A 71,477-nucleotide genomic window follows, 5' to 3' on the forward strand; every position below is an offset into this window, starting at 1 on the left:
CCTCATGTGTTCAGTTATGAAGCTACTCCAGGATATAAAAACCTCTATACTGCAAAGTTTGAGCTGGCAGAGGAGCACATTTCAGTGGCTCCACCATGCAGGTAGTTTTGGGTTATCAGTGAAACTAATTGTATTACTGAAAGTTAGTTTGGGGTTTAAACATCATGCAAAATGAAGTGGCAGAGGTTCACTCATCACCTTAGTGTAATGCACTGTGGGTTATCCTGGGCAGCCCCCTGGCTTGTTGAGAGGTTTATGAGGACTCTGCAATTTCACTGCAGGAGACTTTGCTATAGTTCTTTTTGACCATACCCTTGGGATTTTGCATGGACTGGGGTCTCTTTAGTGGCTTTATAGGATCAGAGAAAAACAAAAAAAAAAAAAACGACAGGTGAGAGGGATTTTAAGAGTTTTCTTTATCCATTTTTCTCCCCCTCTAGCAAGGATCAGCTATCTATCTTTATAATTTCTGATGGATGTTTGTTCTTTAAAAGCCTCCAACAGTGAGACTGCCCCGCCTCAGGCAATCTATTCCATCCCCTGCTTCCCTCACCATTAGGAAGCTTTTCCTCAAGTCTAACCCTCATAGCTCTTGCTGTCACTTAAGCCCATTATTTCTTGTGCTTGCCACCTGGTTGTGGCATACAGATTATTTCCTTCCTCTTTCCAACAACCTTTAAACAATTGATGGCTCTCATGCTCTCTCCAGTTTTTCTCATGTTCTCCAGTGCTTTTCTCTCCTCTGCCTGAACCAGTAACTCCCTCATTGCCCCACATAGATCATGGTCTTTGATAGTTCTCATTTCTCTCCTCTGGAATGTCTACAATTTTTGTTTTTGGGTTGTTTTTTTTTTTTTTTTTTGGTTGAGCTCCAGTGCCCCCAGTGGGATAAAACTGAGGTTTTATTGATACAAGCTGAGGGAAATAAATCAGTTACCTTTGCTTACAGCTCATGACAAACTCCCATAGTCACCTTACACTTGTAGAAAGATAATTTAAATTAAGACAGAAATTGGTGGGAAATTATTTTCTTCTTGTGGCAATTTATCTGTTGTCTTTCAGAAGATGCCATTAAAACTATTAAGTTTTATCACACTTCTGGTTCTTTCTCCACATCATTAAATCTCTAGGACAGCTGGTACTGCTGAGATGACCACAGCCCATCAGTCCCTGCTGTAAGTGTTGACATTTGAGTGGGTGCTGGCAGCTGTTCCAAGGAATCTGGGTGTCACTGGCATTACCCATTCTCACAGACCCTGACTTTGGCATTAGAGTGTTTGGGGATGGAACTGTGGTATTTTTGTCCCAGCAAAGCAATAAGGTGGCTGATATTGAACATGGGCTTCCAGATGAGCAAATGGGAGCCAGCTGGTCACTTTTTTTTTTACCTTTTCCTATTGTAACTTTGCTTTGGAGATTTTTCCTTGTGCTTTGAAGGAAAGCCAGCCCAGCAGAATTAGCTCTATGCTGATACAGCACAGGGACATCTTCTCCCCATTACTGATACCACACTGTTGCCCAAACACAGAGAAAATGAAATAAGAAAGGTCAGTGTGATCCACTTCCTGAAGGACACCTCTGTTGGATCCCACTCTGAGACTGACGTAGAAGGGACAATGAGACACCCACGGAAAGTATGAGAAAAAGCACTGGGTCTTGAGAGTATTCCTGATGGCACTGGATCTTATTTCACACTGTCTTCTTGGCTCTGGTGAGCACATGAGACAGAAGCTTTTGTTGTGAAGGGAGAATGGTGGATATGAAAAAACAAGGACAGAGAAAAAACATCTTTCCTCCAAGGAAGTTCCTAACTGTGGCTTTTGACTTCAAAGGAAGTTTTGTAAGGAACAGCTGATGCTGAGAGGAGATGGAGAGCTTTGAAAAGTTTTGATGTGTTTTGGGTTAAACCTTCCTTGCTTCTTCCCACTGAGGTCATGTAAAGGCCCTTCCCCATGTTTGTGTCACTCCCTGGGTTGGAACCTCAAAGGCTTAGAGAGGATCAAAGAGCCTGTAGTGAAAACAGGTTGATTTTCCACAGCTTTTGAGTTTGGTTTGAGTTCTTCTACTAAAACATAAAAATTCACAAAGGACCATTTCTCTCAAAGAAGGGAAACAGACTCTTTTTTTTCAATGTGTGGACTGTGCAGCTGACTCCAGCAGGTGACATTTTCCAGCTCTGGAGATCTTCAATAAAATCCAGATTTGGTGCGTTGAGGTCGAGGTCTCTCCTCCCATGCCGTAATTTTTGGATGTAAGGGCTGCCTAATTGCACTGTGAGAATCCTTTTAAAAAGGCACCTCCTGACAAGGATGCTCTTTAAAATAGGCCATTAGTCTTGTGACAATGCATTAGGGAATTAAGTGAGTTTGTTAGTGAGGCAAACTTCACATTGCCTCGCTCAGGCTCTTCCCCTGTGAAATGGAAATTGGTCAAAGGAAATCAGAAAGGAGGAACCATGGAATGCACAAACAGGGACACTGGGTGGGACAGCAAAGCATCTGGAGAGCTTTCAGCCCTGCAGGCAGCCAGTGTCTTTTCCTTTGGCACAAATCTGCTGGTGGGTGTGACCCTCTAAATAAAGCCCCATGGCCTGAGGTTCACTCAGTGGCCATCACAAAGACAGGTGTGAAGCTGGAGAGAGATTTATTTAGGGAGAGATGCAGGTGCCTACACTTTTAATGCTACTACGGATTCCCAAATTATCTGGGATGTCCACACAGGGCTTTTGGAGACCCAGTGCTTCCAGAAGTTCAGTGGGAGTTGCTCAATTATCTGAAGTGGTACCAAACACCTGAACTTAGGGACCTGAATTGGTCCTAGAAATGGCACTTGGAGACATAGAAAATCTCCAAGGACATTCAGCCCATTCAAAAATACTTGTAGAAAGTGTAAGTGTGAGGGGTTTGGAGGAAATTCCACACCTTGTACTTGAATTTGCCTGTTATTACTAATTTATGACTCATTCCTTACATGGGGCTGGCCCAGTACCTTCCAGCCTTAGGTGCTGCTCCTGCTGCTGAACAGATGACACAAAACAGGGACCATAGGAGTGTTGTGTAAAGAACAAAACTGAAATAATTTGAAATCATCATAAGGGAAAATGGGAAGAAACAAAGAAACATCACATTCACTTTTAATTGTGCTAATGTAAAAATAAATATTCCAGTATCCAGGGCATATATATATACCCTGGTATATATATATATATACACCCTGATATACTGTGATTTAAACTTGCTACAAGACCTCAGGCTTCAATATTTTGTTATGTTTTCCTGTCAAATTTTCTTGCTGATAGCTACAAATACCTGGAAACCTCAGCAGCATCAGCAAAGCACCGTGCTGCCCTCATGCTCAGGAGAGTGTGAGAGAAGCTGGCTGCAGATTGTGTTGACTGGACCACAACAGCCCCAGCACATTTAACTTCAAAACGCGGTCAGGTGCTGTGTCAGCTGCACACTGAGAGCTGCACTGGCTGCCAGCTGTGCTCCTGGGAGGGAAGCATGGGAGCAACATCTCTGCCCTGTGGTCTGGGTGTTTTACTCATGATAGTTAGTCCATGGGAAATGTTTCTGCCCTGCCCAGTTGCACAGACCTGCTGCTGTTTATTCCCTGCCATGCAGAGGTGTGATAAAATTGTTAAAGGAAGAGTTGGGTTTTCTTTTGTTTTGTTTTTTTGACTTATCTCATTGAAATCCCTTGATTTGTGGGCTGTATTTAAATTCCAGATTTTATCTGGATTCACCTTGTGGGGATTTCATTACATCTACACAAGGAATGGGACACTGAAAAATGCAGAGAGGGGCAGGAGGGGGAGGATCAGCTTTGCAGTTAGCTTTGACCTGAAGGACTGAGCTAACACATTGTTGGTGGCTCAGGTTTTGGATATTATGAAGTTCTCACCTAGGACAGGCTCTTTGGCTCTTTTTCACAGTGTACATGACGAGGATATATATTTATTTTAGGTAAACACTTAGCCAGAAGGAAGACAACATGTGGTGTAAGGTAAATTATGCAGATAATGTTCTATTATGTGCACAGAGGAAAAAGTACAAGGGACATGAATTTCCCCAGGGAAACACCTCTGAGAGAGGAGGCTGGGACAACACATGAAATAAAATATAGAAGAGAAGGAAGAAGGAAAAATAAATTGGAAATAGTCAGTTCTGGCAGATTTTGCTTGAAGGAGACAGAAGACTGAATGAGCAAAAGATTGTACTGGAGGCAATTCCTTCCAAAGAAAGGACTTTGTATTGACTGTCACATATCCAGGTCACTGCTCCAACTCCTGAGGACAGGATTTTGACCCTGCAGGTATTTATGAAGCTTGGAGTGAGAGATTGGAAAGTGTGAAAATAATCTATTTAGAAAACAAGTTGGAGCATCTCTTCCTTCCAGACTTTGCCTTTGTTCCAAGGTGGGGAATGCAGTGATTGTTTTGTAGTTCTGGCCTGTTCTGTATGGACTGCTGAGGTCTGGCTGGAGCAATTCCTGTGGGTTGTGTGGCAATGCAAGATCAGATGCAGCACAGAAAGCAGCCCCTGGGCTGAGCCAGGCACAAAGCACTGCTGAGGGTGGAATAATAATTGTATTTGAACAGCAGAACACAGGGAGAGTCTCAGTGGGCAGTAACACTTCATTTCATCATCAGCAACGGCAAAAAGAGGCTTCTCTGCCGTGTCTCTGGTTTCACTCCCAGGGCTGTGCCTGGTAGCAGCAGGTCTCAAAGCTGCTGGTTTGGATCAGCCCTGGTCCTGCCTGCCCTGGTGCTCAGCCCCACTGCAGCTGCAGTCCTGAGGGATCTGCGTGTGTTCTGTACAGTAGAACAGGCTGAACTCTGCTCAAGGGAAAAAACTGAGAGAATAAAACAGGTTGGGGGATTTCCAGTCCTTGTGCTAGGTCCATAAGGTGTTAATCTCCTCCAGATTTTCCTCAGTGTGTTCAGCCTCAAACTCTCTGACTCTCTGGCTTTTGGGGCTCTGGGATGCAGGATTTTGCAGGACATGCTGCAGCCATTGACAGAAATACAATTGTCTCTTCCCATGTGACTGCCAACACAGGCTTCACTGCAGATAAAAGAATGGGAAAACAAATCTTAAATGCTGGAACCCTGTGGTTCTGCCTTCCCAAGGCTGTTTGGGGTGACCCCTGTGTGTGCACTGCCCTCCTGCAAGCAGCTGCTGGCAGAATCACTCCCACACCCTGAGCTCCCAGGTACAGCCCCACAGTAAGAAAACAAGCTTATCAGTCTTTTGCATTTGTGTTGACACCTGCAGGTTCAGAGACTTTTTGTTTGTTTTCCCTGTTCTCCTCAGTGTATAATTGGCCAGATTGCATTTACTTTTTCTCTCTCTTGCACTAATCACAGCTGCAGACTGGAGTAATTTGCTGATGCTGTACAAGGAATTGTCTCTCCTGGAGACCTGGCTGGTGTGATCAGAACTCACATATGGTACCAGAACAAAGGGCCCTTCAGGCAAGTGGTTCTGTTTATTTTGGCTCAGGTCAGTGTTGCTCCCTCTCCCTGTGTCTTCTCCTCCCTGTGTGCTGTGCTCATCTTTTTTCCTCTGATTTTGGGGCTGCTGGCTCCTTGCTGTCAGATCTAGGGTGGCCTGGCTTGTGCAGCATCAGCATCACAGATCTGAAGGATGTGGGAGGAAAGTGCCCAACATTCTACTTGTAGTTCATGTGCTGTGATGCCCTGCTTCCCTTTTCTCCTATTTCCTCTTCACAGCAAAGAAACATTCCCAGGCTTCCTCTCTGCTCCCCTCTCCTTTTCTGGTTAAAGATATTGTGAGTGGCTTCATGTGGACCCTTGTTCCACCATCTACAGATTAGTCTAATCCTAACAGCAGTTATTGGCCTTGACTTATTCCTTATTTCCTTTGGAGCAGCTGCTGGCAAAGCTGCTGCTCTCCTGATGGATTTTGTTGGTCTAATTTTTGATAGCATACTTACAGCTAAGGCTGACAGCCTGTTAAAACATTGCCATCTCTGCATTTAGTACTTCTCTGCCCCCAGCTCTCATTTCAGCTAAGTATCAAGCATCACTCACCATGTTGCAAAAATCAGTAGCAGTTTGCAGTATTAGGAGGAAGAAAAATCACTGGAAGTAATGGATGAAAAGGTAAGTACTGAACATCAGCACCTTTGGTGGTTGTGTACTGATAAAGGATAAAATAGCTGCTGTCTCCTACACTCCTCCTGAGGCTTTCTCTTCACCAAAAAGGGGCAGATATATAATGGTTAATGTCTCTCTAGCATCAGTATCCTATCTGTGGGCTCACAGATTTCTTGTATTTGTGCTGTTATTTACAAATAAGAGGTTTCCAGGTTTTATTCTTGGCCCTTCCTGCATTGTGTGTAAATGTGTCTTCTTCTGTCATTTAGCAGTGCTTTAGAAAACAGCTGGTGCCCCCAGGGTAAAGCTCTAAACAATGTCCTACTCTGACAAAATTCTGCTGCATCAGCAGACCATGTTGTGCATATTTCTCTCGTTGTTTTGCAAATTGCTGTTACAAAGAGCTTTTTCATTAAACAGGCTCTTCTGACCTAAGAGATAGTAAAAATTACATTAGAGATGCCGTAGTAACTTGTCACTGTGACCTGCCCTAAATAGCTGGACTTATTTCACTTGGATAAATCATTTATTTATAATGACCTATTATGTCATCAGAATTCTGCAGCAGAGATGCTTCAGCTCCAAGTTACATGAATATTCTTTTGAAGGGCTAATCAGAAGATATATACCATCAGGATTATCTGCTTTAAAAATACAGTTCTAGACAGCACTGCCCAAACTGGGAAGTAATGATTAATCTGTTCTGATTACTGGGATCATATAGATCCTCACTATATGATCTCAGTTAGAGAGAGCTCTAATTCTTAGTTCCTTTTTTCCTAGAGCTGCATTTCCATGACCAAATTTGCAATTAGACCCCAGTGCTTCCAGATTTCCTTTGACAACTTAAGAGAACAGCGTGGTGCAAAATTTTATCTCTCCCTCTGCCTTTTCACAGACTTTAGTGCCTCATTGTCTGTTAGGAGCATCTCTGTCTGCTTTGGATATGTACTTGGTGCTTCCCAAACCTCAGAATTCCCTTTGTGCAATTCTGCTCATGAAAAGCCAGCCACAGGAGGAATTTTGTCCTTGTAAATCCATGGCACGGGGAGGATGCTCTGTATTGCATCCTGTCTGCTGGCACTGAGGTCACTGTTCTGGCACAGAGTGAGCCAGGAGCAGCTGCAGAGATCCAGGGATGGGCCCTGCTGTTGCTGCCTGGAGGGATGAACGTGGCAATAAGTGTCAGGAAAAGGAAATTGCCAGTCATGTTCTGTGTCCTGGCCACGTGCTTGTGGGAAAGGGTTGGCAGGTGGCTCCTATTCCTTCTATGGAGGATGGGAGTAGCTTTTCTATCTTCTAAATGTCTGCCTAAACAAAACTGTCACAAATATTTTCACACATGGTTATTGACCTCAGCCTCAGGTCAGGTCTGGTCTTTATGTCACACCAGTTTTCTGCTGCTTTTGAGGATTTTCTCCAGAAACTGCATTCCTCCAGAAACATCAATTTCTGCTCCTCTGCTGAGGAAGTAAAGACAGTGCCTCACAAACCAGGACATTGGGGAATGACCATGCCCCAGCCCTGACCATACCCTGCGTCCACTGTGCACCTAAATGCTTCTGAAAATGTTCATATAACCTAGAGAAATTGTGACTGCAATGGAATATTAGTGACCTGAGAGATGGTGTGTAAATGTGTGAATATTTTGATGTGTAGGCTATCTGTGTGAGGCACTGGCTCTGGTAAATTTCTGTGGGCAAAATGGTCCTCAAAGAGCAGTGAAAAGCCAGCAGGTTATTGCAGGCATCTGGAGAGGATGGAGGTGATTGCATCACCAGCTGCTCTGAGTGGGAGCCAGGAGGGCCAGCACTTGCACAGTGCCTGTGGGCCCCTGCAAGGATTGCATTTAAAAGCTCTGTCTTCACACCTTTACAATCCAGGTAAAGTGGGGAAATAAATCACTGTGCACAGTTGTCATTTTTCCCCTCTAAGCACCAGCCAAAGCGTTTAAATATGACTAAAGCACTGTATTTCCTCAGAATAAACACTCAGATACTCAAAATAAATTGCTAGGTCTTGGTATCAAAGGAATGATTTATAACCCAATTATACTGGGAATTTTATTCTCTATTGTTTCACTGATGGGTTATGGGTCAATTAGGTGTTTCACTCCTGGAGGAACACCTCCTCATTCCACCATAAAGTGTGAACTTGGCACTCTGGGATTTGCTCTGTCCATCTTGTAAACCACATCCAGTTTGTGGAAAAACTTTGAGAATCATTGTGCCAGGGGCCAGGTCCGTAATTTCGGTACCATTTTGTCTCTGTTTACTGCTCAGGACATTGGCAGGAATGCAGACAGTTCCTTTGGTGAATAATCTTCACCATCTTCTGTTTCCTCATCAGAATTGCAGTAAGTGGAAGATGTTCATGGTGCAGCTGAGTCTGTAAGGTCACTGGGGAATGGATATTTTTGAGCCTTCAGAGGAGGCTGACAGCATCAGTAATGGGTCTTCAGCAGGGGCCATGAGCAGACACCTGGTGAAGAATAAGAATAGAAAAAAACCTGTTTAATCTTCCGCCATAACATTTTTACTCTATGAGTACAGTCAGCTCTGGGTTTCCTAAGGCTGATGTGATTCTCAGCAAGCTGTCCTGGCTTCCTCTTGTAGCTGCTTGTCCATTCTGCCCTTGAACATCCACAATTGTAGAACCACTGTGGGAAAGGCATATTGCTTTTAGAACAAAACCTATTGTCCCCTCCAGTGCTACAAACCCACACTTACTCTAAAGCCTTTAGTTGAGTGATTTTTTATCAGTGAAATCTGAACAAGGAAAGGGGATTGACCAAGCTAGTGAATGTAAAAGGAAGTTCAGGGAGAAACTGTTTTCAGATTATGCCTCTTAAATCTTGCATTATTTTAGCAATGCAAATTCAATGCTGCATTTTAATTCCCTTGTTAATATGGACTTTTCCAGTCCTGTATGTGTGTAAGCCAGAAAGGGAATCCAGCCCAAGGGTTTTGTATCATCCTCTATTTTCTCCTCCTCCTTTCTTTTTTTTACAAATTAGAGTAACAATGTCATAATCTTGAATAACATTATACTTTTCTATTCCTATAAACTACAGTCATGTTCTCTAGCCACAGGGGTATTGAATCTAAAAGAGGAATAAAATCCAATCCCGGTCACATTTCTACAGTGAGACCCCAGGCAGATGATGCTTTTGGAATTCTCATGCCCACGCTTTTTGGTTTCCTGGATGTGGCTCTTGGCATCCTGGAGCTGTTTGTAGTAAATGGTGCTCACTGAGCAAGCCTGTCCCTCCAAATGCCTGCCTCTCCTTGTTGCTCCTCTCCCCACACCTCGAGTTTCTAACACATTGATACAACAAGCACTGCGATAATTAGGGCACCATATGGCACTCACAATCACAGAGCAATCCCAGCACAAGTGGGTTGGGTGAGTAGTCAGAAAGAATAAAAGAAGCAAGGCTGCTGGTGTGAGCAGAAGATGACTAACTCAGTGTACTCACATGGCAGAGAAGCACTGAGTAAGTTATGTGTGTGTAAAGCTGGACTTGGGGAACTTTTTGGTTTTGTCCCCATCCATGATGAAAAGTCACCCTGGGTTGGAAGGGTGCACTGAACTGCTGCAGAGAGATAAGTGCCCTTCATGGCACATCTCTCTGAAGATGATCTTTATTATATTTGGCTTCCCTCAGGTCGCTGAGTTCTCTAATATTTCCCTGCCTGGGATTGTATTGCCATTTACCAGTTATAATGGGTATTTAGTGTTTTCAATTATTTGCTACTTCATTGAGAGCACAACAGTCATTGGAGCCATTGTGGGATTCTCAGTTAATCCTCTAAATAATAAAAGGAATCCGGGAGCATGTATAAGCAGTGAGATTTTCCTGGCCTGGCTGTCAGCTGGGAATGTGAGCAAATCATGCCCATGAGCCATCACAGTCATGCTAACCAAAGCTTTGGGGCACATGCAAAAATACAGATTGTGAAGTATTCTTGGGTTGTATCTCTGGAGAAATGTTATAGCTGTGCTTGAAGAAGAGTCTTGTGGTGATGTAAAATGCATGTCCTTTATGGATGGCTGCTCATATGTGCAGTGTCAAGGATTTTGGTGTAGAAAACCCCATTTGGTGTTTTCTCCCTGCTAAAACATCTTCTTCCAACTGAAACACTTCAGCTGCTTGGATGAAGATTGTCTTTCACACTAAATAGATGTTTTCATATTTGCACTAAACCTTTTCTAACAACGTGGAACAGACACGGTGGATGCCACAGAAGGAAGGGCAGGTTCCCAGGGAGGGTTTGTGGGTGACCTCCCAGGATGTCACCTTCTCCTCAAGAAGCCCCAGGACATCATTTCCTTTGTCCCTACAGAGCAGATGCAAAGCAACCAAGCCCTTTTTTTTTCCTGAGGACAAATCACTTCCAAGTACATCTGGATGAGCATGAAGAATGAGAATATGAATACAGACAATTATGATGGAGTAGAGGCCTTGTAAATTTATACCCAAACTTACCCCCTGGTAACTCATTCATCTGCGTGTCTTGACAGAATGCATGAGAAATAGTGGGACAATAAAGGCTTTTGTTATGCTGAAAGATGTTAATAGCTGGCCTCAGGGTGAGCTGTGTTTCCAAGACAATCACAGATAACACAGATAACACAGCAAAACTCCTAGTTTGAGCACTGAAGCCTTTATTTTGTAAAATAGAGAGACTGGGTCTATGTCAGGGTGGGGGTTGTCTGAAGGTACAGGTTTTACAGGATTTTATTTTTATGGAAAAGCACTTTCTGGGGCTGTGGTGTAGCTGAACTGCTCGTTACACATATGGAAATATCCAGAAAAACATCATTATAGACGCCTGAGCCTCAGCGGGTGGGGTCTGGGGAGGTGTCAGAGGGCGCTGGGAATGGCCCTGGTGCCCCTCCAGCCTCTGCCCGACTCCAGCACCACGCTGGGAACAAGAGACAAAGAAAGAGCGGCAAAGAAATACAGCAGGGACCTGCCGGGACAGCCGGGGATGGTTAGTGATGCTTCAGAAAAGCTTCCTTATCATGCAGCCTCTGAGGAAGGGAGGTTATAATGCAGATGTGTCCTCACCCCTGGTGCACAGCGAAGCTCCTTCTCTCATCTCCTTTCTGTCTCTTTTCACTCTTGTCTCTACACAAGCTGCTGCCCCTCAGGGGAGGCACCATCACAATCACAGCCAGTGGGAGGGATGGCGAGGCTTGCTTATCGTTTGTAAATTTAAATCTGGACAGAACTGCTTGGTTCTGTCTGAAAATAGTGTCCTTTCCAAAGTGATGCTTCTGTGAAAAGGCTCAGGAATAAACAGCTGGAATGGGTCCACTCCTATGTATTTAGGGAAACATACACAGGTGTTTTGGGTGGATTGCCCTGGCCTAAATGTAATGCCTGAGTGCTGGCTTCTTGTCTAAACAAGGGTGTAGGTTTGCTCTGTAGTTGGTAGGACTAAAATGTGACTTTCAGAAATCGAAATTTCTCATTTCTCTTGGGCAGCCACCCTAGGATGAGACAAATGGTCCTTGGGAGGTGTCTCTCTTTCCAGTGACTGCAACAGGACCCCAGAAATCCTTCAAATCAGCTGCCCACATTTAGCTGAGAGGAAAACAACACAGAGTTCAGCACCACTGACAAGTTTGCTCCATGCACCCCTGTATACTTGATAAAAAAACCTTTCCAGAGCCTTCACCACAGCTGCAAAGCACAAACTCCACAACTGTTCTCTGCCAGAGGAAGAAAGTAAGAATATCCTAAGGGAAAATGCACAGAGGATCCTAGGAAGTGCTTTTACCCCAGTTTGGACATGTGACTAGTAACAAAATGACAGGTGAGCAAGCAAGAAACTTGAATTTTTTAAGGCAATGCCAGCTAAGAGCCATTGATGTGATGGGACAAACTGGAACTTTGATGGGATGAACACACTCCAGAAATACCAGCACCAAAAGAGATAGTTTGGATCAAGTCACTTAAGTCCACACTGAAACAAAATGTACCTTTGTGATTGATATCTACAAAAACTCAGAGTGACAAGGTAATAAAACTGGAAAGGTTTGGGTTCCTTCAGGGAAATCCAGTTGTGCTCACTTTGCTGTCAGAATAGTGGGGTGTCTATTTTGTGGTCACAGAGTTAATGCATTTGATGCAGGTAGAGTGGTTTTCAAGTCATTTCATTCTGTTTCCTATATATATGCACATGGCACAGCATTATAGACTAAATGTCTGTAAAATGGGGATGCTCTGTAACCCCAAATTATGTCTGAGAGGAAACAAATCATTCCATGGCTCCTGCTGAGCTGCTGGGGCTGGTGCTGCTTTGGAAGAGGATGGGTTCAGGTTTTTGAACAAAGCAGTGGTGAGGCTGGATAAGCACAAATGTACTGAGGGTTGATGTTTGAGATCAGGAGGAGGATTTCAGGAAATTCACTGAATGTTCCTTGTGCTTCTGTTCACCCAGAGGGATAACTTAAGCAAAAAGGAGCAGTCACACTGAGAAACAGATGACAGCTTTTGGAGCAGGGCAAGCAAAGGACAGCAAAATAATGCAAGGCAGAGAGCATCTGATGGGTGATGAAGAGTTGCTTTCAGCACTGTTAGGAAAATTAATCCACAAACACCAGGGGTTTATGTCCAAAAAGGAGGCAGAGGAGTCCTTTCGGCTTTATTCAAATAAAGGGAAAGGCCATGGGGCATTCCCCTGGGATCTCTCAATTTTTGGAGGACTCAGCCTCCTTTTTATCCCAATTTCCTGTTTGCATTTCCCTTCTCTCTTTCCCCATTTCTGAGGTACTTGAGAGGTACAGTCTCCCTGATACACCTGATACTAAAGATTTCCCGAAGATTTCCCTCTAATGTATAACCCTCCCTCTTAATTTTTAATTCTTAAGGAATTTAGGGGTTTTTCTTTCCCGTTGTTTCTTTCATCTCTCAAGGTCTAATTTCGTTTATCAGCAAACCTGGAGTTTATTTCTAAAAGCAAATATCTTTTTCCATTCTCCAATCAGTGGAATCCTTCCCATTGCCTCTTTCATATCCCAGTGCTGATTTTACCTACCAGCAGACCCACAGCTTGTTTGTAAAGACAAATCCACTATTCCTCTCAGGATGGTTGGGTGTGAGTGTTTCTGAAGCCATGTTTAGTCCCCACTGGTCTCTTCCCCTTGCTGAGCAAAGTGAGCATTAGTGCTGCCATGTCCTGCTGTCCAAAGGAGGAGGAATTACAATATTCACTCATCTCAAACAGCAAGGGTGAGATGCATTGCAAAATCAGTGGCTCAGGTTGCTGAATATGCAGCTGAATATGCTTCCACTGTACAGTCAAGTGCTGCCATATCCCCCTTGTGAGCAAAGGGTGGCAAAACTGGGGCTCCTTCAGCTCATTCTCATCCTGATCCTTCCTTTCCCCCTTCCCTGAGCACTTGCTGTCAGATCTGAGGTAATGATGGCTTTCCACTGGATTTAGGAGAGGGATAAATCTCCTTACAGGCAGTAAGAGAATCATGGTGGGAGCTGCAGCAGGAAGGGAGAAGGGGTCAGATGTGTGGAGCCCACTGAGGAGAGGCTGACACACACAGAGAGGCTGAAGAATTTAAGATTATATTGTAAACAGTGGTGAGATTGCTCTCACCTCGCTCCAGGTATCTAATGATCTGGCCTGATTCAGATTTCTACATGAGGTTAAGATGAATCACAGTCTGAGCACACCCCTCTCTCCCCACTGGCTGCAGCCAGTGTCTGGAGCAGATGAAGTTGTCTGAGCTGGAGCTCTCTGTGTCTGCTGAGCTGGAGCTGGCCCCATATGAGGGAGAGTAAATTTGCCTGGGCAAATCCCAGTTTGAGCATTGGGATATTGCTCCCTCTTTCAGTGAAACCTGCCTGTATAGCCATTTCTACACTCCCAGCAGACTAATTATTACAAAATTTCTCTGTCATTGCTTTGCAACGGTCCACAGCTTAGCTAATTTAAAAATGCAAATGAATGCTAAATTGCAGTTGAATCTGAACCATCTCCTTCTCCCTCTCTCTCTCCTCCTCTCTTTTTTTCTTCTCTGCTGGGAAAAGAAAGATACAGCAGACATTAAATGCTGATGGTGAAAATCAATCTTTCAGATTTGAGGTAATTTTAAATTAGGTCCCAGTGCCAGGGATAGTGACACCACCAGAGCTGCTTGATTGATTGGTGATTTGAGGAGAAACAGCTTGGACTCCATCCTCCCTTTGTCCTCACAGAGAGAAATGAATGTTGCAGTCTTCAGCTCTTTTCCCTGGGAAGCTTTCACACTCAGATGGTCTCAGATGTTGGGGAGAGGCATTCAGGGGGAACAGGAGCAAATGCCTGAGCTCAGACACATCTCCTTGTGCTGCCCAGCTCCTCGGGCATGGGGCTGGGCTCTGTGCTTGTGCACAGTCAGCTGAAGGGCTGTCCCCTCTGTGGCATCTCTAACCAGCTGCTGGCACTGAGCTCAGCTCTTGGTACATTCACAATCTGTAAGATCAGTCAAGATTCCTCATCTCTGTCCCCTCCTTTCCCTGTCTGCTGACATCAGCTCCTCTCTGACAGAGTAACTTCTTTAAGGAAGAGCCTATAGCTGCCTATGTGAGAGGGACTTGGGCAAGCTCTAGCACCATGGTTAGTGGATTTTAGCTGCAGGATCACACAGGCAGCCTAAACAGCCATTCACACACAGCCTCGTTGCTTTCATAATGCCAGCACTGCACTATAACACAAACACTGAGATGGATGCTCAGAAACGGAGCCCTTGAGCATTTAGAGAGTCTGTGATGGGCTCAGAGTGAGGTACTGGGATTGCATCCCTCCATCCCTGGCAGGAGAGTCTGGTAATCCAAGCCTCCCCACTCCTGACTGCAGATCTGTGTGCTGTGTAGCTGAGTTAGGTACCCAACAAGAATATCCAAAACAAGACTCCTGTGTGCTTCAGGGCTGGGGATAACAGACCTGCTTACCTGTTCATCCTCAGCTCATGTATTGATGATAGTCTTCATGATAAGTGACATCTTGCTGAGGAAAATACAGAAAATTACAAGAACCACCCCAGAGGGCAGCTGCTGGCAGCTGTGCACACAGGACGATATTGCTGTTCATGAAGCATTTTTTCTATTTTGCAAATTGATGCAGAGATGGAATTTCATGAGTGTTTGTTGACACTCACGTACAGCAGACAGATTTCTAAATGGGCTCTGCAGAGATGATTGAAATTCCAACTTGAGTTCCTCACTGGGTCCATTGGCTTTGTAAAATCCCACGTTGTTTGCTGGGCTGATGTGTGATGGGGGGTAAACACGGTTCTTTGGGGCTGTGAACCCTTTTGTTGCCCCAAAGCAGCTGCTAGATGTGCACACCCCTCACAGACACACACACACCCCCCTCATGGACCCACACACCTCCCCTCCCAGGTCCCAGACCAGTAAAGTGTGTGGGAGAGACTGGTTTTCAATTACAATTCAAATGTCACAATGATAGAGTCCTCCTAATCCTTTAACAAAAGTGTGCATGGTTAAATCAAACTGTAATGCCTCAGGCTCTGGGTAGTTTTGTTGACCATCAGCTTAGTGCCAAATCTCCTGGGATATTTTCCTGGATTCAGAACATGCAGGGGGTGCTTCCAGCCCTTGCTCTTGGCTGTCAGGCAGATGGAGCTGTTGAATTCCCATATGTGACCTCTTAATAATCCTGTGAGGAAGAGGAACCCTTGGCCTTCTGTTCCATGCAGAAAAGCTTTCAGTGTCTCAGCCTGGCTGCAAGTGTGTCTGTGAGAAGGCACAGGCAGTTTTCTGTGTGGACTGACTGCATTCAAAGAGGGAGGAAGGGAGAAAGAGGAACAAGAAAGTTTCCTGCGTTTTCCCCGAGGGAGTTCCTTCCTCTGCCCTGGGTTCCCCAGGGCTGTAGCTGGAGTTGGCAGTGCCAGCCCCAGGTTTGCTGGCTCCTGTGCTGGCAGGGCACACTCACAGAGAGTTCTCTGGTGGAGATTTGCTTCAGTGTTGTTTCATTATCCTGAGTTCCTGAGGGAGAGGAGCAGTCATTGCTGGATAACCCAGGTCTCTCTAGCTACAGGCTGACAGTTTCTGGGATCTAAGCAAGAACCTTCTGGAGGTTTCTCTGTGTGTGCCCATTAAAGCCCTCAGGGGATCACCAGCACAGGGTTGAAGGATGGCTGGAGAATTTTCCCAACACTTCCCTGGCCTCATGTCCAGAGGGAAGGCAGAGAGGAGCTTTTATGCAGACTGGAACTGCAGGAGTCCTAATGGGCTGTCATGCTGGCTGTGCTGGAGATCTGCATTATTGGTGGTGTTCTTGTAGGAGCTTTATAGCCACCCATGTGGCAGCCTTAATTTTGGATGTGTGTACAGGGCCAAATCCTCATCTTGGTGACACCAGTGCAAAACTGAGATTTATTATTATTTCAATTTCAGAGTAAGCTCTAGGCTTACTTTGGGAGCAGGATCTGACCAAAGACCACCTGTGCAGTGGGAAGGGATGAGGAAAACCTGGGAAGCCACAGTTCCTCTGGGCACAGAGTGCTGCAGATCTGTGTTTGTCCTTTCCACGTGTGCTCTGAGTCAGCCCCTTCAGTGTAAAACCTCATGTCCCTCCTGCCTCAGAGTGTGTTTGGGGCAGGAAGACTCAAACTGGATCTCCTCTGTGGGCATGTTTCAGAATCCCATATATATGTGTGTGCAAACACACATACAGAAATATGTGTATGTATTTATGTACTTTTGTTTCCATATCACCTGGGGGAGGTTTTTCCCTGTGATTCTCTGCTCGTTGGCAACAAAGCAAATCGAAGATTAATTCCATTTAATTTTAGTGATGAAGAACATTGCAGTCACAAGAGGTTTACCATTAATGTTGGAGGACATTAAATATTTGGGTTTTTTTTTTAGTTGCAAGATAATAATGTTCTGGTGTAAATGTTTTATAATTATCTCATGAATTATTCATGGTTAACTTGTTAACCCGGCATTTTATGGGATGTGGTCTCTGGAGTGCAAGGAGAAATTTAAAGATAAATAAATGTGAAGACAGGACCCAGCTGCAACAATGAAAATGCATTGAGGCCTCTGATTTATTTTCTATCTGTGCTGAAGGGTGGTTTCATTCTTTTATTTATATTTTTCTGGTGATGAGCCACAGAACTTGAGTAAGTGGATGAGGTTATTTTCTATATATAGAGAAAGAAAAGAAACACTGGGAAATAAATCAAACTCTCTTCACTGTTTTTTAATCTGAAAGTGGTGCTTGAATTATTTCACCTATTGTTCTGCAGCTCAGAGGTTCTATTGTTGTTGATACCGTCTCCATCTGGTGAAGCATTAATGAAAAATGGAAACCAGCAGATATTCTTCTTTATGCATATTATTGGGCCTTTTTTCTGTCTTCACCTTTCCTTGTACTCTCTTCTTTCATCCTTATTCTCATTTTAGTTCTTTAATAATTTCTTTTTTTTAATGATTTTTCTCTCTTTCCCTTTCCATTCTTCTCTCTGTTCCTCTGGAATTGTCTTTTTCTCCTCACTTTCCTCCTATTCTTTTACCATGTCTCACCTATCAATGTTTTTTATTGGCTGCAGCTCCCTGTTTGTTCTCTCTGTTGCTCACAGGATCTTTGTGGCATTTGCTGAAGTCCAAGAGCCTCGATCTCAACTTCTGAGGGAGGAATCAGACCTGGAGAAAAGTTCCTGCAATTCAAAGAAACCAGGCGGCAACTTCTGGGAGAAGAATGTTGAAACTCAAACCTGGACTTCCAGCCTGAATGTCCATCAGGAAGATGAGCAATAACTGCATTGCCATATGCCAGGGATCAATGGGCATATGGCATATGATCAGGGGCCTCAGAAGGCTCCCAGCTTGCCTGATATCCACGAATCCAAATGGAAAAGAGAAGATGGCAAATGGCAATCCCAAAGTGAGCAGAGCTGTCCTTGTGCCCAGAGAAACAAGTGAGAGCTGGCACAGGGCTGGGCCCTGCAGGGGTCTCTGCAGGAGCAAAGTCTCCTCTGGGGAAGATTAAAGCTTGGTGCAAACCCCAAGGTCACCTCTGTATGAGCAGTGGGAAGGGAGCAGTGTAAAACTTGGGATCACCTGAGCTCACTGGCATCCAGCAGGGTTGGGGTTTCTTGCACTGGAGATTCCACAAGGAGCTCTCACCCACCAGGAACTCTGTGCTCTGCAGAGTCTGATGGATATCCTGAAAAAATTTGGAGTGACAGTTTGGAGGGTAGGTGGCAAAACATGAGCCAGTAAGACACTGTAGAAAGATGAATTCACAAGCAGAAAGTTTTAGAGAGGGTACTTGAGAATAAGAGTGATTCTACCAACCTTCACCATTCATTTATTTAAATTTATGCTATAAAATGGACAGCAGAGGAAAGTCAAAACTTGCACTGATGATTTTTCATTCTCTTCTCCCCACTGCCCCTGATCTTTTATTTATGAAACTGGTCTGGGTGCACCTTTCAAATGACTTTTTTTGGCTTACTGTTTATTATGTCTTCATCAGCCTTGAAATGGCAGCTGCAGGCAGCTTGATAAATGGATGGAAAAGCTGCTTCTGCCAGAGTCAAACTAACAAAAAACCCCTCAGTATCCATAAGGCTTTTTGTTTTAGCATTTCTAAAACAAGCACTATTTCCTTCAAAGCGTCACTGAAGAGTGATGCTCCAGTACCCCTGAGTATTTCAACAAAGGGATTTTTTTATCCAGTGGTGCCCAGGGCAGAAGTTCCTCACTGGGTCATGGACAGGACTCAGCCTGCAGCTCTGGAGAGCAAGGGCAGAGAGAGAGAGAGAGAGAGAGAGAGATGTGGTCTTGGGAAGGCTGAGAAAATCTTCACTCCAAAATGTGCTGGGCAGATCAATGGAGTAAATGAGGCAAAATGTATGAAGTTGAGTCCTGTTCACAGAGACTTGCAGCTTCCATGCAGCTATTTGTTACCCAGATACTTTCTGAACTCTTCATTTCCTCCCAATCCTTCTTTAAATATGAACAGCTCAATACATCCCTGCTTCAAACCTTTTGTCCTTAGCACATTTATATTCCACAGTTGGCCCAGCCTGGCAGTAAACAAGGGTTTAGCTACTGTGGTTTATTGACAGTGGTGAATGGTTCAGTCCCATCTGTGAAGGTACAAAATACCCACAAGAAAATAAATACCCCCTAAGAAAGGGGTAAGGAACCATCCAGGTGAAAACCTGTCCTGTTATCTGCTGCAGCTTACAGCACAAATGTTGCAGCAAAGAAGGGAGAGAGGGGAAATCCACCACCACCAAAAAAAAAAACAAAAACCCCAAACCAAACCAAACAAAACAAAACAAAAAAAACCCCAAACAAACAAACAAAAAAACCCCCAAAAAGGAATGAAAACACATGGCTTGTGAGAGGAAGGAAGAGCTCTAGTGGTGAATACTGCAGGCAGAATGACAGAGGCTTGTGCTCTGTTCCTCACTAAGGTTGTTTCAGCTCTACATGCAAGGAAAGAATGTGAATCTCCCCTGGCCTGGGCTGTTGGTGTGGATTTGCCACTGTGGATCACCCTGACAGCAGGGCACCCACTCCTGACACACTTCAGCACCCAGCCAGCACTGCAAGGACACCTGATGGGCTCTGCCAAAGTCAATAATCTTATTTCCACTGTCCTTACCCATTGCCTGCCTGGGTTCTGGCTGTCTCTGCCTGTCCCTGTCTGTCTCTGCCTGTCCCTGCCTGTCTCTGTCTGTCCCTGTCTGTCCCTGGCTGTCTCTGCCTGTCCCTGGATGTCCCTGTCTGTCCCTGGCTGTCTCTGCCTGTCCCTGGATGTCCCTGGCTGTCCCTGGCTGTCTCTGTCTGTCTCTGCCTGTCTCTGCCCATCTCTGTCTGTCTCTGCCTGTCCCTGCCTGTCTCTGGTTGTCTCTGGCTGTCTCTGCCTGTCCCTGGCTGTCCCTGCCTGTCTCTGCCTGTCTCTGCCTGTCTCTGCCTGTCTCTGTCTGTCTCTGCCTGTCTCTGCCTGTCTCTGTCTGTCTCTGCCTGTCTCTGCCTGTCCCTGTCTGTCTCTGCCTGTCCCTGACTGTCCCTGGCTGTCTCTGCCTGTCCCTGGCTGTCTGTGTCACCCAGGGGCTCCCAAGGTCCTGGCTGCTTAGGGACACATCTTCCCAGCAGTGATTCCAGTGCCATGGCCATGCTGTGAGTTTTCTTTCCTAATTATGGGGAGCCACAACCCCTGAGTTACTGCAGTCACCCAACCCTGTCTCCTTTTTTCTGTCTGCTGCAGTCCCTCTTGAGAACTGCCTGGGTTCAGGGAGAATTTTGCTGTTCCTTGAGGCGGGAGGTGAGCTGTGGGACACAGAGATGGATGCTGCTTTTCACTCCCTGGAAAGATGTGGCTGCCCAAGGCCCTGCAGGCAGCAATGCTAATGGCAATGAGGTAAGAGAGCAGGAGGTACCTGGACCCTGTGATTTCTGGCTATTTAGAATGCATAATTGCAGTTTGTTTAACACCAAAGGATAACTGATCATTCACAGGAAAGAAGCCAGTGGTGGGGATCAATATTTCTATTGCTCTGCTGGAAAAATAGCAGAAAAGGAATGGCTCTTTCATGATTACAGCAGAGCAGAAGTCTGTACTAAAGGCTGTTTGTAGCAGGGGCCAGCAGAGGGTCTGTGCAGGGCTGGCTCTCATTTCAGACTTGAGATTCAGTGAATGAGTGTGGATGATGGACCCTGCACTCCAGATGTGGCTTGGCTGGAGACAGGGCAGAGAACAGCTCTGCCATCCTTGATCCAGAGAGAAAAATTAACTCACCCTGAAGGTAAAATAAGGAACAGTAACTTGAGCCTATCTCAACTGGGCATTTCAGCCTCCATTTTCTACTCAGATCATACTGATGAATATTTTCTCTGCAAGCATAAGAGTTACCAAGAGCTGACCTCACTTGGCACAGCCAGAGCTGGGTTTGCACTGGCACCTGTGGGATGCTGTAGTAGAAGCACAATCTGTTTTACCAAAATGTTTAGCTGAAAGTTTTTGTTTCCAATTAAATATTTGTTGAGCCCTTCTTGGAGGGTCTTAAGGAAACAGTAGGAGGAAGTGACTCTTCAAATGGGATTCTCTGTAGGAATTCTTTATTATGGACACTGACGAGGAAAATGGCTCAGAATTAACTATAACTGAGCTTGTACTTGTTTTGGTCATGAATCAATATCCTGATTTTTCATCCAGAGCTTGCAACTTGTATTTAATTATCCTTCCATGCCCTGTGAAACAAAAGACTGAGAATTGTCCCAAAACAAGAGTATTTTCTAAGTTGGTTTGGATGAGGTGGCCAGGCCTGGCTCACCTCAGTGTTTGCACTGTCCTGAGCAGCAGCCTGGCTCTCTGGGAGCCTGGGCTGACTGAACACACGTGAATCTCGTGCTGAGCTTATCCAACAGACCACTGAGTAGTTCTGAGGAAAAAAAGAAATGAAGGTTCTCTGCATCATAAATCAACATCGGGGGAGCTGGGACAGGTTTTCTCTTGGGGTGTCCACAAATGCAGGCTCGGCTCCCAAGGCTTCTGGCAGTCAGGGCACCCCAGGGCTCAGTCCCACAGGTTTCCCTGGCACAAGACTGACCTCCAGTGGCACTGGCTTGTGTGGTTGGGCTGTGAATCTGGGGAGGATGTGTATAAATGCTCTTTAGAGGCCACACGTTCAGTTTTCAGGGCAGTTATTTGCTCCTTGCCTTCTTCAGACCTTTCCAGCATAAACACAGGTGTTGGGGACAGTCTCCTGCTGAGCTGGTAAATGGGAGGTGGGAAATTCTGAAAATGTTCTCATGAAATAGGAAGGAAATATCCTGCCTATGGCTTCTTTCCCTGCATGCCAAAGTGGTGAGAAAGAAAGGGGCAAAAGAGAAAGGGAAGAAGGTGAAACTTTTGGAGCAGAGCGAATTTCACTCTGCAAATGAAATTCTGCTGCCCGTGCTTGAGTTACTTAATCCCAGGATAGTGCATGATCTGCAGCTCTATCTCTGCAGGGTGAGGGGGGAAGCTCATCCCTGTCTAACCTGTGCTTCAATTCCCAGGGTGGCAAGCTGCTGGAGGGAGTGCTCACCTGAATGAGGAGGAGCCACCTGCACCATCACTCAGGCTTTCCTTCCTTTCCAGAAACCAACCATACAGCCTCTTCTAATGGTGGAATTACAGCTCTCTGATTCCTCTAAAACTGACACAGAGCCTTCCCTTTTTTATTGCTGGTGGGAGTTTGGTTCCCCCTATGTCTTTGTAGAGGCTTTCCTTGGTTTCCTTGTGTTTCATGCATCCTCAGCACAGTTGTGTTGGTGGCTCTCTCTGACACCACTTTCCTCACTGTGTGAATACAGATCTCTCCTCATCCTCAGTGCAGCACCTTGGTGCACTTTCTGCCAGTGAGGAGTCACTTGGTGGATTTAGGAAGAGGTGTCCTGGCTGGCTGATAGCTACTAGAGCTCCAAAGAAGGAAGAAGATATTTCCTGTGCCAGTGGAGAACTTCTGTTAGGTAGGACACAGCAATGCAGAATGCTTATTTAGCTGTGAGAAGGTGAGGAACACATCAGCTGCTAGAGAGAGGTCCTGGTGCTGATTTCCAAAGGAAGCCTGGCATCACAGAGTAAGGACAAGATAAGGTATTGAGGGGCTGCCCTGGATCTAGTTCAGTTGTTGCATTTTTGTCTCTGAGGGGATGTTCAAGGGGAGAGCTGCCATTGGTGTGTGACTTTTGGGCACCCAGGGCTGCATTAACCAAGAGAGATCTTTGACATTTCACCTGTGTAGGTAATCCTGGACTAAGTACATCTGATATTCAGACTCAGAAAGGCTCAGATTCAGCTCAGATTTAGCTCAGATTTGTACTCAGGACAGATTCCAAACACAGACTTTGAACTGAGGCACATGTCCCCTGTCAGAATCTGGAAAGGGGAGGTGGAAAGGTCACAGTGCCCTTGGCCCTGAGTAAGAGAAGCATTCACCTGGTGATTTATGCTGATGTCTGTTGTGGGGCTCAGGGGTTGGGGGGAACTTGGACAGGCTGCAAAATGGAGAGATGAAATGCCTCACTGAAAAGGAGCAGCAGGAGCTGGGAGCAACTGGGAGAGGTCTCTGGAGGGAGCAGGGCAGGCACAGCTGAGCTGCCTTTCCCAAAGCCTGCTTAGCATAGGCCAAGGCCCTCATTACTATTGACTGGAGGGATGTTTTACAAGTGCCCCTTCTGGTTCAGAGAGATATGAAATCTGTCTGTAATTAAGTTAATTTGGAGTTGAACATGGGCAAAGATAATGAGGTGGAAATAACAAAAGAAGAAAGATGGGAAGGTGTTGCTAAGGAACAGGTCTTTTGCATTAAATCCTCTCCCTTCCCCAGTGAAATGAAACCATTTTTAGGATCTTTATGGCTGAGTGATGGGGCAGACAGAGCACGGGCATGGAAATGACTGCTAGATCAAGAGTTCAGAATAATAAAGGAGCTGAGAGGAGGGGTGTGACTTGGAGAATTGAGAAAGGCAGAAAGGGAGACAGCTGTGGCCAGCACAGTTCAGTGGCAGATCTTTGGGCTCAGCAGAGTGGTGTCCTGTGCCTGATTCACCCTTTGTTTGAGGGATCCCCCCAGTGCCCTGAGCCTCCACTGGGAAGTGCTCTGAGATATGGACACAAGGCCTGGCCTCCACCACGGATCAAGATCAAGGTCTTGCTGATCAAAGATCAGGAACAGCCCTGCTCAAAGCACAAGGCTTTGAACTTCTCCAGTGCTTGACCCTGCTGAGAATTCCCACTGGAGTCAAGCATCAGGGTGAAGGCTTAAGATTGCTTCTCCTTGGCTTTTAGAAATATAATATGTTCAAGCCACAAGGAGAATGGGAGGGAGGTCCACAGAAAGGACCAGAATATTTAACAGTCAGCAAAGCATAAGCAAATAGACAAGTCATTATCAATGAGTTTGTTTGAATTTGACAGATCTTTCCTGCAAACATGGGGGAGGCAAGGGGGGTGAAGAATTCCCCACCAGTGTGAGCTGTAATAAAGGACCTGCTGTTTTCTGATTCTCACTCTCTGTGAAAATTGAAAAGGTTAGCCAGGTAATTGAAATCGGGACTGGAATACAAATAACGGTGTGAAAACCCTACAGCTGGCAAATAAAGTTGCAGGGAAAAGATTCAGTTCTCAGTGGAATTTCTTAGCAGCAAAAAGACTGGATGGATGGGGGGAAAGAGATGATTTTCAATATACCTGTTCCTCCTGGGAGGGAAGACAGGGATTGAAATGAGACCTGAAGGAACCAGGCTGAGATGAGCACTTACATGAGTGTTCCTTGCTGTTAATGCAAGAGACACACAAAAACTGGGCTGTGCTGAGGCTGAGTCATGTCTGGCAGTCCTTGCTGCCTCTTGGAGGAGTGCAGTGGGTTTGCTGGGATTTGCTGGGCTGCCATGTGAGCCCCAGCTTTGGGACTATTTAGTGTTATAAGCACAGAGAGCCAGCTCCACATGACTCAGCCCCTCGTCTTGGGACTGGGATCCATAACCAAACAGATTTATCTGGGCCAGTGTCAACTGCTGTTCATCTTTGTTACATGCAGGAACACACACTGGTTTGCATCAGTTTAAGCTAAGAGCTTGCTGTGTCTCAGTTCCAATGGAGGGGCGTGCCAGTGCTGCTGAAATGGAAATTTATGCCTGCTCTGTTTCTGTGGTTTGTTTTTCTGTGGGAGCAGGTAACCTGAGCTGGGGGGAAACTGTGCTGCAGGGCTTAGGGAAGCTGAGTTTTGTGGTGCTAACCAGTCTTGTTCACACTCAAAAAACCCCTTTTTCATGCAGGATTTCCCTAACACCAAGCCACCTAACAGCCCCCAGGCTGTACATGGTTAAATAAACATGGTTAAAGATACCTCCAGGTTCCTGTGTCAATGCTTTGTTTCCTTCTTCACAGCCTGGTGAGATTTTCTGTTTCCCAAAACTGTGACTCTTTTAAACTGTGACTCTTGTACTTTTTTGCTTCAGTTGCTCTGTGCTGCCCAACCCACCTGCACTGCAGTCAACAGCAGCACAAAAAAACTTCTTTTTTGGAGACTTTCCATTGAGTTCAGACAGCTGTTTGGCCCTGGCAGGACAGATCTCTTCCCTGCCCTTGTCATCTCCAAAGAAGTAAAGAAAAGAAAACTGCAAAGTTGCAAACAAATGCTGCAGATTGTACAGTGCTAGAGCTTTGCTGGAATTGCTCTGCCTTTGGAGTGCAGCCCAGGTGTCCCAGGGGCAGCAGCCCCAGAGCAATGAACCAAGTGGTAGGTGAGCCCCTGAGGGTGCTCTTCTCCCTCTGTTTAGTGGTGATTTAGCTGTGAGCCATTTGCTTTGCTCATTTGGAGCACGATTTTCCTACTGAGTCATTTCTGAGGGAGTCTCTTGGGTTCTGAAGAAATGAAACAAATTGGAAGGGTCTGATAAACATACCTGCTCTGCAACAAAGAGCTCACAGCACTCCAAGGTGACTTGTGCCTGGCTGTGTTTTTCAGCTGCAGAAGTTATGCATAAAAACTACCTGTAAAGCACCTAAAGTAGATGACTGAAGTAGGTCAGATAAATTGGTTTTAGCACAGCTTTTTCCCCCTCTCATTTGACTAGAAAAAGGAATACAATTTTCCTCTGATGGAGATCACAGGAATGATCTCCATATGTTGTACACATATGAGTCAAAGGGTCTTCTGGAAGACCCACATCCAGCCAAAAAAACCAAACAAAATCCTGTTCCTCTGGGAAGGAGCTGCTGCATTTCATGAAATAGTGTAAGCTGAGGATGCAAGAAAAAAGTTATTTGGGATTTTACAATTAGAACATCAGTCTTTTATTCATGAATTAGCTATCCTAGTGGGAAGCAAGTTATTCCAACAGCTCCCATACACCTAAAATTAAATCTTCTTTAAAAATTAAGTGGATTTAAGGTAATTTGCCTTTAAAACATCAGCTACAGCTTTTCAGGGTTTCAAAAAGTCTATATGGTAAAAGAAAGTCTTCTTCTACTGGTAGCAAATGAGCTTAGCTCTGTCTGGGTATGACCAAGGCAGGCTATTGATTACCCAGAATGTAAATGGAAAGAAATGTTGAGGAAAATCAACAACCCTTGACTCTCCTGGAGAGGTTCTTACATTATGGTCCATTTTGTACGTGGCTAATTCCTTTTTCAGAGTCAGGGAATCGTGCACAAGATGTTCACTGTCTTTTGGTGCATGGTGACCTGCCCTAACATCCTCAAAAGTGTGTTTTTCCCAGGAGTGGAAACCTGCAGGGCCCAGATTGGGCAATTGTCTGCAGTTTCTTTGGGAACTCTTATAACCCCCAGCTCACTCTGAAGGACATTTGTCATCATTGCATTGACTTGGACCGAATTCTAAACTCAAATTTTAATCCTTGCAGCAGCTTGTTTGATTTCTTGTTCATTCTGCTTTCATTATCATAATTCTCCTTACATTAATATCCATTTGATATGGAAATGCCACAGCTCAGCAATTTGCTAGTTTGTAGAAAAAGAAACCTCAGTGGGGAAAATATTAGCAAGTGTCATAATGAAGGCAGAGAAAATGAGACAAATGTGGGAAAACAGAGAGGGAGAGCAGGCCTGGCTGTTCCACAGGCTGGGAAGGAGAAATTTCTGCTTTGGGACCCTCTCCAGGCTGTGACAAGAGAGTTTTGTGCTGCCCAGCTTATAACTCCTCCCCTGTAGGAGAGTTGTGCAGAATTCTTGGTCACAGGGCCCGAGGGGATTTGTGCTGGTTTTATATTTGTTTTATATATATTGAAAGATATATATATATATATATACTGAAATATATTTGGTTTTGGTTTTGTTTTGTTTTGTTTTTTAAGGACTGTGACTTGGAATGAGCTCCTGGTGTCCTGCACTTGGTGCTGGCTGAACATTTGGGGAATGTCCATCTCCTGCTGCTCACATGGAATCAGAGGGAGAAACAAGAAGGATTTCTGGAGCATGGACCAGACTTAGGTAGACAGAGTTTAGTATATTTATTTTCATATTACAGATACAGATAACCATCTCTGCAGCTGGAATGTACATTTAGTTTTACTGATAAGCTGTGGTTTAAACACTTCAAAACACGGTGGTGTTCAAAAACTCTTCATATAAACTGAACAGAACCATCCACCTGCTGTTCATGGTGGTTTTTTCCAGCTGAACCTGGTGTTAGATCTGAGCATCACTCACTGGCAACAGCCACAATTCTTCTCCCCTTTGAGCCTTCCTTGTAGCACATTTCAGACTCTCCACATTTTGTTCACAGTGCTGGAGCACTGCCCTGCTCTCCACACTTTCTGCTCACACATTTGCACATTTCCCAGAGGGAAACAGAAGCAGAGAAATAAATCAATGGACAGTTCTGTCTCCAAAGTCACGCTTGATTTCAAACAAATACAGTTTTATCACACCAGGCCACTCTGGGGGAAGGAGAGTTGTTCTCCATTTTTGTGCAACAGGAGTTTTTCTCAGCCAGTTGCCAACATTTTTCAGCAGTTGGCTATGAAAGCTCCTTCATGTATAAATAAAGGAACAGCATCAGCTTTCGTGACATCTCTATCCATCTTCCTGGTTTTTTCATCTTTGGATCCAGCTTTCAAAATGCAGGAGGTAAATATCAGAACAGAGTGATAAATAACTCAAGCACTGACCTTTTGGGGAGAAAAGCCTCCAGTGGGCATTGACTACACTGAGGGACAAAGTGAATCAACTGTTTTCTAGAGATCCTCCCCCAGGAGTGAGGGGGCACCAAGCAGTGCAGTCACAGGGAACTTGGAGTCTGCAGTTAGTCTGATTTTTTTTCACTGCATTTATTTTATTTTCAGCAGAATTCAGAGGAGTTTTGACATGTCTCTCCCAATAACACTTTCACAGAAGATTTGGTTTGGTGCAAGACTAAGTGTTTTCAGCTTTGATTTTGATATTTGGCCAAAAAAGCTCAGTTGGTTTTGCTTTTGCATATCACTGCTTTTGGCTGACAACAAATTAAATGTGATAAATTAAATGTGATAAAAACTGATTCTAGGACAAGAAAATAAGCTAATTCAGAACAAAGTGATTTCATGATGATTTGCTTCTCACTACTTCTCTTCTAAAATTTTTCCATCCATGCACATTCCTCCCACCTCTGCTTCCCCTTCTCCACAAAACCCTTTTGTCTTCCCTGGGGACAAAACCATGGCCACTTTGCTTAAGATCACAGGAAATCTTCACTCTCCAGCCTTTCTCTGCAGGTCTGTGTGCTCATCTGCAAGTCAAGGGATGCATTTCTCAACCCTGAGCTCTGCAGCTGAAGGTTGGGACTGTCCCATGAGGCCAGGAGAGAGGGCATCCATCCCTTGAGGGTATCTCTCACTCGTGGATGGCTCTCTCTGCACCAGCACAAGGTGCTGTCTCACCCTAAAAGCATAAAAGGCATTGGAAGAGCCACAAAAGCTGGCAGAGGAATGTCTCCAGCCCGTGCTGGGTGTGTGACTATGTCTCCTCACCCCTTTGGCTGGTATCTGGGGCAGATTTCACACAGCTGGGACAGGGAGGAAAACCCCCAGGGCTCTGTGAGGGATCTGCCCAGGGGAGGCACAGGGTGAGGGAGGAAATCCAGCACAGGCAGAGCCCAGGTGGGATCACAGAGCTTGGAGCAATGCACAGGCAGGAGAACAGGGACCTGGGCAGCAAGGCACCACTGCCATGGCCTGCCCAGAGGGAAAACACACTGCAGTCTCTGGCAGAGGGAAAAATAATGCAAAACTTCTGCCTAGAAATGTCCCTGGTAAAATGCAAGTGTCCACTTGGGGGTGGCAAAGCATTTCAGCTGTGTCTTGAGGGAGCAGGAATGGCCTTTTCTCTGCAGGGCTTGTGTGTGGCTCTTCCCCTCTCCAAGGCTTGCTTCTCAAGACTGCAGGTCGTAAAAAGAGTGAAAATATTCCTCTTATGCTCCAGGAAAAGGGGATTCTTCTCCAGCTGCCATGAGTCTCCCACCTTGGAGTCCCACAGTGAGAATCAAACAGGAAACTTTGGGGCAAACAAAGAAAGAGGCTGTGGGAATCAGGAGCACAGTCCCTTCCTCCTTGGTAGGAAATGTCATCTGCATCCCCTGTGACCAGAATGGAAAATGTCTTTATGCGCACAGTGTATCATCTTTCAGGAGCTAATGCTGTTATTTGCTGTGATAACTCTGTGTTCTCTGGCTGTGCAAGTGACTGCCAGTCCCTGGTGACACTCCTGGGATGATTCTCTGTGGCAGTGCCAAGCCTGGGGACCAAACCCAGCCCTGTGTCAGGAGGCACACGGGAGGCATTTCCCTGAAACACAATGAACAGGCTTTGAAATGTGTGAGACAGAGGCTTACAAAATTCTCTATCACATAATGAACCCTCCCTTGGCAAAATTCTATAGGCTCCTGTGCCTGCAGTCAGGAATTTGTCACTTGGATATGGGTGTACTGCCTTCAGGATCTGTTTGCACCACGGGGAGGCAGGAAAGTTTTTCAGACCTTGCATTGTGCTTTGTGGCAAAAGCTGAATTTAGTAGATGCAAAACTCCCCTTTTTATTGCCCTTATGTGTAAGGTTTGTCCCATTCCCTCTGTAGTGAGGGCTGTCCAGGCTCCTTCCTGGTGATTGCTAAGCCACATGGATCTCTGATTTCTGCAACCCACCTGGTGCAGGAGCACTGGAGGCTGCTGAAGCACAACCACAGGGCTTCACTGGTGGAGACAGCACATAATGATCTGAAGTTGAAGTAATGATAAGAAGCTCAGGAAGCAAAAGTTTGCTTTACATTTATTTTACAGTTGTTGCCTCCCTGGTTCTTCTGGCCCAGAAATAGCTGTTGCTGGTAGCTGGTGTTGATCAGCTGCTGTCATTCTTGCCTGTTTGCTAATGTTGACAGCAGAGGTTTGCAACAGCCATACCTCAAAATGTTGTACCAGAGGGAAGTGGGACTGGATTACCCAAAGCTAGAAGTAGGGAGAGAAGGTTTATGCAGAAAATTGTCTTGTTTCAAAATAAGTAAAACCTGATGTTTTGGTTGCTACACAAGAAGCTATTTGGTAAGATTGGCTAAGCTGATTCTCTCTCCTGTGCTGGCAATGTTGGGAGTGTCTCTCACCTTCCCAAGCAGCTCTTTGCTGGCACAGCTTGCAGTGAGCAAACTCTGATTTCCAGCCCTCCCATTAGCCTGGGGGCAGTACAGTGCTTCCCTAACACATCCTAAATACAGCCTCCTCCTTTGTTCATTCAGTGGGACTCCTCCTGAGCAACTCGTGCTGAAATCACTCTTTTAGGAAGTTTTCTTCTGTTTTAGTTTCTTAGTTTTCTGAACCTTTTCTCTCTCACCTGGATCACAGCGCAGGAAGTCAGAGGCCAGTGGAGAGCTGAGAGCTGCTGACAGATGTCCTGTGAGTGCCTGGGAGGCTCGTGTTTTCTGCAGAGTTCATGAGATTGTGATCCTCCATCACAAACGTGCTCTTCTGGGATGAAATCTTGCAGGGGGGATGTTTAGGGGCACAGTGCTTGCAGCAAGGGGCAATCACACTGAGGAAAGCCATCCTGAAGCGCTGGGACAGCAGGTTGTAAATGATGGGGTTGGTGGCAGAGCTCAGGTAGAAGAAAACACCTGGGAGAACAAGGGTGGGGGGAAGACAGAAACATTTATTTGTGTTTGAAATGATCTCAGAAGAGGAAAATCTCTTTATTGCCTGTACAGCTCCACTAAGCTTGGATGCCAGGGTGGAGACAGCAGCAGTGGAGCTCTGCTGCCTTCCTGGCACAGGCAGAGGGATATTTCACCAGGGTTAGCTCAGCTTCCACTGCGGTGAAGGGAAAGCGGGAGGGATCGTGAACTGGAGCTCAGTCTCTCCAGCTGTTCAGGAACCAGCTCTCTCTTGAGCTGCCCTGACCTGCCTCCAGCACTGCCCTCATCCCAGCAGCAGCAGGATTTGCACAGCTGGTGCCCCATCAAAGCTGTCAGAGGATAACTTCCAGCCAGGGGAAGCTAATTTCCTACAACTCACCAGGACAATGGCATAAGATTGGATTTGTCTGAGCTGCCTAATGGCCACATTCAGAGTTTTCCCATGGCAGACTGAAAATAAAATTCCTCTTTGAAAATCCCTTCATTTTATGGTTGGCAGGGCCATAAACATTTGGTTTCATCACCCAGTACTGAGCAGTATGTAAGGCTCTTGCACTTGGTAAGGTTTCCTATTTGCCCCAGAGAGCCTGTGGAGATGCTGCCTCCTCCTGTGTACTTCTTAAGAGCAGCTGAATGACAGCAGCCTTTACTTCTGAACATTCCCAAGAATTAAGAGCAGCTAGTAATGATGCATGATATCCTTCTTTTATCCTTTTATTTTTTGTGAATTTGACAACATGTCCAGATCTTAAAAGCTGCAGAAACCTCCCTGCAGTATTTTTTCAGGCACAGTTCTCATCACTGCCCACCAAACCCCAAGAAGGTTTTCCACACAAGTCTCACGTCCCCTACAAAATAAATGACTACACATTCCAAGTAAAACCACTCAAAAATACCTTTTTTTTTTTCTCCCAGTCCCTGTGCAAGTGGAAGAAGAAAGCTTTACCTGACACCACGTGGATTAAGTTGAAGGTATTGGCCAAGGGCTCAGTCCATTCCACCACAAAGCTGAAGAAAAGTCGGTCTATGTGAAATGGAGCCCAGCAGATGGCAAAAACTATCACCAGGACAACTGGTGTGGAGAAAGGGGAGAAGGAAAACAGGTCAGAAATGGGGGGATATGGTTCACCAGCCTGCACAGGGCAGAGAGTTCATAAAGCTGGATGGGAGACTTTGTATATAAATTATATTCATGGTTTCAAAACTTTTGCCATCCTTTCTGTCTTACCAACTAAAAGAACAATCTTTCCATTAATTTCTGTATTGGGTGATCCAATGCACGCACACAGGGTGGCATTCAAACAGAGCAGGTGACAGCCAGGCAATGTTGGGGTTTATATGGAGGCCAAACCCATTCCAGGCTCAGAAAACCAGGCTGGCTCCAAAGTACAGTTTGGTGTGATGGAAAACAGATGTACATTCTGTAAAAATGTACAGGACAGACTATTTGCACTCTGAAAAAAGGGGATCTTCCCTTTTTTCTCCCTTGCAAGAGCTAGTTTAGAGTGAAGGATGTTGGAGAATTGCCATGCAAGCAGCTGCCAGGAAGGTTTCCTCCCCTCCACTTGTGCTAGGGAGGAAAATTTGCTTTGTGAGTCTTTTGGTAGTTACCCCTGGTGCTTCACTCCTGCAAGCCCAGATACAACAGAAAAAGCCTTTTTGTTTAATATGACAGCTACTCATCTCATAACTCCTGGATCCAATGGACTTGCTCAATACCCTGCAAGACCTGGCCACACTCCTGCTCATTGAAAATAAAACACAGAGGGACTCACACAGCATCTTGGTGACTGATCTCCTGGATGGCCTCTGAACATTCACAGCCATTTCCTCCACTTCCAAAGATTCATCTCCTCTCAACTGGCAAAGGAGGGAAACCAAAGGACAGCTTAAACAAGAGACCACATCCACACCAGACATAGACTGTTTGATGTTTTGATAGTTGTGCTTTGAGAAAGCAAAATTTGGGGCCACTCAGGACTCATTGAAAAAAAAAAAAAATCTGCATTTAAATTTTGGTTTTTGTCTAGAAAAACATTGAAGATTTAGGTTCAAAACAATCTACAGATTACAGAAAATTTGTACTTCAATTCCCCACTTACCTTTTCTCAATGAGTCAATATTTGGTTCACAATTTATGTTCCATTTCAACAGTATTTTGCTAGGCATTATTTTCTCTTCTAGCAAAATATTGTTCGTTTGTTTATTTTCCCAAAAGTGTTCCCCACAATTAAGCACAAACCAATGATCCAAAAAATACCCAGAGAGGCCTGAGTGCAACACAGCTGTAATCATTGGAAAAAATCCTGTGGAATTCAAGGGAATTTGTTTCATGTCCTGAGTGTTGGGAGTAGTTGATATTCAACCCATCTAACGAACAAACCCCAGAAATTCTGCCTTGCAGATGGGCAGGGTGCATGATGCACACAGATTTAGCCACACACTGCTCAGGCACACAAGGAGAGGTTTTTCTCCAGTAGTTTTTCCTGGACTTAAAAAAAAAAGGGCAATATATATATATATATATAAAATAATATGAATAATATAATAAATATAAATATATAAATAGAATACAATAGATAATTTATATTATGATATAATTATATTTATATTATATGAATATCTAAATATTAGTAATATGAAATATATAAATAATATCTAAAGAACAATAATCTGATCATCCCTGGAATCCACTCCCAATATGTTTGTGATGAGAAGACTGATGCTGTGATGAAAAGGTCAGGTTTACATAAACAGGCAATTGGTTTGAATACCAAAGAAATCATATCTGGCAAGTCCATATTTAGTCCCAGCTTCTTGCAGTGGGAACTCCTGATTAGCCAACAGCTTTGTCTGTTTTCAAGTAGAGAAACTTGAACCAAAACTTAATTATACATCAGACAATATCAGGAATGAGGGAAAATATAGTGATCACTCTGGATTTGTGAAAGCCTTGTGAAGACATGCTAGTTGTGCTTTTTGCTTTTGCCTTTTATACTGTGGCTTTGCTTTCTGATTAATAATACTTTTCTGTAATGATGATGAAATGAACCCTTCTTTCAATGTTCTTTTTATTCTATTTAAAAAAGGAAAAAACCTATACATGGAATTATAGTCAAGTATAGTGCAACTCAGCCTCTCATATTTTACATTATTCCCCTTGTAACTTTTAGTCATAGCCACAGTTGCTTAAGGAAAAGACTCAGCTGATTTGTAACACATCCACTGATGAATGATCAGATTTATTAAAACCCATAGATTCCCTTCAGTGGTTTCAGTCTCAACAGTAATCTATTCCAGGCATATTCCAAAGCCTCAGAGAGTACAGTGTGCTGATGCTGTAATAAACTAGACACATGTATCTTTATTTTTCCCCTTCCTCCTGTCATTTTGATAGTGCTGTAAGGCTCCACTTCACCCTCAAGTGATGAAGGTGTAACAGGTAAGAACTCAGCAGCTGCAGTTTAATGAAACAATGAAACATTACAAACAGGGAGGGAAAAAAAAAATAAATGAGTCCAAGGCAAAGGTTGTAACTTGAGTTAATGCCAGTGGTTTGAGAGGGGTAGAACCCCAGCCAAGGTATTTTACATCACTGTGATGTATGGGTCTGTGTAGGTTTGAGATGAATGCTACTCTTCCACTGCAAGAGAATTAAAAGTGACTGGAGCAAGAAGCTGAAAATTGGATTTCTCTCCCCCCAGATCTTTATTAGCTACAGCATTTCACCCCAGAAATCAAAAGGCTGAGTGAAATCAGGGTCTCACCTATCCTCAAACAAATATAGTAAGGCCACTCTGCAAAATGACTGTTTTCTGTAATCTGCAAAAGAGGAACTGTTTTCTGTAAACTCCTTGGCCTGTCTGACACTAGTGGTAAGCAAAGTTTCTCTCCAGCTGATGGAAAAAAAATTACATTTAAACCCCACAAGGCTTCTGCTAAAGATTACAGTCCTGCCTGTTCCAGAGGCTTGGCTGAAGCAGTTGCTGCTGAGCTGCAGCCTTGGCATGCCCTCAGCTCAGCCCCATGGCAAAGGAGAACCAGCCACTGGGACAAGGACTGCTGAACAACCTCCATGGAAGAGCTGTGCTGGGCTCTGCAGAAATTAGCCAAAGTCCACAGATGATTCTGGGAGTTTAACAGCTGGGCATTTAGGGGGAGAAATAGATTTTGAGGATAAAAGCTGGACCAGATGTGCATTGGCAAGAATAAGTTGTCTTGCTTCAAAGACAGCGAAAGTTTCCACTATATCCAAATTATTATTATTATTATCAGTAGTAGTAGTAGTAGTAGTAGTAGTAGTAGTAGTAGTAGTAGTAAGGGGATGAGAGACTAAGAGAAAAGTTGGAATCTTGGGAGAAGAATCATCCAGCCTATGCTGACAGAAACCCTTGTTAAATAGAGTAAGACTTTTAGACAAGCAGTGATCAGCACCTACACCTGTGTCCTTTTAGGAATCAGTTTGAAAGAAATGGGCAGGGACCTTGCACTGAATCCTGCTGCAATGCACTCCCATCCCATCTCACTCAGTGCCCCAGGGATGAACTTCCATGAGCAGCTACTGCCCAATGTTCTCATCTCATCCCTCTCCTCTCCCTCCTCAGCTCTCTGGCTGTGGCTTGCAACCAGTATCTCAACAGCTGAAATGGGTTTGAAGAGTCTGGAGGATTTAGGGATTTATCCATAAAGTATCTGTGATGGGAACCCCATGACAGAGGCAGCAGGAAGCTTCCCCAATCAAGACTAATGAGTTTACAGTGCAATGAGCAGTGTCCTCTTTACACTGGTGCTTGACTGATCAATTGACCATAACACAGCAATATCAAACCACCAAGCCTTAAAATTATACCCAGATATAGATAATGAGGTAATCAACCATTTCCCAGTGAAAAATATTTCTACATTTTTGAAGGGATTAAATGATTAATTAACTCAGGTAGCCTATGACCCATGTTTGCTGCCTTCTCACAGCTGCTTGGCAGGTGCCCTGTCCCCGTCTGCATTCCTGAGGCTGTCCAGCACTGGCAGAGCTTGAGGGAGAAAATGGTGAAAAAATGCCCTTTCTACAAAGCCTGGACATGAAAAGGTCATGCCTCTGTTTGCTGAATTTGAGCTGTTGTACAACCTTTGGATCAACCCTGAGCTTTTCCACTACATTCTGTGAGTGATACATGGCACTCAGGAGACTGCAGGGTGCTGCTAAAGCCTCATGAATTTCCTCGTCTGTGAGTAGATAAAAAGTATCTCGTCTTGGAAAATTAGATATATTCATCATTCTTCTATCACTTCTGTTGAAGAAATGAAATCATCTTGCCCAGTGCAGCTTGGAGGTAATGCAGATCTAGCCAGGATGGATCCTGTTAAAATTTGTAAGTCTGAGCTGGACATACAGAAAAACAGAGGCACAAACAGTGAACATGACTGTCTTTAGGAAAGACAGCTTGAACAAATGTGTGAATTTGCAGAAGTCCTGGGAGATGAGCCCTCATCTGGAACTGAGCTTCTCTTCTGGGATGGAGTATAGGAATATCTGCTGCTGCAAATAGAAGTTATTGCAACCTTCAAGTCTTCCTTCTATAAATTCGGGGATTTCTCTTTTTCTTTTTGTAACAACTCTATTTTCATCACCTTTTATTCCCTTCAGGTCTAATTTTGCAAAATATTACTTGATGCTATGTAAAAGACCCTTCAAGAGCCTCGAGAGAGTTGGGATAGTTTAACCCATTCACTGCCTTGAGGATCTGCTCTGTGCTGTGGATTTCTGGCAGATAATCCATGTTTTTTCACTGGGTAAGTAAAAATTGCTTCTGTATAATTTCAGGTAACAGTAAATGTCAGCCAGCACAACAAAATGATATATACACCAGCCGTGATTTGGTTGAGTTTCTTGCATATTATTTAATAAGTTAATTTGTTTCCCTTTCTTGCTATGGGATCAGATCTTTGTAAACTTTGTTACATTCAGTGTGATAAAATGGGATTTGTATTGTCTAAATGTCTGTAACTTATGAGAAGAAAGTGGTCATCAAGTCACTGTGATTAGCAGGGCATCTCGGTCTTGTGCTAGGTAGTTTTATAACACTGTGATCCTGATTGTTTTGTCCACACATTTACATGATGGATACTTGTCAAAAGTAGTTCCAATTTCTGAACAGAGAAGGAATATAAGTTCTAAGGTGGCCTGGTGCAACAAGGCTGTAGTTATATGAAGAAATGATTGCTGAATTTTCTAGCTGCAGCAATAAGGTAACATTTCAGTTTATAAGCTTTGTGAATTTTAACAAGTGAATATTGCCACCAGCTCCAGGGAAAGAAAAGAAGAAAGTAATGCAATGGAAATTCTATAGTCACAAGGAAATGGAAAATAAATAGTACACAAGATTCAGTCACTAGCCATCTTCTTTTTATTCTTTTCACATTTTCCTTTTGGTCCATTTCTTTCTAGTCCCTGCTGCAAAGGTGTAAATCTCTGAGAGGCTGGAATCAATCTACAGACTTGGGTGTTTCATTAACATTCAGATGTGAGCAGCAGTGATGGTAAGTTTTTATAAGAAGATTGGGGTAAATTAGGTGTCTTAATAGCTAATAGCTATCTTAATTTCAGAACAGGCTTGCACCAGAGAAGAAGTTGGATCTACTATTTCCAGAGGTTTGAGAAACACTTTTGCTGTTTTGGGGGGAAAACACGGGCAACAAAAAAAGGTGCAAAACTCACTCAAAAGCCACACATAGCCACAAACACACAAGAATGAGCCAAGGCAACACTGAGCACAGTCGGAGCAGGACTTACTCTTAGCCCCATCAGATAGTACAGCACACTTATCACCCCCATGGGCAGCACATAGAAGAGCAAAGAAGTGACCTGCACGATACAATTGTAGATCCACAGGGGCACCACCACGGTGCAGGTGGCAGAGCCGGGCACCAGGGTGCCGTTGGGGAAGTGCTGCAGGACGATGCCGTGGGTGCCCGTGTTGGGAAGGGCGCAGAGCACGGAGAGCAGCCAGAGGGCCAGGATGGTGGCGCGGGCGCGGCGGCGCGTGCCGGCCAGCTTGGCACGCAGCGGGTGCAGCACGGCCACGTAGCGCTCCACGCTCAGCGCCGTCACGCTCAGGATGGAGGCCAAGCACACGGTCTCCAGCAGAGCCGTCTTCAGGTAGCAGCCCACGGGCCCCAGCAGGAAGGGGTAGTTGCTCCACATCTCGTACACTTCCAAGGGCATCCCGAAAAGCAGCACCAGCAGGTCCGAGACCGCCAGGCTGAACAGGTAATAGTTGGTCGGGGTCTTCATGTTGCGGTGCTTGAGGATGACGAGGCACACCAAGAAGTTGCCCACCACCCCCACGACGAAGATCACCGAGTACACCAAAGCCATGGGCAGGAACAGGTGGCTCCGTCTGGGCCCGCACAGGAAGGTTAAATAATCCTCAGTGCTGTTTAAGTACCCCCTGAGGCGTTCTTCATGTAGAGCAAGGTGGTTTAACCAGGAGAAATTACTGACCCAGGCCATCGCTGGATCTGCTGAAATGTCTCACAGCTGAGGTTTCCTGTCCTTTGTGTTTCTCTGAGCAAGTTTGCTCACTTTTTGCAGAGAGAGGAGAAGGGGGGTAGCTGCCTTGCCACCCCTGGCAGCACAGAGCCACCGAGGATGTGAATGAGAGTGTTTGCCTGGCTCTGGGTAAGGTTTTGCTGCTCAACAGCTGTTCCCCTGCCAGAGCCCCTCAGCCAGAAAGCCCCTCCTTTGCCACATATTCATTGGCTCGCTAAGTGCGTTAGATTATAGTGTACAGAAAGAGGTTCCAGCCACTTGCATCAGCTCCCGGGGCTGATGCACGCACAGAGTCACAAAAGTGGGAATTAGGGAGCTGCGAGTCTGAAACGAGGGATACAAAACCAGATGCAGGTTATTTGTTTATGTCAGAGGGTGGGAAAGCAGACCAGAAACACCCCCAAAACTCAGTCCAAAAAGCTTTTACAAAATTATAATGGTGCTGCATCCTAGTTATGAGCCACAAGCAAAATACAACAAAACAAAAGATTCTGGCATGATTTTGTTGTTCAAATCTCTGCTGATTTTTATTTTCTGTTGTCTATGGCAGCAAGTACTTGGAGACAGAGTTTGATCAGGAGAAAGCCAAATGGTTTCTGTAGCCATTTCTGTGGAATTATAAGGCTTCAGCCTTTTTTTAAATACTACAGTTGTTTTTCTCCTGAGATCTGACTAAAGATTTTAATTGCAATTCTTATTGACATAAAAATATTTTCTCACTTCCCAAGTATGCTGGAATTTGATCCTATATTCTTAGAGAGTCTTGTTTTGGGAATATTTCTGTACAGCATATTATTCCATATTTATTGCCTATGGGGCATAAATGTCTATAAAATCCTATTTCTTCATGAATGACAAGCATTCTGCAAACACACTTTCTGAGCCAAAAAATAAGTGTCTCCTGCAAGCATCACTGCTGTGCCAAAATAGATCATTTAGCTCTGTATGAATGCTTAATTCCGTTCTGAATTTCTCTAAAACAAAAAAGGTCCCAAGTCTGTAGATACAATTTTCTAAAATTCAGAAAGCATTCAGCTGTTTGGAATTGAAGAGGTGCAAGGTCTGAGGGCTAATTTATGGGATTTTTGTCAGCTTGGTGTGTGATTGTCTGCCCAGAGCCTCTCATTAGCTCTCACTTCTGAGTACCTGCCCAGTCCCCTCCTTGAAGCCATGTAAACCTTTTACATCCCTGACATCCTTTGGCAAGGAGCTCCTTGAATCTGCTATTTGTATGTGTATCTTTTTTCTCTGTTTGACCCTTTAGCTTGACCTCTCAAGGAAAAAAATGATTGTTCCAATAAGCACAGACTGCCTCCAAAATAGCAGCAGTGCGTGAGGGACCAAGGGTTGGTGCCTTTGAGGCACATTCAAAATGTGGAGCCTGGGAATCACTGAGCAATCATTTAAAATGTGAAAGACATGGAAGGTACCACAACAACCATACTAAAAGGCAGAAGCAAGTCTCTTGTGATGACTTTCAGACCTGCTGAAATTATCTCACACATAAAGTGCATCAGAAGGACCCAACTCATTTATTTCAGCATTGCACTGAGGTATTTCATTCAGCAGATCGAAAAGTTTTACTGGATTATTGAATAACAAATGTGCCCTTTTGACCCATTGCTCCTTTCATTAAGGATTCATTTTATGGCTATTCCGTGCATTTTAACAATGTTAAATTTGATCTTGATCTGCTGCTGATGTAAGAGGTAGGAGCAGAGGAATCATTAGTTGGGTTCCTGGCTGACACCAGGATTAACTCTTTCAGAGCACAGCAGAAGACAAGTACTTGAAAATTTGTGCAGGACTAAACATTTTCTGTACCTCTGCTTAACTTTCAATTTTTGTTTGTTTGTTTCATTTGTGCCTTTTGTTTTGTTTTGTTTTTCCCACATAATTTCTTAATACTTAGTTTCTTTCTATTTCTCCTTTTTCTTCCCCCGGTAAATTCCATCATTCCACTCCACACTGCAGCATACCTGAGGTGAGTAAATCCTTCTGAAGTAGCTACCAGATTGGCTTCATTTTTCTTCTTGCACATTAACCTCTGTAAAGAAACTGAAGTGGAAGATTGAGGCTGTTCAGATTGAACCCAGTCTTAAGGGAAAGAAAACCAGAGAGGTTTGAGTTATTTAGTAAAAAGCCAAAAGGGCAGCAGCACCCACTGTGATCTCTGTGAGAGGAAAGCAATGGGCTGTGCAAACTCATCAGGTCACCTCAAAGTGTGGATGTGCCAGACCCACCTGTGCCTGCTTCCACTTGTTTTCAATCCTTTCTGATCCTGCTGAGCTCAGATGCTGAAAGCCTGTAAGAATAGAAGCAGAAGAAAACCAGATAACCAATGGACCAATGTTGCTATGACCACGACTGTGTTGCAGATGGAGAGGACAAAGAGAGTGGAAAAATATATTTCAGTTTATTTCTCAAAGCTTTATTTGTGTTCTATATCATATCTGTCTCAATAAAGATAGAAGAATGTATCCAACCAAAGACTTGCTCTGGCTCTATATGAATGGAAATATTTTATTTTTACAACCGAGACAGAAAATAAAAACAGATTTTTTCTTATGAAAGTGATATTAAAGCATTTGGTATTTTTCTTTATAAGGCAAACCTCATTGGTGCTTGCTTTTATACACTGGAAGGGAGAGGGTGGGCTGCATGCTGGCCTTGGAATTGTGCAGCTTTATACAATAGCAATGTAATCAATGTAATGTAATATTTCCATTAATGTAGTGTAATATTGGCAACATTAACCCAGACAAGATTTTTGGCAGTGTGCAGGAGTCTCAGGAGGCACTGACAATGTCCTCATGCTGGTGATGTCTCTTGTGCCGCGTTTACGTTGTGGAATGTTTCCCTTTGCCAGTGGAATGTGCTATGAACAGCAAAGTGCACGCTTAAGGAGGGCTGAATTCAAGCACTTCATGTTTGTTAAAGCCCTTGTAAGGGCACCATTAACTACTTCATATGAAGTTAGTTAATGTAATTGGGTGAGTAATTGGGAAATGGGAAAGTTTGGCACGTTAATCAAAAGAGGCAGAGGACAGTGGAAGTTACCCAGGGTATGAAAAATGGACAAATGCTCCACTGGCCCCACTGACAGAGGGGTGAGGGGGGTACTTTGAGCTGTGAGCCATTATGATGGACTCTTCTGAACATTGCTTTATCTCAGAATGGAGACTTGCATTCATGCAAAACAAGCTGGTTTGGGGTATTTTTATCTATGTGGTGAGACAAGGCACAGCATCATAACCTCTGGTTGTGGATCTGGAAGTAACAGACCTGTGAGAACACCCTGGTGTGCCACACAGATCAATTCAGTGCAGTGCTGCACTGACACGTCCACTTGGCACCCAGAACTGGAGCTGGCATCTCTCAGCAGAGCTGCAGGGGATTTTGCTCAGAGTTTTCAGGAGAATGCTGCACTTCCTACTGTGCACACACCCTCAGGAAGCCATCCTGCTTCACTGGGAGGGCTTGGGGAGGTGCTGGCTTTGCCAGAATTCTTGGTGAGAAGGTCCAATATTTTTTATCTACAGCAGGTGAAGCTTGGTTTTTTTCCTCATTTGTAATTTCTTTTTGCAGATTCTGTTTCAGTGGTTTCTCCCCTGCAGTTGGAGGATGCTGAAGGCAGGGAAAAAGCCTTTAGAGGATCTGTGTGAGGGAGCTGCTCTCCAGCCTGTCTGAGCCTCAGTTCCCTGCTCCTTTTATGGAGCTTTTCCTGAGCTGCCCTTGGGCCACACAAAGTTCTGAATTGCAGATTCAAACTCCCTGTTTTAATCCTTGGAGAACTTGGCAGAACTTGGTTTCTGTCCCAGAGGAATGCAAAGAAGAGGATGCAAATAAGAGGGTGCACAGCTGGAAAGCAGAAATATTAGGCTATACTACACTGAAGATATTAACACAATTACTTATAAAAATATAGCCCCATTTCCCTTATAAATTCCTGAGCTATAATTATAGCTCATGGATTTGACTTTTTTTCTCTGTAAGGCCTCTTTGAAATGTTCTCTCCAGTAGCTGGAATGTGAATCCTTGTTTTCCCAAGTACCTTCAGTATAAAATTCAACATGCCACCAACCACATTGGTACATTCTGTGTATTTTCTCTTCCTCAAGGGTGGAGGATGGACCTGCACCATAACAAAAGCTGCATCTGCAGTAGCCTTTCCATGCCTCATTGTAAGTCATTTTGCAATTACTTTGGCTCTTCACAGAGAGCTTTTCCATGGCTGTGCATGACATCTGAAGTCCCCAGGATATCAATCAACACACATAAGAAGTGGATTTCATGACTACAATATGAAATACCAATAAGGGCACCTCTTTGCCTGGAGCAGCTGGCATCCTACACAGGCAGTGCAGACAGAGGCCACTTCAAGGGTGGAACACATTTTGACTAACTTTAGTCATTAAAACCAGCAAATGAGTCTTCACAGATTTTTCAGGCTCCTACTTTAGTCAATAATGGACAGAGGAACCTCCAGCAGGGCTTTCTCCTAAGGCACAGCACAAGGAGGGACACGTGACATGGAATAGCTTAATTTTTCTCATTGTCTGCAGAGGGGAAGTGGGTAATAATTTTAACAGCAGGCTTATTAAACAGAGATGAATTTAGACCTCAGTTTTGTACAATCCTTTCCATCCCCTCCCCATCAGGCTTTAGAGGGAGATTTCATTTTTGAGAAGATGTTTAGGACAGCTGAAAACAGAGCCAGAGAGGCAGCCAGCAGGTCCAGGGCGAGGAGAGACCAGTGCTAAAATCACTCCCTACTCCTCTCTTACCCAGTGGGGTGGTCCCTATTGACACATTTTCAACAATGGATTGCTCTGTTAGTGTTGACTCCAGAAATTACTGGGAGTGATGTGTTTTGTTTTTAGAAAGCCTTTTGTGTCTGTGTGTGTGCTCATGCCTTGAAGAGGCAGTGGGTGACAGCCAGGGATGTGGTTCAGACTTGATATTCAGGAGAACAGCAAAAATAGCTGAAAAAGAACCCTGATACAGAAAATCTTGTGATACTGAATGTGTCCATCATGTCTTGGTTTATGTGGAGGAAGAGGAAAGGATTGTCATGAGAGAAAATGTCAGAAGTCACAAGCAGGGTACAGGATGAGTCAGGTTGTTTGAGTCAGGAGGGGTCTGGTGCTACAGGACTCACATTCACATGGGAAGGATCAGATGATTCAGCACCTCTCTGTGGCCCTCTGCACCCATTCCAGTTTCCACACTCCCCTGCATCTCTTCCTCTCCTTGTGCTGGATGTTTCTCAGGAGAGCTCGACTCACTTGCTTGTCTGACCCAAAACAGATTTAACTACCCTGACACAGCAGAGATTTTTTTTTTCAACTCACATCCATTTGGCTTCTGTACCATACTTGGGGTTCAGGCAAGGATTTTCCTCTAATGGCAAAAAAAGCCATCCATATCCTAGAGCCTGCATTGTGCCTGGATGTGTGCTAGACAGACAGACTGGGGGGACAGAAGGAACCACAGGGACAATCTTAATATATTCAAAGAAAGGTAGGGATGTGTTGTGCCACTGGAGGTGGTAGACAGAAATTGTGACAGGACAACTGAACCCATCAATGAAAATTATAAATGGGGCAGATGGTATCATATACAAATGTAAGAGAAATATTAAGGGAATTTCTTTTCTGAATGTTTACTTCTTTAAGGGTTGGTGGAGGTAGCCTGGCTATAAGAAAGACAAAGATAATTGGAAAGTTTTTGTTCCTATTGGAATACTAGATACACTTCCCCACAGAAATGCAGTGATGTGTTAATTGATATTCTATGAAATATTAAACATTTTGTTCAGAGCTACTTACATACTAATATTAGTAATATCACAATTTAATAAAGTGGAAATTAGAGAGCATTTTTTCCTCTTGGAATTTCAGAAAAGGCTTGTTTGAATTACCTGTGCATGTTTAAACTTCTTGTCTTCCCTAAAAGAATAATTCTACTGACGCTTCAGCAAAAACACTTGTCAAGTTTCCATCCCCTCCTGCCTCAGCTACTCTTCATGTTGTTTTTTAAGTTGTATTACAGTGATCACTTGTCTTTGTGTCACATTGAGAATCAATATTATTTGACTTGGAATTGAAGAAACCATCTTTATGAAGAAGGATGTGCATTAATTTAGAACATTAATATGCTGACAGATGATGATTTCTTCCTGCTCTTTTCCACATTAGACTATCCCCAGGAGTCATATCTTGGTTAAGTTAAATGCAGCGAGGGATGGTAATGTTCTTTTGAATGTCTCCTGATACAAGGTTAGAGAGAGAAAGAAAACTCTGGACACAACAGTGATGCAAAAATATGAGCCAGAGGCATAATTTACTATAGTTTTCAAATAACCTAATGGACCTTACACATAGAAAGCAAACTGGATCAAATTATTAAAAAGCTTTCTTCAAATTGTGCTGGACACCACAAAAACATTTTTGTGCTTTACCACCCACTCAGTAGTGAGATGACCCCAGGCAAAACTGCAAAATAAGGTAAAATATTCCATCTATGGCTTCCAGAGCTGAGGAACAGAACCAGGAGCAGTCCCCATGCAGGGAGAGCAGCTCTCCTGTACAGGGCTGGGGGTTTGATGGCCTCAGTATCCCTTTGACCTGTGCTTTGGGATTCAGTGGCTGCATTAGCACAGTCATTAGCCATTTGTCCACCAGGATTTAGATCAATCTGCCAGCTGGAGTCTGGAGCCTTATTCCCCTCACTGAAACTGGAGGTCAGTGTGAGTCTCAGGAACTTCCCATGAAAACCCTGCAAGCAGACAGGGGGATGAAGGCTGTGCCCTCTTCATTTCAGATGCAAAACAATGCAGTTTGGGCATTTGTGATGGGACAAATGAGAGGACAAGGGGAAATGGCTTCAAACTGAAAGAGAGAAGGGTTAGATTAGATAGTAGGAAGAAATTCCTTGCTGTGAGAGTGGGGAGGCCCTGGCACAGGTCGAGAATCTGTGGCTGCCCCATCCCTGGGAGTGTCCAAGGCCAGGCTGGATGAGGTTTGGAGGAACCTGGGATAGTGGAAGGTGTCCCTGGGGCTGGAAGGAGATGATGAACCCAAACCATTCTTTGATTTATGATTTTCTCAGGGGCACTAAGGCCACAGCTGCTGCAGTGCATCTCTATTCTGCTCCAGTGGTGGTTTAACTCCAGATGTACAAATTTGGCTTGGGCCTCCTCCCTTTACTGGGACACCAGCTCAGCATCTGATATTTCACCAGCCTGTCTGATATTTCATCTAGCCAAGACACCTTCATTATCTGCAAACTTGCTAACTCTGATCAGCAATCAGATCTGAGCTGACCCAGCACTCCATTGATCTGCTGTGATTGTTCTAAATGCTAAACACATCTTGTATTGACCAACATCTGAACGTTCTGCTGTACCTCTAATGAGAGAAATTTCTGCACCAGCCAGAAATGACTCAAATCTGAGCCAAGCTGTTGTCCTCTCAATACAGGAAGTTGTATTTAAGTAAGTAGTAACGTAGACTTAAATGGTATCAGGAACAGATTAGGTTAAGGAAAGCAGAACTAGATAGTCTGATGTTTTATTTTTCAATTCTATTTAGAGATAAATGGCTAAAGATTAATGCTGCTTGAAACAAGAAAGGCTTAATGATGGCTGGTGGGACAAAGGAAGGAAATAAAATGCAGGAGGAGAGCTAACAACCTTGAAACAATAACCTGGTAGGAAGATAAACAAATAAACACTGAGGATTAGGAGTGAAAAAGGACAAAATGGATTTTAGATATGAATATTAATAGAATACATGGAAGGAAGGAAGGAAGGAAGGAAGGAAGGAAGGAAGGAAGGAAGGAAGGAAGGAAGGAAGGAAGGAAGGAAGGAAGGAAGGAAGGAAGACAAAGGAAAGAAAAGTGACCTGGACAGAAATAGGATCACAGGCTAATGAAGCCTGGGAGGGACCTCTAGAGGTCTTCACTCCAACCTCCTGCTTAGATCAGGGTCTGCTGTAGAGTCAGACCATGGGGTCACCTCCCAGGTGCTGCAGAGGCTGCTCTGAGGTCCCTTGAAGCCTTTGCTTTCCCAGTGCCTCGTCAAGGGCAGGAGCTCCATACTCAAAGACCTTGTTGAGGTGCCTAAACTTGCTCCAGTTTGTCATTCCCAATTCTGGGGAGCCAGAATTGGAGGCAGAATTCCAGATCTGAGCCCATGGAAGCTGCTCTGGGTGTGATGAACACCTCCCTCAGGCTGCAGGCTCACAGCTGGATCCTGTCCAGACTGAGATGGACCAACACCCCACAGAGCTGCTCCCCATCCAGCTTTACTCTGGTGTGCACTTGCCTTTCCCAGCACTCCTCTGAGTGGAAGCTCCTACCTCTAAAATGTAAGGAATGGCCCTTCAGCATTGCTATTTCCAAGACAACGCTGTGGATAAACCTGATTAACCCCACACTGTTATTCATTATTCTCTCTTCTGCTTCCACATCACTCAATCATCCCACAAGTGAAATGGAGCAGTATCCACAGACACAATTTATGAGGTGTCTGGGAGCCTAAGTCTCTCTGGTAGTAATGAGATTTTGAATCTTAAAGGCTGTTCAGAGCTTTGGTGCCCAGGCTTATGTTACCAGTAACAGAAGAGAAATATTGCAACATAATTTTTTCCAGAATTGAGACTGTCTTACTTAAATATCCCCTTTACCATTTTCCTGGAAGATTTAATGGTTGATGAGACGGTACTGGATAGTCTCCTAGCACTAATAAAAAACATTTAGGGTTTTTTCCCTCACTTCATAAAAGTGTTCCAGAGTTAGAGCAAAGCTTCTCCTCCACAAGCCTTGTTGATTGCCCTTGCACTGCCCTTGCAGTGTTGATCTGTGTCTCCCAAAACTTCTGGGTGTCCCATGGCTGGCAAACCCTTCAGCATCTCTGTGGTTCCCCTTTCAGGAAGGAAGATGCTGCGCTTCCTTTCTTTTGTTTGACAGTCACCAGGGTCTTACACAACACCCATGCAAATTGATTTTACAGCAAACAGAACTGAAAGGGAAGAGGTGCAGGTAGTCCTTTGTGTGAATTTTGTGTTTGTTAGAGTTTTATAGGGCCCTGAGAATATCTAGAGAATATCTGCCCCCAAGCTTATGGAAATCCAATGAATTTCCTGATATTTAGGAAGGCAGAAGGTTTAAAGGGTACCTCTTAGACAGAAAAAAGCAGTGGCTAGGTGGAAAAAAGTTCAATCTTGCACATCTCTGGTCCATTTGAAGGAACATTTATGACACTTGCAATGTTGAGTGTGCAGCTCCCACCCTGCCTCTGAGCTGAACAGGTGCTTTTCAGATGAAGTGTTCAGGCCATGATTTTGTCTCCAAAGATGTGAGAATCAAGGCCGGTGCACTTTGCCAGTGATTCTTTCAAAAGCAATCTACAGAGCAATGCAGATGGTGCTTCACAGGCTGAAAAGACTGTGCTTGGTGGGGAAAAAGCTCATTTTCCTGAGCATATCCACCCTTGCTTTGCTATAAAATTCCCATGTGATTCTCAAGTGCTTTATGGATAACCCAGCCCTTCAAGAGAGATGGTCCCTCTCTCCCAGAGAGATAAAGAGGAAGTCTAAAGTTCTAAAAAAATTGTAGTGATTTAAACTTTGTGGCATTTTGTCCTGTGCTGTACTAGCAACACATTGTAGGAAGTTCATGAGACATTTTTGCCTCTTTCCAAATGAAATGCTGTTTTTCCTTCCACCTTTTCTGGAGTGTTATGTAGATTCTTCTCTGAGACATGTTATGTCCTCTCTGACAACAATTACCATAATGTCAAGAGCCCTGGAGATCTTAAAAGCCCATTTGAGTCTGCTGCAATGATAATTTGAATATTTTTAAACTGCTAATACATTTGGTACACATTAGCTTGAAGGCTTTTTCTTCAGACCTTATGCATCTTGACCGTGATGTGGATGCTCTTCCCATCTGCTCTTGGCATTTTAAAAACACAGGCCATGAAAGGGTTTCATATTAAAGAAAAGGGTAAAAATAGGAAAATTTGTAATTTCTATCTAACAGCCAGGCTGCTGCAGGTGTATTGCTCTGTTTCAGCTAGACTTCTGAGATCTGAAGGCAACTGCAAGATGAAATCTGGGCCCAAAAGATGAGGCTCAAAATTAAATATGCTCTTTAATAAAAAATCCCCTCTTTTGAATAGTTTTGTATTTAACTGCAGAGATTACCTTGAGTATTTTAAAATACATGCTCTGCATCATTCAGATAGAAAAATGCCCAAATTTGAAGCACAAACAAGTGTCATGGGAGCATGTGAAAGATGAAGGGCAGAATGAAAAATCCCACACCCAAATCCAAAGAGCTGAACAGTTAAAGGTGCATTTCAAACCATGATATTTTCTGACAGCACCCACATTAATGCTGGCTCTTTATCCAGTTACCTGGCCAAAAAACCAAGAAGGTTTCTATGTTTTTGCTCTAATGTCAAAGTTTTGCTACTGTGCTCTAATGTCTGTTGGCACACTCGAGGCAAAGAAAGGATTAAATGTCCTCACATGAAATTGCAGTGCCACAAAAGTGCTGTAAAGAGCCATTTCTCCTTCCCATTCCTGATGGAGAGAGCTCCAGGGCTTGGAGGATGTGCTGCATTTGTGCTTCCATTTGTAGCTGCAGCAGGAGTGGGATGAGTGGTGTGGGCACTGCCCCTTTTCTGGTTGGCAGCATCCCTCTGACATCCCCTATTCCCAGCTGCTGTTCAAGGTGCTGCCAGAGGTTGTTGTAAGTCTGAGTGGATCTGGAGCAGCACAGGATCAGACACTAGGAATGCCTCATCCTCTTCTGATGCAATGAAGGCATTTGTTTGAAAGTGTTTTGTCTTTCATTGTTGTTCTCTTTCCAAACCTTTCTGGCAGCATGGGAACTCTTCCTGCACATTTCACTGCTTGGTCCTGACCCTTGTGAATCCATCTTGAGTTTACAAGTGGATGTATAGAAGCCAAAATAATGAAATTCTCGGTAGCAACAAATCCTCATTGCAATCTTGTGGTTAAACCAGCTTTCTTTTGGGAAATAATGTTTTGATGAAAACCAGAAATTTTTGTGCCTCATGAGGACTTACTGATTTTAATGAGACCACTCCCCTCCAGAAAACTTCTGAAAGTAAAAACTGATCTGCTTTGGATATGCCAAAATAAAGATTTTAATATAAAAATATTGTTATGCCTTTTCATTTATATGAGTTTGAATATTTCTGTATTATTTAAGGTCAGTCATAGATATTACTCAATATGTTTTGTTAGGAATATGTCAAGTTACAGTGTGAAATAGAGCCAGAAATAGCACAACACTTACATGTTTTCTGACCTTTTCAATAAGTTTTAAGTACAGTTCCTACTGAATAGAGATTGAACTGGAAAAGCACCATGAAGCCTTTCAGTGTGTTTCTCATTTAATCAAAAAGAAAAGAGCAGCACTGGAAGCACTACACAAGGAATGGCTGTTTTGGATAGTCTGCTGTTTACCTGGAACATTTTTTTAACATATAAAAAATTATATTATTTTATAAAAACCATTGGAATTTTAGTACTTTTTCCCCACAGCAGCAGATTTCAGTGTTTCAGTTATTCCTCATGTTTCAGAAAGAAAATAACTCTTCCAGCTTTAGTGTTTCCAATGAACTCAAAAACCCAACAAACTCTAATAACCATCAATTTTCCTTCTCTTAGATTGGTTATGTGTTCCACAGTCACCTTTGCAAATAGGATCTGCAGACCTTAGGCAGGCAGGGCTGTATTTACATACAGACAAGCAGACAAGCTCTCAGGGGGTGCATCACCAGACTTCTCATTTTCACACCAAACAGACAAACTCAGAGGCAGGACCTCGGTTACACACAGGACAGCAAAGGCAGGGCTCAGTTCAGAGGGAACCTGTTAAATGCTAACAAGATAAATTATAAATTCAGGACATTCTGGACTTCTCTGTCTGTGCAGTTTTATGTATGTGTGTAAAGTCTTTTATGAAGCATAGATATGAAAGTACATATGGGGAGAGTTTTCCTTTCCCTGTAGCCTATCCTAGTTCTAAACATAAAATAAAATAAGTCTTTAAATAAATGAAAATATAGAGATAACCTGCCAGCTATGGCAAACTGTATTAGTCTATATTTTGAAAGACAAAAATATGAGTCATACTTCTGACAGGGTTTTAAAAATTTTGTATCACTTCAAAAAGGTCAGAGTATTGGTGTTGTTGGAAAGAAAATCAGTGCTTTTTATTCTCTGGCTGCATTTCCATTGCATTTTTAAGTGTGTGAGGTGACACAAGATTTTGTGGGGATTTTTCTGCCCAGATTTGGCTGAATACAACTAATAGTTTCTAATGATCTTGGGAATTGCATTTTAAGCACAGTTTCTGCACAATATTTACTCCTTAAGATTGAGGTCTTAAGCCTCTTCAGTGCAGATAAAAAAAAGCAATTCTCCCTTCTGCTTCAGTGCAGACAAATATCAAAACTTTTCCCCCAGTGGAACTTTTTAGCTCAGTGGGATGCTGGCTGAAATTTTGGAAATAACTTTGCAGTTTTGTATAGGTAGTATTCCAGAGTGGTGAGGAGAAGGGGAACAGAATGCATTAGACTTAATTATGCAATTAATTCAACTGTAATCTTTTTATTCAGTAGGAAGCAAGCTGTCCTCGCAGAATGTCAAGTCGTTGCACTAAAAAGCTTTCCTGGAAAGGCACTTGCTCTGAACACTTGGAGACAGATTTCTTTGTGTGGTTTCTAAGAAGAACAGTGGAAGACTTTGTCCCTTTCCAGGAAAAGCCAGGAGCTCGGGGCTCTGGGTATGGACATGGTGTGTCCAGGCCCAGCTCTCCATTCCCACACACCCCTTAAATGAAACCCAAAATAGCCACAGGTCTGGCACTTAAACTCTTCCTGTGCTGAGCAAATTTGGGCATTTGATGTGGAGCTGTCAGAGCCTGGCCTGGACCCACCACGGGTGAGCCCTTCCCCTCAGGCTGGTACCCACCCGAGCTCTGGGTGTCACAGGCATCTTTTATGGAAAATCCTTGCCTTAGGATTGTTCCTCCTGAGAAGCTGAGAGGCCTCAGGAACAAAATGTAACCAATGGTTATCTGCTGCTGTGGAATGCAACAGGTGCATCTGGGATTGGTCTCATGTGGTTGTTTCTAATTAATGGCCAATCACAGTCAGCTGGCTCAGACAGAGAGTCCGAGCCACAAGCCTTTGTTATCATTCTTTCCTTTTCTATTCTTAGCTAGCCTTCTGATGAAATCCTTTCTTCTATGCTTTTAGTATAGTTTTAATATAATATATATCATAAAATAATAAATCCAGCCTTCTGAAACATGGAGTCAAATCCTCATCTCTTCCCTCATCCTCAGACCCCTGTGAACACGGTCACACTCTGGGTTTGCCCAGGGTAACACTCCTACACAGCCTTTGTTTTATCTAAAAACTGACCTTAAAGTATTGATGTGGCAGAGGAGGCATTTCTTCTCAAGATCTGAACTTTATTTCAAAGGTAGCTGAGATTCAGGGAAATTCTGGTGAAGATAGGTTCTCACCAAGGATGAGCAGATAAACAGAGAATTTTGAAATTTTTCCAAAGAATAAGCGAAAATTCTTTTCTTCCTTTCTTCTCCCTATATGACAAACAAAGGCCATTAATAATAACAAGCAAAATGTAAAAAGTTCTGTGACTTCCCCCAGGCTGGAAAATGGATCAGTAATTCAACTTCTGTAAGAATGCAATGTTCAGGGCTCCCAGACAGCTCTTTGCCTCCTTATATTGTGTTGTTTTCCTTGCATACTGAAAATACCCTAAAGAATAAAAAGGAGCTTTTAAAAACAACATGTGTTTACGTAACGACAAAAATTGGATTGTTTAGAATAGTTTTGAAATTATTAACTGATAGATAAAGATTATCTTCTAAATGTTAAAATGTTCAGAAGTACTTCAGAAATATACCTTCAGCAATGAAACCCCTGCAGCTTGGAAAGGGAAAATGTAAACAGGTAGGCAGTTTAAAGCAAATAAAAAAGCAGTGGCATCGAATTTACATCTTATTTACACACACACAAACCAAAATATTGCATATATTAAAATTTTTTTGCATCTTTAGGAAGATGTTCTAGTAATTTTACTTTGAAATTTACTTCAATAAATTACCTATTGTACTAATACCTGATAGCTATATAATTTTCAGCACAACTGCTCCCATTTTTAAAAACAATCATCATTTTTATGGCTGGAATGTAACAGGAACATAAAAGTCCGATTCATGAAAATAGACTTGCAGTTATTTCAAGATGCTTACATCAAAGTCAGGCTCATATTTAAGACTCTCTTTGGACTCAATCTTTTCTGTGTATAGTTCAGGATGCAGTTTTTTAGAAGGAGAAAGAGAAGTCTAATAAGAGATGCCCAGCAAAATGAGAGTGATAAGGAACAAAATTCCTGCAGATGAGACTGATGTTGTTTTGCCTCTTACTGCATTCAGGAGATGGTAATTCCTGCTTTTCCTCTGAACTCAATAAGTGCCTTTTTTTAATGAATCTATTCACCTCCTTATTAGCAAAAGCGACAAAACCCAAACCCAAACGGGACTGCAGCTATGAAAAATCACAAAGCCCTCAACTGCATTTGTGAAATGTCAGCACAGGAGATGCCCAGGAAGCTCTTCCTGCCCTGCAGGGAGATGAGGCTGGCTGGGCTTTGCCTGCACTGCTGCATCCTTTGCATCCTTCCAGCTGCTGGAACAGCAGGGAGGCATCACCACTCCCAGGTTATCATCTCTGGGTAACTTTCTCCTGGATGTGTGGTTGACATTTGCTCAGCCTTTCTCAGGTGCTGCTAAGAATCAAACAACACCTGCCACATAAATTGTGTTATTAAGTTCATTAACACTGATATCCACCTCCCATGAGCCTCATCTGACATCCATGAGAGTGTGTGAACATGCTATAAACCCAAGGGGATTAAAACTGAAAATTTATATGTTATGATCTATTATGACACCAAAAGTGGAGCTTTAAGGAGTAAAGATGATCCAGCATTGCTAAAAAATATCATCCCAACCCTTGTCCCCTTAGAGCTGGCCTCCCCCTCACCTTCTGAGCATTCAACTCTCATTTCCATATTTTTGTGCAGATGTCTTCCATGATTTGAGAAGAGTGCATGTAATGTTTATTATTGATGTGTCTTGGAAATGCAGACCAGAATGAAGAGCATGAGTGCTTTGTTTACTACTTAATGGCAAAGTGGTTGAATTCCAAAAAGGGCACTCTTATTATTTAAAGATGAGTGGAAAGCAGGCAGCAAAGACAAACAACCTACTCAGAATTCTGCACTGTCTACAGGACAGTAATAACCTTCTGCTATGGAAGAGAAATAGAGGTAATTAATGCTTTTGAACTCCAGTTAGTAACTGCATCCCTTTCCTTCCATTCCTGCCACTGTTTAACTCAAGGCAGTACCTGAGCATGGAGAATGGCACATCCTGGGACAATTTCACAGGAAATGTAGTGGAATTGCTGTGGTAAAGTTCTGAAGATGCAAAACAAATGTGTGGGGTAGCAAAATGCCAACTCATCCTGAGCCCACACTGGCTAATTTAGTGGTTCCTCAGCTTTGTGCATAGAAAGGATCAGACTTCTGTGGGGAAAAAAAGGGAAAAAACCAACATGCAGCACAGAGATAAGAATGTGAGAGCTTTTTGAAAACCCAATCTTTGCAAACACTTTATCTGAAAAATCTCTTAGGTTCTTATTGCAGCAAATACTCTTAGGAAGAGTGCCTCAATTTCATATAATCCTATAAATAAGGACCATTACTACTCAGTGAATTTCTCCCTCTGGTGGGCACAAGATGATAAACAAAAGCTAATATTTCAATCAGAAGATAATCTTTCTATTAGCCAGAAAAGCAAGGCCTGGAAAATCCCATTGCTCAGGGATGGGTTTGTGTGAATGAGCTCCCAGTGTGAGGCTGAGCTCTCCAGAACTCAGGGGCACAGAGCTCTCAGTGGCTGTGTGAACAAACCCTGCAAGCAGCTCTTTCCTAAACACCTCCAGGAATGCAGGGCTCAGTTTCCCACCTCAACTGAAGCAAAAAAAAAAAAAAAAGAGAATATCTTTCTCTCAAAACCCACCACCAACAAAAAGGAAAAATGCCACATTTTCTCTTTCTCTAATTTTGTCTGAACAAAGTTTCTGTTCAGTTTTGGGACACAGCTTCAATTTGACTGCCTTGTGACCAGTTAAGCTGCAAGGAGGAAGCAGTGCATGGACTGGTGATAATCTGAGAGGGGGGAATCATGCCCAGGAGTGCAGGGAGCTCTGGGAACCACCTGCAATGTCAGGAAAAATAAAATTACAGTCAGTAAGAGGAGTATTTCAGCAATGTTTAGAAGTGGCATCAGAGAGTAAAGGAAAGAAGGATGTTAATTAAGCTCTTTGGCCTGCTTCAAATCTCCTGTCGAGGTGAGTCCAATCAATGAACTTTCACAACTTTCATGAAGTCTTTGGCAATGAACTGGTACTGTGAGAAAAGCACCATAAACAAGCTCCTGGGAAAATTATTTGTTTCCACAGACGGCCAGACCAGGGGGAAATGTCAGAAAATGAGATGAAGACGGGGCCTGAACTCCAACAGGCAGATAATTCTCCCAAATTGGCTCCCTGTGCCAAATTCAGCTGCTGCTTAAATAGGACAGGATTGATCCAGCCAGTGCTAATCCCCCAAATCCCTTCTTCTGCTGCAAACTGCGTGGCAGCTTAGTGCCTCCAAGTCACCTCTTGGCCAGTGAGACACAGCAAGTGTCTGTATGTGACTCACTGCAGCAAGGTAAAATACACTGAATTATTCATGGCTGGTGTCCCTGCAGCCAGCAGGGCTGTGGCAGTCACAGGGGGCCTTCAGGGCTGTCCTGTCACCTGTGTCCTCCTCCCTTCCACCCCTGTGCCTCTATAACAGGAGAGTCCATTATCTGGAAGGTCTGGGGGATGTTTTCATGGTTTACCAGTAAACATTGGGACTGGAGTGTTGCTTAAAATGTGTGAGTGAAGGTACAGTGAGTTGGCTCTGGGGTTCACCCCTTCAGCCTAAATTTATCTGTGTCCTCCAACATTAACCTCCAAAGAGAGCTTAGTCCCACCAGCCTAAAGCATAAACAGGAAGAGACATCAGGTATAATTTTACTTGTTCTAAGATTTATTTGTTCTTCAAATAATATCTTCATAAAGAATCCCAAATGTGACTTGACATTGTCAAAAGCTGGGCTTTGTTTAGCCAGATTTTTTTCTTAATATCTCAATTACAAGTCTTGTATTTGTGTTATCTTGGTTTTGTATTACACCCCAGATTTGTGAACATGGTGAAACACAGATTACTGCCCATGTAAGAAAACCCACCCTTTTTATCATGCTGAAGGCTTATCAGACTTTCCTTTTAATTTCTCTTTTGTAGAAAAAACAAATTAATTTCTTCCTACTTTACACTGCAGTTTGTCTTCCCCCAAACTCTTCTATTTCCATAGTATTTAGCAGCTAATAGCTATTCTGTAATTTTTGCAATTTATAAACTGCTCCACGGCAATGACCCCCAGTGTATTAATAGTTATATGCACTGTTGATTAAAATTTAAGAAATATTTCAGAAGACCATCTGTGGACAGCAGTGTCAGAGTAGAAAATATTCTAATTTCATCATAAATATTTTTTAAAACTGTTTAATAATCTCCTTCCCCGACTAAATAGTAACAGATTTTGTGGTGGCAAGAGAGGATTCAGTAGGAAGGTGTTGGTTGCCCAGCAGGGACATGGAAAACTCTGTCCCTTCCACATCCCTCTCAGAGATCAGGAGCTGGCACAGAGGATTCCCACCCTCCTGGCTGTCCTTTTCCTGACTGGGGAGTGCAGAGATCTGTGAGGATTTGGGACATCCTCATTTTCATCTGTGACACAAAAAAATCAACCTCTGTATCCAGACAATGCCCTCAGAAACACAAAAACCATCTCAGGATACCCATGGCCCTAATAAAGGCATTGGCAAATGTTTCTATTATTTCACAAATCTTAATTGGCTGCCTAGAGCCTGTCCAACTTCAGAATAAATATAACCCTAAACAAACAAGAAAAAAAGGCAAACAAAAAAAAAAATCTCAAAGCTCAGAAAAGCTGGGGAACAACTTCAGCCATTTTTAGAGCTTGAAAATATTTGCTAATTCCTGCCCAGGCCTGCTCTCAATACCTTTAGGCAAGACATCTTTCCTGGAGCAGTGCTGCCTCAGTCTTTGGCCACATTCTCCTGATCTTTCCATGTATCCAGCTCCCCTGAGAACTGAGCACCCCCAGGGTGAGGAAACAGAATGAAATATATGAAATATAAATGTGTGTCCCCAACCCTTCAGATGGAAATAGACTGTGCCTTAACATGCAGCTAAATGAATTCTTTTAGAAACAAAATTAAAGCCTGATGCTGGCAAAAACCAGAAAGAAAGTGGAGGCAGTGACTCAGCCCTGATGAGCAGGGCTGGGGGGATCAGGCTGTGCCCAGCCCATTCCCCATGCTCAGCCCCACGGGGGATCCACTGCACCACTGCTGCTGGAATTACAGCTCAGCCAGCCCCAGGCAAGGATGGAGGAATTAATTCAGATTGCTCTGAATCACTTTGGGTCAAACAGACTGGAAATGTGGCCAGCTGAGAGTGGACACAGAGTTTGCTCACCATGGGGGCAGCAGGAGGAGCAAGACAGATGCTTGTGCAGAGAGGATCCCAGCTGGGACACCTTTTGGGGGATCCTTTCCATCCTGGAAGGTGCTGTGTGATTTAAAATGTATCAGACAAATTTTAAGGAATTTCAAATACTCTATTTGAAATAGTATTTCAAAAAACATTTTAAAAAAGGTTAAAATATTCAGACAAAGAGTTATTTAGGAAAATAGGTATTAATTGTGCAACTACCATGAAATGGGTGTTTCCAGATGAGACAGTGCCCTACAGCCAACACAATGTGTCTGTCTGTGGTGCAACACCAATTTCAGGAAATATTAGCTGGGCTGCTGCTGTGAAGTTCAGACTTTTTAATCAGCAAATCATTTTCTTCCAGTCGTGTGCTGCTGTGCTAAATTGCAGTGCTGAATTCAGAGAAAATTCTCGTGGCATGGCTTGGAAATTGAAGGCTTCCAGGCTCAGTAATTTCTTGTTCAATCAGGATAACAGAAAGCTGTGGTGATTCAGAGTTGGTACAGAGTGAACCCAATTTCCTGTTCAAGTACAGCACCCCCAGACCTACCCTGCCCAGGGTGGGTTTTTGCCTGTTTTGCTCACAAAAATTGCCCTATTATGAAGATGAACATTTACAATTAGAGCTCAGCCATTCAGTGTGATTTACATTAATCTGTTTAATTGCATTAATCTGGCTACTCCTCCCACTGTTACTGGACATGCAAATTGGCAGCTCCACAATTGTCCAGGGATTGTGGCTTTACAAGATGGTACAAGTATGATTTTGTGTGATTCAAACAGAAATAAATACTTCTGTCTCGCTAGAAACAGCAACTAAAAGAGGTCTTTCATATTTTCTAATTTTAGAGGTTTGGAAAACCAACAATGGGAGCTAAAAACAAAGCATCAACTCCATGACCAGATCCAGTGGGAGCAGCTCTTCTTTTGTTCAATAGCTCAATACAGAGGGCCTTTTCTTAGCTCAGTTCAATTCCCACATCATCCTGAGACAGTCTGCCCCAATAACTCCTGCTTCCACAGCCTGTGAAATCTTCCTTAATGAGGATCTTCCAGTCTAACCTGCTAAAAACCTCCCATTTTTCCATTGATTATTGAACCATTATTTTTAGCAGGAGTGGGTGCTCTCAACATTTCCTTCTTTGTTTGATATATAGACAAAAGCACTCTTAATACTAAAAAAAAAAAACAATTAATATTTACCTAAAGTAATAATTCATAGAGCAACCCATGTTTTTTGCATTATCAAAATTGACATAAGAATCTCATTTTAACACAAAACAAACCAAAAATACTCACATCATTGACTTACCAAAAAGATGAAACACCTACTGTTTTTTTTAAGGTAAGAGAACTTCCTGGCAGATCCAGTTCACTGTCAGAAATCTGTTAATAAATCACATTCCTGAGTGTCTAAGGCAACACTTCCCCTTCCTTTTCCCTCCTTGATTCTCACACCCTGACAGAAGGTTTCTTTACTGCTTTCTCAGAGCCTTCAGTTAGGTTGTAATTTTGCTCTTCCAAAGCTGAAAATGCAGGTTCTGGAGGTGCTGGTTCATGGCCACTTCCAACCTGAACACAATCAGAGATTTTTTGTTATGGACAATCAGATCCTTCCCTCTTCAGGAACCTTACTTTTATTTTCTCCTTATTTACTTGATAACAAATAAACACTAAAACTAAATTTTCCCATCTCAGGTATTTCTTAGCTGAGCAATATTAATCCATAGTGACAACTGTAGCAACAACAACAACAAATCTGTATTTCTCAGAAGAAATATATTTTTGAAAATTTTCCCCAAAGGCTCAAAATTTGCTGGCAATGAAATATTTTAAGTGCTTTGTCCAATGAAAATGGAAGTTACTCTCTTCTTAAGTCATAAAGCCAGGACTGCAGTGGGGTCATTCACAGCTTCTCAGCAAATCCCCCCCCATATGCCCTCAGACTGTGAAATAATTTCAGATTGCTGCTGAATGCAGCTGGACCAGGGAGGCAGAAAGGGCTGGGGGCTGTGCCCAGGTTTTAGGTATGGTACTCACAAAGCAGCTGAAATAAATCTCCATTTCCCCCAAAACCTGATTTAGCTGAGTGCAGAGGGGGAATGACCACACCAGGTAGCTCAGCTGCTCTGGCTTGGCTCAACAAAGGCACAGAAAAGTGTAAATAAATTCAATCCACAGGGGGGAAATGATTGCCTGGACTGCTTGGGGCTACTGCTGCCTTTTCTCTCTCCATCAGCACTCCAGTGTGTTATCAGTGATTCCTGATTATTTCTCACCATTCCCACTAAAACCTTTCATTCCTACCCACTTCTTTTTGGACATAGTTTGAAAAGTAGTGAAATGGCTTTTTAAAATTGTATTTCAGGCAATTGACTTTTCTGGAAGGCTGAGAACAGCGAGGCCATTGTGCAGTGGCAGCACCAGGGAGCAGATGGTGACACTGGTGCCAGGCACTGAGAGGGATGAGGCTCCTGCTAAGTGATGGCTGTGGAGATGAGTGATTTTACAGGCAGAAAAATCTCCCTGTGCAATCTGTTTCCCTTCTGCATATTCATTTCATTCTATACAATATTCAACCACTTTTGCTGTACCTTCCTGAGTCTTTTTTGCCATTATAAAAATTACATTTGTATCTCGTGCCTGTCACTCACTTCTGCACTGATGTGGCTGGTGGAAGGGAACAAGCTGAAGGTACAGCTCAGGGAGTTTCAGCAGCACTGACAGAAAGGGTGCAGAGGTGCCAGGGTGCTGCTCTGGGAAGGACAGAGAAGTCACATCTGCCCTGTCACTGCCAGAAGCTGCTGTCCTGGTACAAGGTGCTGCAGAAGTGAAGATGTGCTGCTCCCTGAGCTGACACAAACCCTCTCCAGAGCTGGTCCTGCAGAGCCAAATGTGCAGGGGTGACACACATCAGCTCTGCCATCTCCTACCATGACAACCTCAGCAGAAGGTTGGAAAGCTCAGAAGAGGTGGGAAAGCTGCTGTAAGGTGACAGAGCTGAGCTGTCAGAGCCCTAATCCTGCTCTGACACCTCAGGAAATGAAATGCCTCTCATAAAGCAGCTGAAATAATTCTCCATTTCACTAATAAATTATCTGTGAGGCAGGCACAACAGGGGAACACCACACTTTCCAATCAGCATGGTTTTCCAATCACTGTGGCTTCAAGTCATATAATTCCTTTAAGGGGAGAGAAGAACAGGCAAGTTCAATAAGAGCAAGGCCCCTTCAAAAAATGAAAATACACTCTGATCAAATTTTAAATCAATTAGAAAGTTTTCAGTGGTCTGTAAAGGAAATATTTAATTTCAAGTTGCTTGCACTGATTAGGTCAAATTTTAATAGAAGAACAACAGTTTTTAAAAAATAACAAAAGAAGAAAACTCACAGTGGTTTTGATGTTGAAGCAAAACCCTGTGGCATTTTCTGGTAAAATATCCTAATGCTCCCCTCCCCAGCCAGCAGACAGATGGTAGAGCTGGGTTATGGCATCTTATGCATCATTGATAACACACATTTAGAGTGTTAAACCATGAAAGAAATGAGTTCAGACCCTGATACCTCAGTGGCATGACACCCCTGCAAATAAACATTAGAGCAAAGTGGATAAAGATGATAAAGGTTTTGAGATGCTGAGCAGGGCACCTGTGGTGCATCCTGAGCAGCCAGGGATTTCAGCAGGAATCAGATATTCTCTCAGTGCCAGTAATGAGAAGAAGCAGTGGGTTAAAGAGTACAAAGACATTTAGAAATTATCTTTGGTGTGTGAGTCAACAAGCCATAGAGTGTTAACCATGGATGATCTTCATGGGCTGACTCTGGGCTCCCCCTCTGAGGGGAGGAATAAAAAGCCCATAATGGCTGGTCCTGGCAGAGAAACAGAGGGAAAAGAGCTGCAACAATAGCAGCAGAGCTATAGGGGTCCAAATGTGTGACCTGCTGTGCATGTACCTTCTCTGGGAGGAGCCTGCACAATCCTAGAGCATAAACAGCAACAGCTGCTGCATCCTCACCCTCACCCTGCTCTGGCAAGTGGGAGCCCCTTCTGAACCTTAGGAGAAAGACTGAAAAGTATATATATATACATAAACATATATACACATATATATATATATAAAAAATATATATACATATATATACATATATATACATATAAAAGTATATATATATACTTTTATATATACATATATATATAAAAGTATATATATATACATATATGTATATATATATGTATAAACATATATATACATATATACGTGTGTGTGTGTATGTATATATATATATATACACATATACACACCCCATTTTTTCCTAGCAGTTTCCAAGTCTTTAAAAGGCCACAGGGAAAAAAAAAAAAAAAGAAACAAATAAAACACAACCAAAATTCAGTTAATCTTTTATAAAAACACATACTTTACAAAAACCCCCCAAGCCTTTTGTAATATCTTGGAGTGATAAAAATAATTTTGTAGCAAACAAAAGTCAGTACTAACCACCAGTAGTCGTTCCCAGCATTAACCAGTGACTTTCCAAGGCAAAAACCTTTGAGGATCTAGTGAGAGGATATCAAAATGAAGAATTTAGTTTGAAGTCTAACTGAAACAATTTTAAATAATAATGCTGGGTTTGAACATGCTGAGTATCAGACAGCAATCCAGCCCAGGACTGCTGGACCCTGACTGTGTGTCTGAGGCCTTTACAGACCAAGCTCAGCTGTTCTGTGCTGTTTTCCCCAAGGAACAAGGCAATATTTGACACCAGGAGCTCCCAGGGCTTAGCTGTTACCTTGCTGCCTCACTTTAATATGGGTCAAAATCCATGAAATTCATTCATGTTCCTCCTTCCACCAATCAGTTTGAAAACTCCATGTCTTCCTGCTGCCTGCAAAATTTTCCCTTGGGCATTTCCCCCTGAGGACCTGGGTTCTCCTTGAACAGGGCAGCACCCCAGAAGGATAAAACCCATGGAAGAGGAGCACTGAGTTACCTTCAAATTCTGAAAGGAGTGAGTTTGAGAAGACAGACATGGCTTGGGTTCCACCTGGTGGGCATTTGGGCACCTGTGCCAGCCACAGGTGCCCAAATGCCCACCTGGATGTCCTGTTCAGGCATGCAAGGAGCAGAGGTGAGGCAATGCCACGGGGGTGAGAGCAGCAATGAGTGGGTGAGGAGAACCCTGGGCTGCCCTGCAGATTCTCCTGGCAAATCCTGGGCATCACCAGCTCCTGAGTGGGCACCAGGCTGCTGCCAGGAACAAGGAACAGGTCTCAGTGTTCTCCAGTTTTTTTTCCCAAAAAGTAGAACCCCAGGGAATTATTGCCACAGGAATATCCAACTCCAACCAACTCCTGGCAGGATACTTCTGCAAGAAATCTCTGGTCAAAGAAAACAACCACCAGATGTCATTGTAGGATAAATTGTTTAAGAAATGTTGTTCAAACTGCACAAGCAAAGCTCAGATTATTTCACTGGTTCTCCAGCAATCCCATGCAGGGCATCATTGGGACCATATGTCCTGCTTTCCTTCCCTCATAATGAGAGGAAGAACTTGGATCACATTTACAGGCTGGATTTCACAGTAAGTTAAAGTCAGAGCAAATAGCCTCACACTGCACAGTCCCAACAGTACTGGGCGGGGCGGAGCTCGCGGCGCCGGGCGGGGGGGGGGGGGGGGGGGGGGCGGAGCTCGCGGCGCCGGGCGGGGGGGGGCGGAGCTCGCGGCGCCGGGCGGAAGGGGGGGGGGCGGAGCTCGCGGCGCCGGGCGGGAGGGGGGCGGAGCTCGCGGTGCCGGGCGGGGGGAGGCGGAGCTCGCGGCGCCGGGAGGGGCGGGGTGGCGCTCGCATAAAGCGCGACTGTCGTAAAAGGTGCCGTAAAGCGCGACCGTCGTAAAAGGCGCCGTAAAGCACGACTGTCGCAAAACTGCCGTAAAGCGCGACTGTCGTAAAAGGTGCCGTAAAGCGCGACTGTAGTAAAAGGTGCCGTAAAGCGCGACTGTCGTAAAAGGTGCCGTAAAGCGCGACTGCCGTAAAAGGTGCCGTAAAGCGCGACTGTCGTAAAAGGTGCCGTAAAGCGCGACTGTCGCAAAAGGTGCCGTAAAGCGCGACTGTCGCAAAACTGCCGTAAAGCAAAACTGTCGTAAAAGGTGCCGTAAAGCGCGACTGTCGTAAAAGGTGCCGTAAAGCGCGACTGTCGCAAAACTGCCGTAAAGCGCGACTGCCGTAAAAGGTGCCGTAAAGCAAAACTGTCGTAAAAGGTGCCGTAAAGCGCGACTGTCGCAAAAGGTGCCGTAAAGCGCGACTGTCGTAAAAGGTGCCGTAAAGCGCGACTGTCGTAAAAGGTGCCGTAAAGCGCGACTGTCGCAAACCTGCCGTAAAGCGCGACTGTCGCAAACCTGCCGTAAAGCAAGACTGTCGCAAAACTGCCGTAAAGCAAAACTGTCGTAAAAGGTGCCGTAAAGCAAAACTGTCGCAAAACTGCCGTAAAGCAAAACTGTCGCAAAACTGCCGTAAAGCGCGACTGTCGTAAAAGGTGCCGTAAAGCGCGACTGTCGCAAAACTGCCGTAAAGCGAGACTGTCGTAAAAGGTGCCGTAAAGCAAAACTGTCGCAAAACTGCCGTAAAGCGCGACTGTCGTAAAAGGTGCCGTAAAGCGTGACTGTCGCAAAACTGCCGTAAAGCGCGACTGTCGTAAAAGGTGTCGTAAAGCGCGACTGTCGCAAAACTGCCGTAAAGCGCGACTGTCGCAAAAGGTGCCGTAAAGCGCGACTGTCGTAAAAGGTGCCGTAAAGCGCGACTGTCGTAAAAGATCTCCTGCCGGGATCTGGCTGCCGTGAAGCCGGTCCGTGCTTGCATGGTGCTGGCTGAAGTCTTTGCTGCTAGGGGTTGCCCACAGCACTGGCCCCCCGACCTCTTCTCCTGCCGCGAGTCTCTAACAGGACACAAGCCCATGCGACCCCACGGCTCCGGTACCCGCCATCTTGCTCACTCCTGCCGCCCCGCCCCCTGCCCTCGAGTCCCCTCTTACGGCTCCCGGCCCCTAATCTCGCCTCTACGAGCCCGCCCACCAACGTCACCGCCGCTCCACCCCCTCCGCCGCTTCCCTTCCCACCCCCCCGCCGCTTCCCTTCCCACCCCCCCGCCGCTTCCCCCCCCTTCCCACCCCCCCGCCGCTTCCCCCCCCCTTCCCGCCCGCCCTCCCACCCCCCCGCCGCTTCCCGCCCCCCCCACCCCCTCCGCCGCTTCCCTTCCCACCCCCCCCGCCGCTTCCCGCCCCCTTCCCACCCCCCCCGCCGCTTCCGCCCCCTTCCCACCCCCCCGCCGCTTCCGCCCCCTTCCCACCCCCCCGCCGCTTCCCGCCCCCCCCCCCACCCCCCCGCCGCTTCCCCCCCCTTCCGACCCCCCCCGCCGCTTCCCCCCCCTTCCCGCCCCCCCCACCCCCCCGCCGCTTCCCGCCCCCTTCCCACCCCCCCGCCGCTTCCCGCCCCCCCCACCCCCCCGCTTCCCCCCCCCTTCCGACCCCCCCCGCCGCTTCCCCCCCCTTCCCGCCCCCCCCACCCCCCCGCCGCTTCCCGCCCCTCCCTCCCACCCCCCCCGCCGCTTCCCGCCCCCCCCCCATCCCCCCCGCCACTTCCCACTCCCCCGCCGCTTCCCGCCCCCCCCCCTCCAAGTCCCCGTCGCCCCCGCCAATCCAGCGCCGCTGGTGGCCGCAGTCCCTTCCGCATCCGTCGCTGCTGCGCTGGCGTCCTCAGCGCCCCCTGTGCACGTTGGGGCGGGAAGCCCTGCCCCCCCCACCCTGGCGTTCAAGCACACGCAGCACACACTGAGCTGCCCACGGGCCCCGCGGCAGGGCAGACGTTCATGTTTATTTCAGTCCCTGCCGGCGTTTCGGCGCAATCCCCCGGTCCCGGCACGGCACTGCTTGCGCTGGGACCGGGGCGCCCCAGCCCCCCCAGCCCCCCCGTGCCGGCGCCGCGGCGTCTTCAGCGGTGGCAGCAGCCTCTGCCGTGCCGCCGCTCCAGCCCAGCGTCCCGTCGGCGCCGCCCCTGCCCGCCGGGGCGGCAGCCACCCCTGCCCGCCGGGGCGGCAGCCACCCCAGCCCAGCCTACGAGCTCCCAGCAGCTGCACGCCGCGGTTTCAGCCGCCGACCAGCCCACCGCTCGCCATGCCGCCCCTCAGCAGACTCCCGCCGCCTCCACGCCGCTCCTCCCGCCACCCCGGGTTTATCTCCCGCTAACGCGGCCGCCCCGCCGCCGTCCGTGGTCGCTTTCCCGCTCCTGCCCTTGCCGCCCGCCACCGCGGCCCCGGGCAGAGCCGTGCCTCCCCCCGCAGCCCCCCGCTTCCGAGCTTCTGGATGGCGCGGCTCCGCCGCCGCCTCCTGCAACCACGGCCGTCCCGTCGTTCCCTTCCGCAGCCGCAGCCGCGTCTCCCGTTGCCGCAGCCGCGTCTCCCGTTGCCGCAGCCGCGTCTCCCGTTGCCGCAGCCGCGTCTCCCATTGCCGCAGCTCCGCCACCGCCCGCCCGCCCGCCATGGCTGCACGCTACGCATGCGCAGTTGCTATAACCCCCGCACCAGCAATATCACTCCGCGCCGTCTCATCCAACCACAGCGCCGCTTCCGGGATCAGCCGCACGCAGCAGTTCTCCCTCCACGGCCCCGCCACCCCCCCCCCCCCCCCCCCTTCCCCCACCGCTTTCTCCGCAGCTTTCGCACAGACCGGTCCCGGTTCCGAGCTGCTGCCTGCCGCTGTCCAGCCACAGCCGGCATCCCTGTGCCCTGTCACGCCGCTTCCGCCGCCACCGGCTCTACAGACGGCACCACAGCAGGCGGACTGTGCAGCGCCTTGCATGTAACCTTCCGCGTCTCTGGCTCTGCCGGACCTTGAGAGACTCCCTCGCAGCGCGCAACCCTGCACAGCCGATGCCTGATGTGCCTCCGCTGCCCCGTCCCGCACCTCCGCCGCCTGCTTCCTTCCCCCCGCCGCCTCCCGCAGCCGACCCGAGCAGCACCGGATCACGGCCGCATCTCCTCGAACACCCAACCGTGTTTTCTCCTTCCACCCTCCCAGCACCGAGTGGGACTACTTTGTGTCACGATTCCTCCGCACAGCCACATCCGTGCACACAAACCCTGCAACGGGGGGGGGGGGGAGTGTGTGTGGGGGGGGGTGGAATATGACAGCTGCTTTAATAAATACAGGACAGACAGAGAATTATTTTGCCCCTGCAAATGCCAACCCTTTGATCCCGACACAAAAGAATTCCGAAAAAGAACTGTTCCCAAACAGCTCCAGAGTCCCCCCCATTCTTTGGGACAGATTTCTCGACCCAAAATGAGACACTAACTGAAAATCCGCCAGCATTAATCCAAAAAATAGAAAACTCACAAAAACCTTTTGATAATTTTCAACTAACAGACTGGCATGAAGTCAGACGCCGGGTCTGTAAAGAAGAAAGTCTAAATCCTTTAGCTATGCCTGTGCTATTCAGCCAGCAAGCTGGTGGTCCTAGAACATGGGTGGCTATCCCACCTCATGAGATAAAAGAATTGCCAAAAGCAATAAGGGACGGTGGTATCTGCTCCCCATATTTTGTGCAACTGCTGAAAAGCACCCTGGAAGGACATACACTCACACCAAATGACTGTAAAAATCTTGCTAGTATAATTCTCACAGACTCACAATATATGCTATGGGAACTCAAATGGAAAAGAGTGCTTACAGGGGTACTTACAGCACGTCTGAACTCCCATTTTGCCCATCATTTACCCCAAAATACACAGACAGCAAAGGAGATGGCCAGATGGGCAAATCAAAAGGAAGTCTTACTCCGCTTTCTGAGTGTTTTCTCACTGAATTCAGTGGACTTGGTGAAAGGAGGCAGCAAAAACCAGAAAGCAGGAGGGAAGCACTGTCCCCAGAGCTGGAGGACTTTTCATCTCCAGGTCTAAAGGTCCTGAAGAACATGCAGGCTGAATTTGGATCTGATGCTGCAGCTTATTTCTCAGCCATGCTTATCTCTAGCTCAGACATTGTATATTGCAATGGCATCACTCATTGTTAAAAGGCTGGTTTTCCCTCCAAGTACAGAGTAATGATTATTTGATTATTAGACAGCAGCATTATTCCCTCATTACTGCTCCTTGGTTTTTTATCTCTAACTTAAAATTTTTATGGTAGTCTGGGAGGTTATCAGAACTTTGCTTTAGTTTAGGCTGTATTGTGCTTATTAATAAATGTTTGTTTGTTTTGTATCAGGAATGATCAAACAAGTGGGCTCCTTTGGCATTCCTACCATGGACACCTGTCCCCAGTATGGATGTCTGAGCACCTGAAGTTTAAGGCAGGCTGGTTTGCTGTCCTAGGAATTAATTCTTGAAAATTCCCGTGGCACGGGGGTTAGAACTAGATATTTAAGGTCTCTTCCAACCCAAATAATTCTGTGATTCTACAAAAACTTTGATTCTGGTTTCTGGAAGAAGCAGGAGCCACAGTTCTATGTTCCAGCTGTAATATATGTAATAGATGACTGGACTCTGAGCAGTTATTACAGTAACACCCATCAGAGCACCTGGCTTTCTGAAAGAGCCCTACTATTTACACAGAAATAAAAAGAATCTGAAATCTACCATTTCCAGATGGTTTTCTCTTAAGTGGCTAAATAAACTCAAAAGCTGAGAGTTCCTCGCTTTCCAGGTCCATGTCTGTCATTAAATAAAGCACATTGGAGCCATATTGAGGGAAAAAATCAGACATCTGCAGGAAATGAAGCAGGCTTTTGGACTCACTGCTATCCCCCAGAACCCAGCCATGGCAGCACTTAAAACAAGACCTTCTTACCCCCACGTGCCCAGGAGGTTTCTTGATGTAAAGGTTCTTGAGGTCACAGCAAGCATTCTTCACATTGCTCAGTGCAAAGCTTTCAGATACACTCTATGGCACTGACTCCTTTATTTATCACCTTCTGTCAGGAGAACTGCTGCTGCATCAGAGAGGTCACAACCTTCTATTCTTCCAAGCCACTGTCCTGTCCTAAATGAACAAGTTCTGCTCAATGCCATAGGCCAGACACCAATCTTTGTGCCAAGTCCTCCAGTGCAGCCCCCCCCCGGGCTTGAAAAGTAAATTGAGTGAAGAAAGAGATCTGGTTTCTCACATCCTTTCTTCCCTGCAAGAAAATGCTGTGGGTGCTCTCTTCTTCAGCCACTGCTTTGCTTCAGTCATTCTGGTGATTTAGGTCCTTCTTTTTAAAAAAAGAGTATTAACAGACCTGGTCTCTTCCAAAGGTCTGGAGTTAGTGAAACTTGAGGTGGGTTGTCCCTCCTAGAAGTGTGGATGTAACATTAGTGCTGGACCTGCTTTCCCTCCCCTCCCAGCCAGTCTGGACCAGCACTAATTCAAAGAAAAGAGCTTCTCAGTCTGCTTAGGCTGCTCAGAGAAGGACAAAGAAACCAAAGGACATGGGTGACAGGGTAGGGACAGGGAGCAGAGGGCTGGAGGGAGCACAGACTCTCACAGCTCTTGGGACACATGTTGACTGGCCCAGAACTCCTGCACATCCCTTTTTGCCATCACTCCACAGTGCTGCCTATGTCCTGTAAAACCACCTGAAATCCTGCTCCATATTCCCTTCTACAAGCTGGGGACAGGAGTGGGTTGGATGGGGATGACAGAGGAGGTCAGCAATGGGGAGGAAAGTTGTCTAACTTCAGTTTTCCTTTTCCCTTTCCTGTTAACTGCAAGTCAAAGCCAAAGCAGAGCCCCTGGAGAGATGTGAAACAGCAGCTCCAGAAGGTCAGGGAGTGGGTCTTTGTCCACACCCAGCTGCACCTGTCAGGCTGTCCATACACCACCATCAAACCCAAACTAAACAGCTTTACAGGTACAGGTGAGTGGCTTTTGCAGCTCCTCTCACCCTTTCCAGAAGACTCACTTTCCAGTGGCTCCAGCAGGCTGGGATCTCAGAGGGAGAGCCCTGACCCCCCTGTTTTGTTTGACATTGTGGAGCAGAGCCTTTGGTGAGAGGCAGCTGAGAGGCCCTTCCCAGGACCAGCAGAAGGAGCCTGGTGACAAGAAGTTTGTATTTACCTTCCTGTGACTTTCCAGGCCCCTTTTCCTTTTCCTTCTGTTTTGTTGAGAGAAACTTGCCAGTTCTTCTCCTCTCAGCAGGATTATCAGAGCTGGCTTCCCATGGGAAGTTTCCCATTGCTGGGAGTTTCTGAGGGTCCCTGCCTGTGGTGCCACTGGGAGAGGTGTGTCCATTCCCTGCTGATAACCTCTCAGCCATTGTTATCTAAGGGAAACAAAAAGCTCTGGGAACAGGGGCTCTGTGCATGGGCAAGGAGCAGCACATGACCTGTGAATTTGCCAGATGTTATCACTCTGAATCTTACTAAAATATGCCCTGACCACAGCTGCTTTATCTGCGTGGAAGGAGTTGGGAGATAAGAGGTGATTTTACTGACAGTGCTGGAATGGCCTGACCAGGCAGCCTGGGAGCAGCTCCCTGACACAGCATCACAATTCCTTGCTAATGTGCCAAATGTTGGTTTTTGTGTGGTCCTGACCACTGTTTCATTTGACAGTATCCTTCCTTCATGCTTATTCAGACTGAGATTGTTCTCCAGAAAATTACATAATCTTCCAATGTGTACATTTGGTTTCTAAAGGGCCTTGACTTTTTCTGCAGCTCGGTTGATCCCTGTGTACATTTTGATTCACTTCCTGATCCTGCTGGGTTCTCAGCACCACTGTCACTCAGAAAAACAAACATTGGTGTAAATCAACAAGTGACACCATCAGTTACTGTTGGTAACTTGGCCAAAATAACTTCAGTTGTTAATTTTGACCTCCTGGCCATATCCCACAGGATCAGAGATGATGGGGACATCCTAAATCTCCACTCTGTCATCTCTGCTGTGGGACACCACCATGGAGCAGCTCTCCCTGCTGATTCCAAGCACCAGGACAGCAGGGCTGAGCTACAAATCACTTTTCAGAGGCAAACCACCCTTCCAGCCATGGTGCCCCATTGTTCTCAGCTCAGAGCTCCTTCCCTGCCAAGCCCTGGACTGCTGCACTCTGTTCTGGCCTGTGGTTTCCCCAGTGACACAGAAACCTGCTCTGTTGTGGGAAGTGAATGAGCACACATAATTAAAAACACAAGCAGGGAGCATCTCTGCTTTATAACAGCTTTTTTTATTGGCTCTGCTGGCAATATCCCTGCTCCAAATGGGGATTTGAGTTACTGACCACCAGAGGTCCTCTCCAGCCAACATTTCTCTCTTTCTACTATTTTTTTAATATTTGTTCCCCTCCTTATTCAAGGGAAGAAAGTGGAAAGCTGGAAACATCGTTTTTGGCAGAGACTAGGAATTTTAATCTTCAGGATTTTATACAGGGTATTTTGGATTCTTTTGCAGGTTGAAACCTGTTAAGAATAAGAGCGTCAGAGATAGCAATTATCAATATTCATATCCAGTAATGTAAGTGAAAGGAAAATGCTCCTGAAGGTCTGTCTGGCTTTCATGTCCAACTATTTTCTCTGATAGTCAGTGGGGGAAGAAGAGGGGAGAGGGTGTTTGTAAAGGTACAGCAGCCAGATGAAGAGAACAAAAGAAAAATAAGGAATGTAATTCCTTATTAAAAAATATGTATTGACATTGATTTTTTTCTTACTTTTCTTGCTTTTTCTTACTATTTTTACAATTGAGTTTAGGCCAGGCACTACATGTCCAGGAGTTCTGCTGGGTGCCGCTCACAGAGTTGTCACTTAGGCTGGATGGGACAATATTTCCAATTTCCTTTTGACCTGCAAAACACAAGCACAGCACATGTTTATCCTCAAGCCAACAGGGCCTTTCCCAATAAATAAAGATGCCTTTCTTTTGCAGGTTACAGGAATTTTTCTCTCTTACAAGGCATGGGACAGGCCCCTGGCTTTGTATGAATCACATTCTCACTTGGTGTTTGCAGAATTCCATGGAGCACTGGGATATGAGAGAGCATCTGTCTCTTGAACCCCAAATCCAGACCTAATAGTGACTTGCTGTACATGTGTTGCTGTGTTGGTTCCTCTTATCAGGAGGCAATATGTTCTACACAAGCCCTTCCTGCTGACAGCTCCTTGCAGCTCATCACATCCACCAGGGATCTGGGATGAGGCAGTGGCACCTTTCATGAAATTTCACAGATGGTGACACAGCACAGAAGTTGAGGAATAAAAATATGCCCTCTCCATTTTAACTGCCTGGGATCTGGCCTGATCTTATGACATTCATATTTGTATATCTAAGGTGGAAGCAGCTTTGAAATAAACATTGTGATAAATGAATAATACAGCTAAAATACAATTACACACAGAGCCAAAGAAAATTAGGGTTGCAAACCTGAGCCCTGCAAAG

General features: G+C 45.0%; 1 protein-coding gene and 1 long non-coding RNA gene across 2 annotated transcripts; one reads left to right on the forward strand and one right to left on the reverse strand.

The window, feature by feature from the left end:
* The first annotated feature begins 16,743 nt into the window (after positions 1 to 16,743).
* Positions 16,744 to 40,815, forward strand: LOC139597751 (uncharacterized). The gene is made up of 6 exons (XR_011681690.1): positions 16,744 to 20,535; positions 26,979 to 27,114; positions 31,692 to 31,879; positions 36,421 to 36,566; positions 37,222 to 37,313; positions 40,300 to 40,815. It is a non-coding gene; the product is annotated as an uncharacterized lncRNA (long non-coding RNA).
* NMUR2 (neuromedin U receptor 2) lies at positions 30,276 to 38,286 on the reverse strand. The gene is made up of 4 exons (XM_071443404.1): positions 37,567 to 38,286; positions 32,552 to 32,636; positions 31,723 to 31,848; positions 30,276 to 30,758 (listed from the first exon to the last, which is right to left on the reverse strand). Exons 1-4 carry the CDS (start codon positions 38,284 to 38,286, stop codon positions 30,499 to 30,501), a joined length of 1,191 nt encoding a protein of 396 aa, XP_071299505.1. The 3' UTR covers positions 30,276 to 30,498.
* Positions 40,816 to 71,477: the final 30,662 nt, after the last annotated feature.

The sequence above is a fragment of the Agelaius tricolor genome, unplaced genomic scaffold (genome assembly GCF_023055355.1).
Source record: "Agelaius tricolor isolate 1412-34295 unplaced genomic scaffold, bAgeTri1.0.p SCAF_18, whole genome shotgun sequence".
NCBI classification, from domain to species: Eukaryota; Metazoa; Chordata; class Aves; order Passeriformes; family Icteridae; genus Agelaius; species Agelaius tricolor.

What these genes read in the sequence shown, in the direction of transcription:
- NMUR2 (XM_071443404.1), bottom strand. Translation starts at nt 38,286, where the DNA reads ATGGCCTGGGTCAGTAATTTCTCCTGGTTAAACCACCTTGCTCTACAT. An exon ending in ACTATCTGATGGGGCTAAGA is followed by an intron (nt 32,637 to 37,566) that starts GTAAGTCCTGCT and finishes CTCCTTTGCCAG; the next exon opens with TTGAGAGGAGATGAATCTTT. An exon ending in ATCAGTCACCAAGATGCTGT is followed by an intron (nt 31,849 to 32,551) that starts GTGAGTCCCTCT and finishes TCTCCACACCAG; the next exon opens with TTGTCCTGGTGATAGTTTTT.